General features: G+C 40.8%; 2 protein-coding genes across 3 annotated transcripts in view; one reads left to right on the top strand and one right to left on the bottom strand.

Moving 5' to 3' along the window:
* The window catches only part of LOC145447883 (kelch-like protein 23), an 11,397-nt gene extending 1,287 nt beyond the window's left edge, over nt 1-10,110 (bottom strand). The window contains exons 1-3 of the mRNA XM_080326152.1: nt 9,861-10,110; nt 2,820-2,970; nt 2,515-2,759 (exon numbers count right to left, since the gene is read on the bottom strand). Coding sequence (XP_080182278.1) covers nt 2,515-2,759; nt 2,820-2,970; nt 9,861-9,963 — 499 coding nt within the window. The 5' untranslated portion in view covers nt 9,964-10,110. The remainder of the gene's footprint in view (nt 1-2,514; nt 2,760-2,819; nt 2,971-9,860) is intronic.
* A 16,879-nt stretch (nt 10,111-26,989) lies between these two features.
* Nucleotides 26,990-38,688, top strand: LOC145447716 (kelch-like protein 23). Of its 2 annotated transcripts, XM_080325965.1 has the most exons (5): nt 26,990-27,120; nt 35,994-36,126; nt 36,199-36,413; nt 37,091-37,396; nt 38,304-38,688. In XM_080325965.1, exons 1-5 carry the CDS (start codon nt 27,027-27,029, stop codon nt 38,561-38,563), a joined length of 1,008 nt encoding a protein of 335 aa, XP_080182091.1. In that variant the 5' UTR covers nt 26,990-27,026; the 3' UTR covers nt 38,564-38,688. The 2 variants fall into 2 exon arrangements, with proteins under 2 accessions (XP_080182091.1, XP_080182092.1); XM_080325966.1 differs by lacking the exon at nt 26,990-27,120 and having other exon boundaries at nt 35,992-36,126; nt 36,246-36,413.
* The last annotated feature ends 33,401 nt before the right edge of the window (nt 38,689-72,089 follow it).

Genomic DNA, 72,089 nt, shown 5'->3' with positions numbered 1-72,089 from the left:
ATTACAATTTGCCACGTCACGGTGAGTGAGCGTAATCGACGGGAAACAAGTAAGTAATGGTAGAAGCTACGGATTATAAATAGTAGTAGTAGTAAAGAAGACATCCATTCTTTGTAGCAATTAATTCGAAAAAACTTCAATTAGATGGACGTGGAATGAGTCTGGAAACGACCGAGGTTGTTTTCAGACCATGCATTTCTTTTACTTAACCATACGGTAGAACGGTGGCTCCCAAACTTATTCGACTCGCCCCCTTACCAATCTCGACACAGATTTTCGCGCCCCATATTTTCTGAACCGTAAAAAAGGACATATAAGCGGGAAATTTAATCATTTAACTCTGATCGCTGGTGAAATTACTATCAAATAAGTCATTTTGCCGAGGTGGTACGTGCTCAGAAAACAGGTTTCCTCGTCAACTTTCCCTTGAGTTGACCGTTTCTTCGCGCCATATGCAGGAGCAGTCTCCACGTGCATTCTTATTTTTGACAGTGTCAATAATTAAATATATCTCACCGGATATTTCAACATTTTCTTCCCCTGCCACCCCCAGTCGCCACCTACTTTCTCAAAATCGTTTCGCCGTCGGGAATTACCACGTCACAATGCACGAAGACATATGACGTTTCGGCCAATATGCGACTCCGAGAAGTGTGCCAAAACATAATCAGCGGGGAAACCTTGGCCGAAGAGGATTGCCCTTATGTTGGCCGCAAATTTCGATATGAATATGTATAATTGTCCATACGTGCTTAAATGGCTGGTACCGAATTGCCATGTCTTGACAATTTAAACCCCACAGGACAAATAAGAGCTATTAAAGAAAAAATTGACTACATAGAGCAGTGGTCGGGAACCTTTTTCGTCTGAAGAGTTATGTTGGCCCTACATTTTACATTTTAACTCCCAATGATCCATTCATGTGGATCTCTTGTTACGTCACAATTGAAAATTCGTGACGTCATGGTAGTAATAATTCGAACTCAGAACATGGGATTCGTCATGGGCGCCATATGTTCTCTGTAAAAACTCGTAATGATTACGCAATTCAAAATTTATAATAACTGATGTGAATTTAATATAACTATAGCCCTGATTCCGAAAATCTAAGAATTGATCGACTTATCAATTCTTGAAGTATTCGGCGGTGACATGAACGTTCCACTACACGCCTACATTTTAACAGCAGTATAGGCTGCTAGTAAGCTAGGCCGACTTACCAATGAGAAAAGTGGATAGCAAAGCGTTGTTTGTAATTTGAATTTGTAATTAAAATGTCCTTCACAGCTTATTTCTCGGCGTAGATCAGGAAGACAATGTGTATTTGAAAACGAGATTGTCATACAGACGTCCCCATGTCTGCTATTCTCTTATCAACCAACGTATGGTGCAATCCAAGATCACGCAGCGCGCGAGGTCCGGTACATCGAATTCGCGAGGGATATCGGTCGCTGGCGCTACTGCAACTTAAATTTGAGATTTTGTAAATGGGTCCGAGTCCTTAACCCTGGATACCCTACCGTCTTGACCTCTTAAATAGCCTACATGTTTATCCTGCCACGAGAATAATTATCCTGGCCGTTATGAAAATTTACTAACACGTTGCTGCAATATCGATAACACTAAGAACAAAATTAAAAATAAGTCAAAGAGCCATATCTTGTACCCAAAAGAGCCATATATGGCTCGCGAGCCATAGGTTCCCGACCACTGATATAGAGGATCGGACAGACGTCTCAAACACGTAGGCCACATGCAGCCCGGGAGAACATTTTGTGCGGCTCGCGATGTCATTTCGGAATTTCAAGTATTCGACAATATATATAAGTAACATACATATTTTTTAGAATAAAGAACTTGAAGTTCACCATAAAACTACTACAAAACTTTACTAGCATATACATTTCAAAAGCTACCATGCGGTAGAAAATAAGTTATTACGTCACACTACGGCGGCGGGGACCGTCGTAAAACGATATCAGTTGGTAAACTTCAAACAATCTGGATTTTAGACAACTATATTTGCAAGTTGAATTTGTAATTATGAAAGTCACTTCCAGGCAAGGAGGCCATTTATCGCCGATGACCAGAGAGAGAATGCGGGTTGGCAAACAGCATTGTCATAACGGCGTCGCCAAATTCGATTTACTCTTGTTAATCAACGCATCCTGGAATCAATGATTTCAAGCCATGCGATGTTGCGTACAGCGTTGCATATCCTTAAAAAACTGGAGGTGTTCACACCATTATAGAAAAAACTGTTATATTGAAATGGTAAATGAGCGATTACCAGCCTAATAGATTGAGATTTTGAAAAGTATGATTCCGGGCCCCTAAAATGCCCTGGATATTCTACTTTTTTTTACCCTAAAAGACTTTATCCCAGCTACAACGAGCATAATATTTCCTCTGGTTTGAAAATTTGAAAACAAATTCAGTCTAAGCTATTGACTGCATCGGCACCTCAAATACTAACATCATATATTTTCTTTTAACAGCGATAACATCACTTACGGCGTGACTCGTTTTTGTCCCTCTTAGTGTACGTATAGACACCGCCAATCGCGAACAAACTGTCTCCCACGACAACAGCACAGAATTCCGCCCGTTCGTTCTTCATGCACAATTCCGTGGTCCATTTCTTCGAGTCGAGGTCCAACGAGTGCACTTCGTTGTGGAATAACAGCTTTTCGCCTATCAGCTCACAGCCGCCCAAAATCCAGATTTTGCCTTTGAAAGTGGCGACCGCAAAGTACGATCTGTAAACAGGGATTTATTCACGTTGCTTCGTATTTACTGGAATCAATAAAAGCTAACACCTTTCACTGTAACGAGACAAGTCATCCACCTGGGTCCATTCGTTCTTGGCGAAATCGTAACGTTGAAAATCATTCGATTTAGGCGCTGTCCCCCCCTCATATGATCCGACGAGTCCAAGCATGTACAAGTCATTCGACTCGCAGCTGCATTCTTGACATACCGAAGAAAACAATGCGGCATCGGCGTTATTGCAGACATTGACATATTCACTCCTGGTTTAAATTTTAAGCCTTTAAAAGACCGTAAAATGAAGGCAACCAGCTGTATCGAAAATTCGCTTCTATAACGTGTCTGATGGCAACTACCAGTTAACTTAGTTGGCGCATTTCGTTCGCTACCATCAATAATAACTAGCGGTACGAAAATACATTTCGATCCGCTGAACCAGGGCATGGTATGGTATGGTATGGAAGTACGGCATGGTATGGAACGAAGTTTCGGTATGGAATATGGAAATGTGCAAGTATGGTATGGAAGATTCCCAAGTATGGTATGGTATTGTTTTTCCATACTTCCATACTTTTCCGTACTTTGACAGTTTTGCCAAAACCACGACAATGATCCTACTTTCGATTTGTTGAATTGATTGCATATACGTTGGAAAATCGCTCAATGTCTATGGTCAATTGTTCATATCTTAAATTTCGATTCATGACTCACCCAGCCCGGTCGACATCTATTTGAAGACAAAAGTTGCGCAACGCGCATATGAATGAAAGTGATATTAATGATGCTTATTCCAATCTAAATATGGTAAAAAACGAATGATATTCGACCTCTGTCGCGATACAGCTTGTATTTCGCTTATCGTGTCGCGATACAGCTTGTATTTCGCTTATCGTAACTTCCACTCCGTAAACTACCAAGAGAAGTGTTAAGTAGTAGACCCTATAGCCATTATCTACCAGTTAGGCTACATGAATGTTTATATTAACGTGTTGAACTTGGAAATTATTCCCTGCACTTTGGTCGGATGATCATCACGCAAAATCTATTTGGCATAACCATAATTGTAATTTAAAAATATGTAACTTGTCTTGGAGCGATGTTACGATGTGGGGGCCTCCAACACGCACTGTAACTTCATGAAATCTGGTTATCTATGATAAAAGAATGGACACTCTGCTGTCGGCTAATGAAGCTAATAAGTGTGTGTGTTTGACCTACATATTGGCGAGGAAATTAGACATTGCATAAAGATTGTAGATATGTAAAATTATATACTAAAGCTAAGATATATTCTAATGCAGTGGTTTCCAACCGGTGGGGAATCTAGGGGTTTCAAGTTGGGGATAGACACACTTGAAAAAATTCTTTACATTGTTAACCTAGCTTATTAAATGTCTTTATGAAATGCCGATCGAATTTCATATATTTCGTAGCTCATTTGCAATTCAGCAATTTGTATTATCATTGCCTACAATTAGCGAGAATCGAATTTGTATGCGAAATGGTGTGATTGCAATCTCCTTGACTGTTATAATAAGAGCTCATATGTACATGAATATGTATTCAAGGGGATCGCGGGCTCGATAATTGATAGCACAGCCGGACTCGTTATAGATAAAATGACATATTTAGTTATTTTCGAGTTGTAGTATAGCAACCGCAATTAGTTTAAACGACGCACCACTATAATCGTAACTCTCACAAGACATAGCGAATTAACATTTTCGCACTTTAATTATTACGTAACCAAAAGCCTGGCTTGGAAGACGGTGTAATGGCGGACATGCAGTTTATCAGCCCGTCTGAGCCTGCGACAAGCTGAAAAAATGACGTCAATTTGACTTTCTGCTTTTTTTCGCTAATTGACAGCGCTGATGATTTGAAATCGCAGACGGCGGGCGTTTAATCATATTGTATGGGTCGCCGCCCCCCATAAATCTGTCATTCTGTCATGGGGTCACTGCACCACCCCGCCACCCCGTAACTCGGCGCCTATGAGTGGGACACGCAGAAAATATGGCTTTATCATGAGAATTCATAATAAGATTTTTCCGACTGGTTTGACCGCGGGGATAATCTAGTGTAGGGGTGTGCAACGAGCGAGTTCAGACCTATGAGACTCATTCATTTCGATGCCAACCCCTTCTGCGTTGGGACACATGTAGACGTAAAGTTTTCGCCAACAAACCGCTAATAAAATGCGGTGCCAAAAACATGGGTGGCGACAAAACCTTGTTCCAAAAAATGACCGGTGCTGGATGCCCAAAACTTTCGATATGGATATGCTCCGTTGTCGGGCACGGAATAGTCCCGTTCTTGCAATCTGAGTAGACAGTAGTAGAACTGCGACACGCAGAGGAATTTAATTCGCCCTAATTTGTTTTGTAAAGCTGTGCTGGGCAGAATTGTGGTGTGCGCGTTCTGTATGTCATACATGTCCGTAATATCGTAGCATATAACTGTAATAATAAAACGAATTCCTTGTCATGGGTGAGGCTCGAGTCGCGAGATGCCCAAAAAAAGTCAGATTTTGGTGGTAGCTGCTTTACTGTTATTGGACTGTTGGGAATTCTCAAGTTAGATTGAGCTAAGGAGCAGAACACACAGTATCGTGAGTTTATTTGCTATTCTCATATACTCGCGAGACAGAAGTTGGAGCAACGTATTATAAGGTAGCGAGCTCTAATGTACCTACTCCCCTTGATCGTTGTGCACCTCCGGTCTACGGACGTTTGTGTCAGCTCTCAAAAGCGGTTTCTGCCAGCATAAGCATTTTTCACTCGCGAAAAATACGGTGTATTTTGGGTAGGAATGTAGAAAAGATTTCAAGACCTGGCCAAGCACTAGTAGACGTTCTTTTACAAAACCCAACAACATTTGTTTGGCCGAGAAGAGGTTTGGTGAAAAAGTTGAAATCCTAACCGAGTGAGAAAAGTTGCCTTTTAATGAGACACTTTATAGCTTAAGCTGCCTAGTAGCCAATTTGCTGCACATCTGAACCAAATGTTATTAAGCATCTTAAACTTCTATTTGTATAACAATTCCCGGTTGGTTTGTGTGGATGAAATTCATTTTCCAAAATAAGTGCGAATGGAGCTCAAAACGGTTGGAAAGCACTGTAGTATAGCATGCGAAAGTTTAGCTATATCTACCATACGCATAAGTCAACAGCGGAAAGTTTATCTTACCTATGCATTATTCGGTATCATTGTATCATTGGTGTATCAGCGCTGTTTAAACCGGTCGGCCACAAAACTAGTTGGAAAATATTAAAGTCGTTTATAAGCATAATTATGTTCGTCTAATTAATTTAGCGAACATTCATTCATGTTGCTAAATCTATTTTTTTCAAGCTTCCATTTTTTCGCCAAACATCAGTGGATGTCAATAATTGCAACGAGGCGTGAACTTGAAATATCGACAGATTTCTGTCGCCTGAAGTTATCCTAAACTAGTTCGTAAATTCATATAAAGAAGCGTGTTTTGAGGCATATCTATTCCACTTAAAATTATTATTCGATCGATTTAGTGCCATGATGATAATCTCGGTACCCCACAATTTACAGAAGTGAATCTAACTGTGTTCGCAATTATCAAAACGGTATAATATTGCAACCGGGTGTGTACTGTGTAACCTGCTGGGATCGGCATTTCGGCGCTGGCTTTTTTCCGCGCAGGGACACACCAAGACATAAAACTTCGGCCAAAATGCGACCGCGCGAAGTGATCTGCCAAATAGATCGGCGGCGATCACCAAACCTTTATGCTCAAAATCCGCAGGACATGTCGATCAAAACCCTGATATTGATGTCCCCGTGGACAAATTGTCTGCACCGAATAGTCCGGTCATTGCAATCGGAGCTCCTCGCTACAAATGAGGCCCGCATAGGAAGATAACGCACCCTGTGATGCAACGAAAATTGGATAACAATGGTCTCGCAATGGTAGGTTTTCTTTTAGTCTGGTTCGTGTTAGCGGTTCGTGTTAGCGATCCCAATATCGTTCGAGTCGCCTATCTTTTGAGTCGCGATAGCACATATTTACCGGAGTTCACTAAATGCAACACGGTCCAACATGCCTTCCCTGGCCTCGCGTCACTTATAGAAAGTATACACGACATCGCGAGATAGCGCAATGGTATAATCCGCGGCTGCAACTCCAATCGCTTGCGGGTTGGAGTCCGACGGAGGTCGACTTCAGAATTCCTATACTTAAGTGTTGGAGGTTTATCTAGGCTCCTCCTCGTCACCTCATCTGCGGTAGCGGTGTCTTGCTAAAAGCTTAGAAGTGGGCCGTGCCATAAGTCGGCAGTTACGGAATGAAAATGAAGAATATCGGCCAGGTATAAATTACCATAGTAGTCGACACGCACCATGATTACCTCAAAACAAACAAGCAAACAAACTACATATACTATTACAGCTAAATCCAGAATATCGCCTCAGACATTTCCGAGAAATATAGAAAAACTTGCATCATCCAGCGTACGCATTATACAAGTATGGCTCCGGAAGTACTGAACTGCCGTAATAAACATGGTCTGTCTACAGCTACAAAATGGTCACCAAAGTACCACTAACACCAAAGTCACTACTCACAGATGCACAAACTATATGGCCAGTCATCGATTTCACGAAATCAAATGGAAGGGATATATAAAGAATTGTAAACCATTGAAATAGTATAGGAGTCAACATCGCCAGATATCGTCCTCGGGAAAAAGCCGAGTAGCTAAGCCCCATTACCCTCGAATACCTACCAACCTGCAGTTACAACTCGGTTTGATTACACGAGGGATGTCAAACATACTGCCCGCGAGCCGCATCCGGCCCGCCAGACGAATTCATCCGGCCCGCGGAGCCATTCTGAGTAGACTGAAATTCTATATTTTCCAGCACATTTGTAACAAATGTTGAGGTATTTTGTACGAAATACCTCCATGCTCATAAGTCCCATTATAACCACCTGACTACGACGCTGTGGTTTCAGCCTACTTAACACTAGTGCCGAGTCTGTGAAATCGACATCCAATTAGAAGGAGGCAAAAAGTACAGACTAAGTTCAGAGTTTTATATCAATATGGACCAAAAAGTAGTTATTCGCCGAAGCAAAAAGGCCAATGCGGAGCCGTTATATGCAGTTTACATTCAAAATATAATATAGTTGCACAGATATATAATAGAAATAGCCCATCTATGGTCGCACTGCTGTGTCTTTTCCGACCCAACAGACCCCCAGACATGCCAGAATCTGGACTCGCGGTTTAATAATAATAGACCAAATTCCAACGTTCGCGTTTCCAATTAAATATCTTGTATTCCTCAAAACGCGCCTATTTCTCAAAACGCATATGCAGGGCTAACGTCAGATTACGACTAAATCTAATAGAGCATAGAATATGCTAACATTTATCGTCGTTAACGCCACTGTTTAGCAGTTCTTATCTATATTCAACCAGACAATCATCGTATTTTTGCCAACTCCAGTGTTCTTGAATAAAAGTGATGAGACTTGCTACTTACACTACTATCCTCGTTTGCTTGTAGGCAATAAACTCTACGAGTCACCGGTTAGTGAGGTCTTGCCTAGAAATGTGTCATGTAAAACGTGGTCGGAGATCAGAGTTTGATAAGCCCTATTCTAGATGAGACCTGGGCAAAGCGCGGCCTGCGGACCAAATGCGGCCCGTGAAAAGCTGCTTGGAATTGAAAACATAAAACCTACTTTTTGTTGTTGCCGCGTGGACTAAAACAATAGGCTGTATACATTGAATCGAAGACTCGTTTACTTTCAAGCTTGTTCATCAATATGCCGCGATTACGCAGCCTACGTACCACGCGTGCATATTGCCGATCAAGAATAAATTCAACGCAGCAAGTTACGCCTTAACAATTAAAGTCACAAGAAGACACCAAACCTTCCTTATTGCCGTTACGCATGACACAGTCGGTGGTTCAAATCGTTACGTGATACGTTTCCAAATCGTTAATTCGTAAAACAAGTCAATCTGTCCCCGTGATTACTATAATATAAGTCATCATCACCCATAAAGGATGAACGGGCAAGTCGGTCATGGAAAAATAACAAAGCCGAAATATGAAGTTCGAATACGGTTTGGAGCACTAAATATTTGTTTACTAGAGTAAGGGGTAAACCCGTCTTAACAGTAGTTAGTACTGAGCAGATCACCGTATTTAAGGAGCATAATTCAAGTCGGTATTGTGACAAAAACACGAAGACATATACTCGGTTAAGGGAGGATAAATATCAGTAAAACTGCAAACGTCCCTCAACGACAAGGCTATTTCGTCGCAGTGGAATCAAAGTGACTCATGTCCAATTTTCAAATTTTGAAGGTCCATGTTTGAAAATTAAAAAAATCAAGTTTTTAAAAAAATTTCATTTTTTCGGCCATATCTTGGCCATGGTTATGTCTGTTTCATTAATTCAAACTTAAGCAGGGCCAATGTATGGCTGAAAAAAGATGAAACTTCACGTCAAGGCAGTCAAGGCAATTTTCTCAAAATGTGTAAAATGGACATAAGTCACTTCGATTCCACTGCAACGAAATAGCCTTTTCGTTGAGTGACGTTTACAGTTCTACTCATATTCGCCAAGCTACACACAGCTCGGAATACAGAGACCATAACAATAAGCTTTGTCGTATCCCAAATTCATTCTAATATCTTGATAGCAAAAATAGTTTAGGGTCCACCGATCAAGGATAATCCAAGGATTATCATCGAAAAATTCACATAACTCCGCTTCTACTGGAAGGAATTGACTCAAATTTGTTTTGCATCGTCGTTGAACACAGCTCAACAATTTCATGGGTTTGGCAGAAAAATTTGAAATTTTTTTTTTAAATTTTACCTAATTAAAAATTTTAATTGGATCTGCTGAGTCCTATACTTGTTAGAATTGAACCAAATTTGGTGTGCAGCGTTTTTTAGGGTAACCTGACAATTTAATCAGGGAATGGCTGGAATCCGGGGGAAAAAGGTTATTTTTGAGCAGCCCTAATGCACATGAACAACACGAATGTCAGCGTTAAACTTATACGGTATGAGATTGAGAATTTCAGTACAAACCAGTAGCCGGCACAGTTGGCTTGACCCTCTTTTTTGAAGATTGTCCAACTTCAGATGGTTGTAGGTGGCGCCTCTTGAGAAGTGGTAATGCAGCACTTTCCATAATTCAAGCAACAAATAACTGGTTTCGAATACTAATAACTTGATTTAGTTTTTTCAATAAATGAGGGTCGTTCGGTATGAAATAATAATTAATTCAGAACCATGTTTACCTCGACGAGGTACAGCTACAAATCATCACCGATCATGCTTCAATTGTGTAACGATATATAGATATAAAGATCAAATATATTCGAAGGAACAGTGCAAAGCTCACGGCCTTGCAGCAGTATATATGCTTAATCAACCTACATTTCCCCCTAGGTCAGTGGTTCTGAAACTGGGGAGGGGGGCGTGAATGCATCTGAAGGGGGCGCAAAGCTGCGCTCAACTGAATTCTAACTTAATATTAGTGTGCCATGTGGTACGGAATTACATGACGCGTATATGACAAAATAGCACGCCTTTAATGCAGGCTTGAATGGGTTATTGCTCTAACACCTGAGCCTTATTTTAGCGTGCATTGTCAAATTATAAAAGAAGTAACCTAGTTAACTATGGCTCATGTCTTCTTGTTTGGCCTGTAACGTGAAATAATAGAATAGCGATACAACTACTGCAGGCAAAATATAGCATATAGTACTTTGAATAGCTTTATCGGCTGACATTAGTAACAAACCAGCACGCCACGTCAAGGCTTGAGCCAGGCCCTGGGTTAGGCCATATAGCTATTATTGCATCGTTGCAAGGATAGACGACATCAAACCAAGTAGGCCTGTACCTCTACCGCATGCTGTGACTTGATGATTATCGCGATACGGGACTTTTCTAACAAATACAGGGATTTGATGATTGACCTATCCGTACGAAATCATGTTGTTGATTGGTACACGAATTTCTACGTTTATTAGCTATAATCCTTGAAAAATAGCTTCAACCAAAGAGCGGGGCCCTTCGACCAGGTGGGCGACTCCGACTGCACACCTCGCCCACCTCTGGCTCTGTATATAGTTCGAATTTTTCTATTTGAGAATTATCTCATCCATAGTCATAACATTGCATGCCATCAAACTATCCGGTGGAATTGCTATCATTCTGGCTGGATTTTATGCCATTACAATAACGGGGGCGCGACATTTTCCACAATCATAGAGGGCTGCGTGTCTAAAAAAGTTTGAAAACCACTACCCTAGGTCATAATTCAGAATGCATGTATTGCTGCATACTACTAATATCGGCAGTTTATATATCGCATGGGAAGATTACAGCTCCAGATACCGTCAGGAAACAACTCCAACAAAAAGCACCTCGCAGAGGAGCAGTGTACACAATACAAAGTGTCACGGATTACAAAAAGTCGCACCAAGTAGGCCGTGTCAAAATGATCTTGCCTCATACCTGATATGGTACAGTACGTAAATATATAGAGACAGCACACGGCTTCGCGAAATCGAAACGATACTATCCGAATTCAATAAACGTTCAAACAGATCTGATCCATTACTTAAGTGATAAAAAGCTCCTACACAAGAAGGTACTCATAAAAATTTGGGTAAAATGTTTTACTTTCTCTCTAACATCGCTCTAATATATGGTGACCGCAATCGCACATATTATTGGTCAAAAGCCACGCTACTACTATTTTGAACTCCGAAACTACAACAATATAATACTATGGCCTTTCCGACAGCGATGTCACGAAGTAAAAGTCATACCTCTTTTGTATAATGTTTCAACTCGACCACTCTTTAGCGCGCAGACATGACAAGAATAATTAACGTGCGAAACCTCAATTATCTTGATTTCACCGTGTCGTAGCCATTTTTATGTATTGGAAGAAATCCACGAAATCTACGAAATCGAGGAAATCGCGGAAGTCTAGAAAGGGATATGCCTACAACTGACGAATTCTTTTGATCTATGTTCCATTAAAGTATAAGAAGACTAGAATGCACTTGATTATCCAGTTACGCATGCGGTAAATATAATGTTTGGAAAATTCGCCACTGGGCAGTCTTGGGAACTATAGTCACTGTCTTCGAGATAAAAGTCATCTCGAGTCATTGCACATTCTGATTATTTTGACACACGATCTGTGCATATGTATATACCGCCCGTACATTATGTGCATATATCACTAGTGCATGATGTGCATATGACGCTTGACAACGAAGGTAAGGATTTCTAAGTCTTGCCTCACCCTTTCATGCTAGCCCTGAAATGCTTTGAATTGGCCCCAAGCGGGAAATCCACAGATACCAGTTTTACTGATCAGTAGGGCAATTTTTTTTACCTAAAAAACGGAAGATTTTGACCTAAAAAATCTAAATTTTGATCTTTTTTGACCTAAAAAAACTGAAATTTGACCAAATTTTGACCTCACATATGCAAATTAGGTGTTTTCGCATATAATGTTAAAATTGTACTACTTATCTTCATTTCTGGTTGGAACTGTCTGTCCTTACAAAGTAGATTGGCCTGAAAAAACGTTTTTGGCTCAAAAACTGACATCTTTTACATGAAAAACTAGTATTTTAACGAAATCTGGCCCTGTGAAGAATTCCAGTAGTCACATTACGTATTCTGGTGGAAATAATTAAAATTTGTTGTAGTACAACGAAAGATCCTTTCCTACATTCTCGGGTAGAAAGTGTCTGTCCTTACTACGTAGCTTGCCAAGAACGGAGAAAGAACGTTCAACAGCAGCATTTGTTGGCTGACAACACTCAAGTTGTGTGCACACTGCTGGTGACAAACCGTGTTGCTTCATTCTGACAATGTTGTCTATATCACAATTTTTCAGCTTGCGCTTCTTGATATAAGAACCATGCAATGTCCAAGCAGTCTTGCTTCAGCTAGGATATTGCGGTACGTTGACCATAAAGCCATGTCACTATTTGTTTCATTTGACCATTTATGATTCACAATGAGCAGACGATGGTCCGTTTACAACGGTAGACCTATAAAGTAGGCTACAAGCTGTAAAATATCAAATGATAAGTTCACCGACAGTGAAAAATCTACGATACAAACGAAATGCAGAGGTCAAAAAATGTTTGACTTTGTAAACAATTTTGATAAATTTTGACCTAACGCTACAATTTTGACCTAATTTTGACTTTTTTGACATGTCAAAAAAAAATTGCTCTACTGATCAGGTCATTGGTCTGACTCAGCCGGGGATCGAATCCACAACCTACCGATCAACAAGCCGAACTTTATTACACTATCTTGTCAGTCGGTCGGTCAAGTCAAGTCAACCGATTTTCGATTACGGTTCGAGTCAAGTGAAGTCTCCCGATTTTTGGTGGTGACTCGAGTCAAGTCAAGTCACGAGTCAAACACAAGCACGAGTCACGTCACGAGCAAAATAAAAAGTCAAGTTAAATGAAATTTAGAAGTCATTGCAGATTGCTGGATCCTTCACACAAAGATTGAATCGACATTTATTCTCAATTGATATCCAAATATTATTATTTTCAGTCCAGCAGATCCCTCCCAAAATGGAAAGTGATTTATAAAAACATCAAAAGTCTTAGTTTTGCCGCCAAAATTTCGGGTAAGTGGTACTGAGATTACTTTAAATCTATATTATATGGTAATTCATGTCTAATCAACCAAAAATAGATTTGGTTTGCATCAAGTTTCAGATTTGGCGGAAAATTGTCTCAAAGCACCCAGAAGTGTATCGGAACAAATATCAATTTTATTTCAAATGGATTACAACAGTATTTTTCAAGTTATCGCACGATAAAAACAAGCCTTTCCTGCTCATTCAGCTGTGAACTTCAACGTCTTTTTCATGCAGACTTAAAATGGTGTTCAAATGAACTATTGTGCCATTGAAAAGTTTTTTTTTGTATTTGGTTTGTTGCATAAATTGATCTCTTGCATAATTCAAGAGACGATTTATGATTTTTGGTGTACGGGCTATAGTATGCAGTTCAAGTTAAAGATCATTTGCTTTCACTCCAATCATTCAAGCCTAACAATATTTCAGCAGTCTCCCTCTCATTTCTGTCTATTTCAAATTTTTGTGAAGGGTATCATAGGAAATTTATTGTAATATATGATGCTGAGGTAATGAGATTTACGTAATATTTACTTCCAAAATTATGTAAACAGTGCATATTTCGTCAGCATCAAAATTTGGTCATTTTCTCAAAATATGTGTTTGAGATTCTAGTTGCCGAGTACCATAAGACAAATTCCAGAGCTGAATTTGCACATTAAACCTTTACTTTGCTCTGCCGTTTTGTTAGAATTGGTGCAAACCAAATCCTAAAATGGTCGAGCTAAATAACTGCAATATTGGGTGTTCTTTAGAGAAAACGAGCTATTGTCATAAATTGTAGTTTTTCACAGAAGGTTACTGATTTCATTTAACGTTATTAGTAGGGCAATTTTTTTTTGACCTAAAAAACGGAAGATTTTGACCTAAAAAATCTAAATTTTGACTTTTTTTGACCTAAAAAAACTGAAATTTGACCAAATTTTGACCTCACGTATGCAAATTAGGTGTTTTCGCATATAATGTTAAAATTTTACTACTTATCGTCATTTCTGGTTGGAACTGTCTGTCCTTACAAAATAGATTGGCCTGAAAAAATGTTTTTGGCTCAAAAACTGACAGATTTTTACATGAAAAACTAGTATTTTAACGAAATCTGGCCCTATGAAGAATTCCAGTAGTTACATTACGTATTCTGGTGGAAATAATTAAAATTTGTTGTAGTACAACGAAAGATCCTTTCCTACATTCTCGGGTAGAAGGTGTCTGTCCTTAATACGTAGCTTGCCAAGAACGGAGAAAGAGCGTTCAACAGCAGCATTTGTTGGCTGACAACACTCAAGTTGTGTGCACACTGCAGGTGACAAACCGTGTTGCTTCAATCTGACAATGGTGTCTATATCACAATTTTTCAGCTTGCGCTTCTTGATATAAGAACCATGCAATGTCCAAGAAGTCTTGCTTCAGCTAGGATATTGCGGTACGTTGACCATAAAACCATGTCACTATTTGTTTCATTTGACCATTTATGATTCACAATGAGCAGACGATGGTCCGTTTACAACGGTAGACCTATAAAGTAGGCTACAAGCTGTAAAATATCAAATGATAAGTTCACCGACAGCGCAAAATCTACAATACAAACGAAATGCAGAGGTCAAAAAATGTTTGTCTTTGTAAACAATTTTGACAAATTTTGACCTAACACTACAATTTTGACCTAATTTTGACTTTTTTTGACATGTCAAAAAAAAATTGCCCTAGTTATTAGTGATGAAAGCTATAAAAGACTACTACGGGATACGTGTGGTAGATATGACATCGAATTACCCTATAGCCAAGATCCTAGACTTTAGGTCCCACTATTGGAGTTTAGACCAGTGCTTTCCAACCGTTTTCAGTTCGCGACCCACTTTTCATCTAAATTTCATTACGCGACCCACCAGACGCACTTTCGCGACTAACGTTTAAACCACTGCTCCTGGGCACCAGTTTTTATGCTGTCGGTGCGTTACAGTTATGTGGTTGCGCCTATCATGAATATTTTCCCGAATTCATGATGGCATTCGGTCAATGATATTGGCAATGATATTGCCTGTAGTCAATGGACGATTCGGCATGTATATATCGCAGGTGTCGATCTCTTCGACAGGGGTTTCCTCACAGTCGGTTTTTTGGCGGAGTCGCATGATGGCCAGGGTTACCATACGTCATAAAATAGGTAATACGGACGTTCGAGCAGGTAATTCGGGAGTCGAATGGAAGTGATGACCTTTTTTCAACAATAGTTCCAGTAAATCAGCGGTTCCCAACCGTGGAGGATTTCCCCCTAGGGGGGAATTTTGAAATTTTTACGGGGGAATCTGGCTTGGCGTTGTATCGGAAGATAGACTGGTTTCACAAGGCTTATAGATTTTTATGGTATAGAACCGTTAATTACAAATTATTTCTTTATAATTGTACGTTTCTTAGGCGGATTTTAAGCTAGGTGTATGTTTAGATGTCTTCCGTAGATATTACACCCCCTGATAAGGTAAGACTCACGAGATGATCTCGTTGGGCCCGCGACAGCCTCCCGACCAAAGTGCTACTAAGCAAGAAAAAGTCAAGCCAAATTCATCACAAGGCCCCTGGTGAAATTGTTTAACTTTTTAAGCCAACATCCGAGCTAACGTGAAAAACAAACCAAATTAATCGATGCAACAATAGGCCATAGCAACCGGACTTAGTGATTTATCTTTCGTCAGCGGCTACCCGACCGGTAAAAAACAGGTCAAATTTAACTGTAGTACGGTCCGCATTCGACATGAATCGGACAAATCGTTTGGCCATTAATTGTTCAGCCAACAAGTGGTTGTGCGTTAAAAAGCACCATTTTTAGTCACAGGCAACTATATCATAGGGGGGAATTTCAGCTCAAATATCGGCCAAGTGGGCCACGAGACGAAAAAGGTTGGGAGCCACTGCAGTAAATATTGCAAAATCGGCTGTTTTCGATTACGATTAATTAAATTTTATGATTTGGTAAAAGTGTTATCCTATTCAGATTACAAAATATGGTAACCCTAATGTTGGCCGAAACTTCATATGACTTGGAATGTCGTGACGCGGTAATGACCGACACCGAGAGGCCTATTTCTATAAATTATTAGGGAGATGGGTACCCCATATTAAAACCAAGACATGTAACGATGTCAAATCGCACACGGCGTAAAGAAAATTTGAAGTTTGTTTGAAGAAGTTCAATAATTTTCTAAACAAATACTCCATAATTTATGTTGATTCATGAAATAATGTTGGCCCCTTCCGAACTCGATGCACCAATTGAGAGGGAGGTTGGGGTGCGGCAGTTAAGGTCATGCATGTAGCAGATGATTACAGACGTGAAAGGCTTATCTAGGCTCCTCGCCATCCGATCCCCTTAAGGCTTAAGCGGTGTTTTAAAATAGTCTGGAAGTGGACTGTGCTCCAAGTCGTCAGATGTGGAATCATAGTAAATAATATTGGCTTGGTGTAAATTACCATTGTAGTAGAAAAACACCATGAATATCACAAACAACAACAGACGAGAAAGCGCGCATCCAATCACCAAGTCATCTATTACGTCGAACACAAAGGGGTTATGAGCAATGCTCCCTCTAATTTTTGACGAGTCTGCGCACACTCACCAACTTACTGCGCAGACTCTTGGACAACAGTGCGTAACGACAAAAAAGGTCGTCACTTCGGATTTCTTGTGCGCAACTTAGATTTTCTGTGCGCAGAGACGGCATCAGCACTGCGCATTTGCGCACGTGCGCAGCTTGGAGGGAACACTGGTTATGAGTACCTTGCGTAGCGGCAATTGTTTGTTGCTTATAACGACAAATCGGGCTGGATTGCTGCATTTCGCGATCACTGTTCGCAAAACCTTTGGAGTAAAGAATGAATTTCAATCTCATGCATACACAAAAACGCACTGTAAGATTTCACGCTCCATCAATATGACCGTAACGTGAATCTGGCTCAAGAATTATCGTGAGCCAGGCAACGTGGCTTGTGGTGCTTATGGTCGCAAAACAATTTGATTTGGAGCAGGTATGAATAAATTGTTCGGAATATTATGAAAATTGAATGCGAAAGTTCAACATTTAGGTTGGTCGCGAAGCACTGGTTTAAACAATACACATTGCACAAGTATCAACCGCGATCACACCGTGTATAAAATAAATCAGAAGTAACCAACATACCGGCAGTACAGATTTGAGCAACAAATTGCACGGTCCGTCCAAAGGATCATAGACGTGATTGAATCACGGATATATAAAAAGATCAATTAAATAGTATATTCATATTGAAATGAACCCGAATATTTTCGGCTGACACTCGTCAGGGGTAATCGTCAGCAACTAGTAGAGAATTGGAAAGAACATTGTATATCAACAATCGTATCACAAAATATGACGTCACCAGCATGAAATTTCGAATGAGAGAGCGTTCAATGTACTATTTTTAGGTGATACACGAACTCCTTTTGTTGACAGAGTTTTGGTTGGTGTATTTTGATAAAAGTTGATTCCAAGGCACACAAATGGAATTGTGAACGGCCTCGACCTACGATTCGAAATCGGTCGTCTCGATAATTATTCGCACAAATCGGATTATCCAACAGATGCTTGGCGATGGCAGAATTAATGGCCTTTGATCGATCAGCATCAATCTTAAGTGGATGAGTTAAGGGTGAGCTTTTCAAGATCAGTAAAATTCATTCTAACTTTCTGGAATCCAACATACACTCAGAATTGCACTAATATGACTTAAAACTAACTGCATCTACCTATACACAGTTATTGATTTATGTTGGCTACAGTATTCCCTGTCGAGAGTTGCGCTTGGACCACGAGAATATAAAATCCGGTACGTGGATGTTTCTCGTGCACGCTGCAATGACGCAATTGATTGATTAATACTGCGGCCCCGATTGGAAACTTGAAATAGAAAGAAGTGGGGAACTCTAGTATCAACCTCCCTAATAGGGGTGGTACTAAACCCTAAAGCAGAAGTCTCAAACTCAAATGTGCTCGCGGGCCAATTTCCTAGATTTTAATGACACCGCGGGCCGCAGCATCAATAATAGGGATATTCAATGTATAATTTCCAAATAGGTATTATTTGACGGAAGCTGGCAGACAGGCATTCATTCCATAAACATCGAGAAAATGTAATTTATACAATTGTACTATTCACGCTTCACACGGAATAAAATTACATTTTAAATTATTTGAATAAAATTGTTTTTGTGTCGGTCACAATTTGTTAAAATAATGAGCTATAGACATCATGCGAGAGGATGCATCATGACATTGTCAAACTGTCGGGTTATAATATTGCAGCTAGTGGACCGTTATCGTGCCACAATGTTATGTGGGGTATTTTAAAATCTAGTTAAAATGGATCTTATATCAGAGCATTTTAGCGGTCTAGCCGAATCCGAATTTTGATATAGTCGTGATAAGTAGGCTATTGTTACTGTCATTGCCATTAGGGATGGTGTGAACGTGAGGTTCACGTTCGCGTTCTGTGTGTGAACCTCGGAAATTTAGAGGTTCGCATTCACAACAGAACCTTGGCAGGTTCTGCACTGTGAACCTTTTTCATATATTAGAATTTTCACTTCATTATGACATCATTGGTTCGAATTTATTGCATTTCAACTGCGGGTCAGTCTATGTCATGGGGCCGGCAGCATAAGAAATCAACACAAAACGAGCATGCACCTTGACAATCTCAAAGATTTTACTTGCTTTCCGTTCGTGAATGTTTATTGTTTAGTGGCTCTCTGCTGTGAGCTTCGCCCACAATCACACAACATCACGAGCGACATACCCTACACATGTAGTCAGCGAATGATGCTTATTCAACCAATCATGAAATTGATATCGTTTTTTGATGTAACAAATCTAGCAGGCGTACGGGGTCAATCTTGACTTCATATGTTTACTGTATGTGTATATCATTAAAACTAAATCCGTGCGGGCAAGGTGTTGGCTACAGCTGTATAACTTGTGGGGTAGCCTAATATCGGTATCAAGTACAAAAACCTGTTTTACACTCTGCTCAATATCAATGAGGCAATACTCAGACGCCGACTACATTGTCCGGTCTGGCCAAGACCGTTAGGGCGTAAGCTTATATTCCCTGGCAAGTCGTCGTCGAAATTGTTGGCAAAGCGACGGATGATATTCATTCTATGGGAGCATTACATCATTTGATTGCCTCAGTTGATACATTTAGCGACGTTTAAAACGTCAATATTTACTTCAGCATTGTGGCATTCTGTGGCCGGAGTCGTCGCTAGGTATCGTGTACACTGTACATTAATATAGGCTATCTCTACATTGAAAGATAGGCTTGGAATTAGCAATATGACGTCACGTGACGTCATGAGGTTCACGCTCGCGTTCACACAGAACCTTTCAACAAGGTTCGCGTTCACACGAACCTGAACCTTTCAGAGATTCACACCATCCCTATTTGCCATAGTCAAATTAAATCAGCGTTAGATTTTGCCTTCGATTACACTGGTCAGCAAAATGGATTCTATAACCGTTTCTGGGGTTTTCAAGGTTGCTAATTACGAATATCACATCATTTTTGCCGGATTGGCCCTAGAAAAGAAGATATTCATATACCATGAAAAAGCTTAAAATCACTGTATTTACCCTTGAATGTTTCACTTATTGGTGGGAAGTAAATCTTAGATTTTTCTACTTTTTTACTGCGCATAAATAGATAATTGACTGTGATGAACAGTGAACACTCAAGTCGTTCTCAGTTATTCCATCAATATTAACATCACCTGATGCGAGAACTTTGTTAAAAAAGCAGTTTGTCAATCCTAAAATTTTACATTGGAACAATGGAAACATATTTTCTCCTGCACCAATTGGTTATTCTATCAAGATGAAAGCGGAGTGTAAAACTATCAAGTTTGTCCCTGGGAAGCTTAACTAAAATACTCAGATGCGTCTCATCTCTTTTCAATTTTGAATGCATAATTTTCCGTAAAGCAAACAAAGTGGTTATACCTAGTATCCATATCAAACGAGAAGCTTAAATCTGTAATCTTAGATGGATCTCAGATTCGAATACGGACAAAGGATTGCAATTTCATATTAGGAAAGGTGCTCACCGCATGGAATCCCTTCTAGGATGTAGCAAATAAAACTTTTTAGAAGATCACAAAGCACCACACTACAAACAGTTGGTCCGAGAATTGGTATTTGCATATGGAAACACAGGAGCAAACATGCGCATTAAATCTCGCTTTCTGTTCAGTCATCTTGATATATTTTCTGAAAATATTGTTGATTAGAGGGAATATAAAAGGCTCCACCAATACATCAAAACTACAAAAGAATCACATCCGTGCAGATACGTCCAACATATTATGGCAGACTATTGCCGGAACCTTTCGAAGAGCTGCACTAAATTGCTTACCACCGAAAATAGTACAATACCCAATTTTGCTTTAAGATAAATTTACGGTATTTACGGTGACCAATTCTTTAATTATTGATTATAGTGGTGCCCACCGTAAATACTATTTTATTCAAATCCAAATTTTTCGACGGCAATTAACTCCGCTTCTACTGGTTGGAATTGAAGTAAATTTGGTGAACATCGTTTCTATAGACAACCTAACACTTTCATCGCGTGAACAGAAAATTTTCAAATTTTTTGTTATTTATTTTTACATAATAAATAGAAACTTTCTTCTCCTGTAGCAATGCGGCTACTGGTTGGAATAGAACCAAATTTGGTGCTGTATTCCCAGCTATTAATTCTACTATTCTAGTACAAGCCGGAAGAATAACTTTCTCGGCTTCCGTGTGAGGTTTTTAATTTTTAGCTATGACCTCTGCTACCACATAACTGGCCTGCGATCTCGTTGGAACTTCGGGTTGCGCTTAGATTAGGGTTACCATATTTTGAGAATCTGATAATAGGACACTTTTTGACAATTTTCAGAGTTGGAATGCCGGAGTAAAATCAAGAAAAAGTGGTAAATTTTCCCGATTTTGTGGTTGGTTGACTAAAAAAGGTCATTTTTCTGTCTCACGTCCCAAAAAGACCACCGGACCGTCACTTGAGCGCTGATTTACTATATCTCAGTCCAATTTCCATGTAGATTTAACTAAAATTGCAAAAAAGAGGAATCAGTCTCAAAAAAGAGGACATTTAGGCGTCCTCCGAGGACACTTTCAGAAAAGTCAAAAAAGAGGACAAATCCTCCTAAAAGAGGACGTATGGTAAACCTAGCTTAGATAATATTTTATAAGATTTGTTTGATGACAAACTCTGCCCACTACCGCATTGTCGATGTATCCAAGTCAAGCCCGGTCACCACTGGCGAATATTAGAGGCGTATACCCTATAACTATAATTTGATGCCAAAAGCATTTACACGCAGATCGTGTAACCGGGATAATAACCTCAGCGGCGGGTAATGTTAACTAATACAATTTGATCAACTTCTTCTCAATTCTTAAAGTCGTCGCATGTAACATGACGTTGCGCTGCGAGCCTACATTTTAGCGGCAGCGCGGTCACGCTACCTAACAATCGCAATGCGGATGGCCATGTTTTTAATTCCAATTTGTAAACGTGAACATCACTTCCAAAGGACTTCATTTCTCGCTGGTGATTAGGAAGACAATGAGGATTTGAAAACTGCATTGTCACACAGCCGCCGCCGTGTCTGCTCGTCTCTGCGATCAATCAACGTATTGTGCACTAAATTGCTTACCACCGAAAATAGTACAATACCCAATTTTGCTTTAAGATAAATTTACGGTATTTACGGTGACCAATTCTTTAATTATTGATTATAGTGGTGCCCACCGTAAATACTATTTTATTCAAATCCAAATTTTTCGACGGCAATTAACTCCGCTTCTACTGGTTGGAATTGAAGTAAATTTGGTGAACATCGTTTCTATAGACAACCTAACACTTTCATCGCGTGAACAGAAAATTTTCAAATTTTTTGTTATTTATTTTTACATAATAAATAGAAACTTTCTTCTCCTGTAGCAATGCGGCTACTGGTTGGAATAGAACCAAATTTGGTGCGTAGGCTTGAATTAGGTAACCTAACAATTTTATCAAGTAGCCAGTGCGATTTGAAGAGAAAAAGTCACTTTTGAAGAGCCCTATTGGGTGTATTACTATTCCCCATGACAGTTTCATAGATTGTTGCGCCCGTAGAATTACCAAGTCACCGTTCCCAGTCGCAAGCCCTTCTCTGATTTTAAAGGTTGACCCGACTCGACTCGAGTCATTTTTATTTAATCACCGACTCAGTCCGAGATCGAGTTATTTCACGAAAGGTTGCACCAAATCAAATCACAATTTTCAGTCTCGAATCATCAATGGGTCATGCTCATGTTTCATCATCATGAACTAGAAATGTGACGTAATAGCTGATCTTCTACCGCATGGTGGCTTTTAAAAGTGATTTGACAGTGTAGTTTGTTGAGACTTCAGTGATTTTTATACTAGTTTTATGGTGAACGTTAAGTTCTTATATGTAAAAAAGATATGTCGCACTTGAATATATCGTCGTATACTTGAAATTCCAAAATTCCGTCGTGGGCCGCACAAAATGTTCTCGCGGGCCCCGTGTTTGAGACCTTTGCCCTGAAGGCCTTAGTATGAGATATCATAGGGATACAAGTCCTTCATTAGAGCACAGCTTACGGTTGGTGGGACTAAAATGTCACTCATGTCGATGCAACTGGAGCGAAATATTCTACCATGATCTCACGACAAATTGTTGGTTACCATATTTTGGAATCGGGAAAGGGGGACTCTTTTACCAAATCATAAAGGTTAGTTGACGATAATTGAAAACAGCTGATTTTGTAATATTTACTGGAAATCTTGTTGTTTTGATTAGAAACAGGTTGTCACATTGACTTTACTCCCGATTTAGCCACTTTTCATGTTAATTTCGTGGTGTCATCACCTTCATTCGACTCGAAGATCCATATTACCTATTGTACGTCATTTAAGCCGATTTTCACTTGACTCTGCCCATAATCCTATCTGTGAAGGAGGAAGAATTGCCAAAAAGGCGGACATTATGTGGTAACCCTACTACTCCGAAAACTTTCGGGGTCACTAGAAACAATTTTGCGCTACTGGATCCAAATATCACTTTCAATTGCATCAGACATAACTTAATACTCTGCCACTATACGCTAATACAGTGGTTCTCAACCTTTTCGATCTCGCGGCACCCTTTGAAAATGAAAAATAGTTCGCAGCACACTAGCACAGTGGTTCTCAACATATTTTAGCTTACTGTAGGCCTGCAAACTACCAGAATACACAGCAGCACCCACAGTCGTACGGAGGTAGTCTCTGACAAAGTATTTCTGCCTTTTTGGAGCACTCTATGGTTTTGGTCTGCTTCAAAGAATATATTACGGTATGTCCCATATCTGAGGACATGTCGCAAAAACGTCTATCAATGATTTGACATGGGAATCAATTTCAATTCCTCCGCTGCTGTGTTCCCAGCTATTAATTCTACTATTCTAGTACAAGCCGGAAGAATAACTTTCTCGGCTTCCGTGTGAGGTTTTTAATTTTTAGCTATGACCTCTGCTACCACATAACTGGCCTGCGATCTCGTTGGAACTTCGGGTTGCGCTTAGATTAGGGTTACCATATTTTGAGAATCTGATAATAGGACACTTTTTGACAATTTTCAGAGTTGGAATGCCGGAGTAAAATCAGGAAAAAGTGGTAAATTTTCCCGATTTTGTGGTTGGTTGACTAAAAAAGGTCATTTTTCTGTCTCACGTCCCAAAAAGACCACCGGACCGTCACTTGAGCGCTGATTTACTATATCTCAGTCCAATTTCCATGTAGATTTAACTAAAATTGCAAAAAAGAGGAATCAGTCTCAAAAAAGAGGACATTTAGGCGTCCTCCGAGGACACTTTCAGAAAAGTAAAAAAGAGGACAAATCCTCCTAAAAGAGGACGTATGGTAAACCTAGCTTAGATAATATTTTATAAGATTTGTTTGATGACAAACTCTGCCCACTACCGCATTGTCGATGTATGCAAGTCAAGCCCGGTCACCACTGGCGAATATTAGAGGCGTATACCCTATAAGTATAATTTGATGCCAAAAGCATTTACACGCAGATCGTGTAACCGGGATAATAACCTCAGCGGCGGGTAATGTTAACTAATACAATTTGATCAACTTCTTCTCAATTCTTAAAGTCGTCGCATGTAACATGACGTTGCGCTGCGAGCCTACATTTTAGCGGCAGCGCGGTCACGCTACCTAACAATCGCAATGCGGATGGCCATGATTTTAATTCCAATTTGTAAACGTGAACATCACTTCCAAAGGACTTCATTTCTCGCTGGTGATTAGGAAGACAATGAGGATTTGAAAACTGCATTGTCACACAGCCGCCGCCGTGTCTGCTCGTCTCTGCGATCAATCAACGTATTGTGCAAAACTGAATGCAGCCTTCAAGGCGCGCGATATGTCGAGTAAAGGGAATTCACGGGGGACACTCCATGCGGGCATGACGGCAATTTTGATCTTGAAACTTCACATCTTTAGGCCGATTTACATTATTGATTGTTTGCTTTAGCCAAGAAATATTCTGCGCATAATTTCAAAATTTCGAAGAAGTCTCTCGCGCCACCGTTGCGAGACGCAAACGGCACACCGGTTGAGAACCATTGCGCTAGCACATGGGATCACGATCTCCGTCAATATATTTAAGGGGTATACAATGCTCTAAATATGACGTGGTCTCAAATTGAAATTGTAAGTGGCAACAGCCATTTTCATCATAAAGTCATCGTATTGCCAATAAAATTTTTAAACCAGGGGTCGCCAACTCAAAATGGGTCGCGGGCCAGTTTTCAAATCTCGTAGAGGCCGCGGCCCACAAGAATGCAAAATCTAGACAAAATAGGCCTCAGTATACCAACCACGTTTTGAAAATTTAGGTCAGTACAGCGCTGTGCTCCCTAACATGGACGATGGGCATATAGTTACCACAAAGTAAGTGATATTTTACTCAATAAGTATAAATACCATAACAAATATCATGATTATAAACCTCATTTTATTTTAGACCAGTGGTTCCCAACCTTTTTCGACTCATCGCCCCCTTATCAAGCTCAACCCCGATCATCGCCCCCCCCCCCTCCCACATTTTGTGAACCGAAAAATCGGTATACAATCTGTAATCATCGGCGGGTTGACTAAAAAAAAGGTCAACTTTTCGGCTCGGTGTCGAATTTTACACTTTTGCAACTAAATTTCCGTGGGTTGACTATAAAAAAAAGGTCATTTCTCCGACTTGACTCCAAAATAGCCGTTTTACCGCGTCATCGCCCCCCTATCTCCCCCTTCGCTATTTTCGCCCCCTGTCGCCCCCTTTGTCCATTTTCGTCCCCCTATCGCCCCCTTCGTCATTTTCGCCCCCCTAGGCCGCCAAATCGCCCACGTTGGGAACCACTGTTTTAGACCATATGATCTGCGCACTATACCTGACTATACATTTCAGCGACTAAGTAATCGTTATTGGGACTAGCGAGACACGTTACTAGCTCATCCTAGAGCTTGATCTAGTGGGGACGCCCCAAGGCCCGTGATCTGAGCGTCTCGGTCTTGGCAGTGTCTGGGCCACTGCACGTCAAGGCAATATACCAATTGCCCATGCCCAATTGCCCATTGATATCAACTGATTTTCCCTCGATGGAATACCATAGCCATCACCGAAGCCGATTCAGCTGGTGAAGAATAGTGATGTTGATCACAGGCGAATAGCTTATTTTCAAACAACAACAATGGTGTGAAACTGAAATCAAACACAGCAGTTATAAATGCTTTACTTAGCATTCTTCCAACATGTAAAATCTGATCGCGGACCGCAAAATATGACCTCATGAGCCGCGTGTTGATGACCCCTGGTTTTAAGTAACAGTTCGAGTACGGTCGCTTTCTGAGGGAAAGCGATGCTACCAAAATATTGTTCACATTATCAACTTTTATTTGAGACCATATCGTAATGAGAGCATTGTCCCCATTTAAGCAACCAACTGTTCATCGTGTTCTTTCTACAGACTCATCATTGCATTCTGGCAATCTATTGATTGTTGATTGTTACAATCACTTGTTCAATTCCAGTGACACTGTCGAAAAAACACCAGCGACGTTTGCAAACCCAGAGGAAAGATGTTGTAGCAAAGTATCAGGTGTACGGTATGGAGATCGTGGAATAGACTGCAATGAGGCTAAAGCGATACTTATCTCAACAATCATGATAAGTAATTTGGTATTTCTGCAAATGATCTCCGTTAGCCTAGATATACTCGTGTTGGCTTTTCGTGTAATGCATGCAAAACCGTATTCATGGAATACGTGAACTCATATGTCTTACATGCTCGAATATGTGGCGCACATTAAATTGCTTACCCTTCGCAAAAATTGATTGCGTTGGCTCTGAGATGTTTCCTTTCGTGACGTAAAACTTTGACTTATGTTCTCAATCTTTAGCGTCTAGATAGGCCTGGTAACCACTCTTGATAATGCTGGACGTAACCCGTGATGATATAGACGGTGTGGCGTCCCCGGAGCGTGCGATCGGTAGTCAGGAGTTACCTTTGTCGGATGCAGGAGAAGGTGAGATATGCTTCATTAAACCACTGTGTTCCGATAAACTGGCTGTGAAAGGAAATGCGCAAAATTGGTGTCGGCTTGTCAACACATAGCCTATGTCACTTTTGTCTGCCATTTTCTTGCGCTCTGGATTTGAAATTTGTTTGAATTAGCTATAGCCACAAACAATATGTTATTATTGCTAAATGTATTCCACTCGGAAACTTTTCCACTTATTCTCATCAGGAGCAAACGTCAGTAAATGCAGTAAAAAAATTCAAATCATAGAAATAACTAATTTCGTTGTGTTGTATAAATTATAACAATCTTTCTATATTTTAGTTTGGTTTTACTGACGTTCGCGCTTGAGGAGGGTCAGTGGAAAAACGTCGAGTGGAATAAATTTGGCAATTTGAACGGAGATTGTTTGTTGCGATATAATGTAATGCACTTCTAAAACCCTATCTAATTTAGGGTTGCCATATGCCCGGAATTTCACTGAAAAAACTGCGTTCGAGAGGAAATTCTAAAATATGCCTAAATGTCCGGAATTTTGAAGGCTTGAAGTAGTCTCAAAAGTTTGTCGTAAATTTACATCAACAATGTTATTTCCAAACCGATTTAGGCTATTCGAAATATTTCTTCGCGCTGCGCGCGAGTTAATGCAACGTCTGTTGATATTAGTATGAGTACCAGGCACCGCACTCGCAAAAAATGCAATCAAAAATAAATAAAAATAACCATCATTTACTGAAATAAGTCTAATTGTAATCGTAATTATAAGCTAACGGTATATTCGTGGAGTTGGTTAAGGCCGATTGGATGCTTCAGTCACAGTCTGTGCTTCCAGATCTTGGGGTCGTTTGTCTTTATCTGGGGATCGCGAAGATATTGGCCGTAATCAGTTTCCGAAATAGGCCGTGCGTAAGTCTGGGCAAGCTGAAATTTTTTAGTAATCATTTTGTCAAGTATTGAGGTGGGCCAGGGAACACTTTCAATTTCGAAATGAGGTCGCGACCATAAAAAGATCGGAATCATCGGATGTGCAACCTGCTGGTGCATTTTATGATAGACTAATACAGTGGTTCTCAACCGGTGCACTAGTGTGCCATTTAGCCTACGTCTCGCAAGTGTGCCGCGGGAGATTTATTCGAAATTTTTGAAATTATGCGCTAAATAGTTCTATTCTATAGCAAACAATCAATAATCCAAAACGGGCTCGATGTAAAGTTTGTACAGTACATCTGACAAATCAAAATTGCTGTCATGCCTGCAATCAATATCCCCCGTGAAGTCGGTTTACCCGACATAATGCATGCCATGAAGGTTGACTTCAGATTTGAACATTGCGGCGGCGCCTGTATGACAATGTAGTTTTCAAATCCTCATCGTCTTCCTTTTCCTAATCACCACCGAATTAATTCCTTAGGAAGTGATGTTCACGTTTACAAATTCGAATTGCAAAAAAATAGACATCCAAATTGGTATTGTTAGGCAGCGTTTCGGCACTACAGTTAAAATGTAGGCTCGGAGCGCAACGTTATGTTACCGGCGACGGATGTGAAAATGGAGAAGTAAATTTGATCTATTTGCATCAGTTAACAAATTTCCCACCGCTGCGGTTATTATCGCGACTTGTTGGAAGTATAATTGAACTGCGGATGGCTGTCCCTGCCAGTAGAACTAATGAGGCATCGCTATCCTCACGCGTGCTATACGATATGCGTGGAAATGCGTTTGACATCGTAAATACGCGCCAAAGCCTCCGTATTGCTTTGTGGCGATCGTGCTTTGTCTGTTCGATGCGATGGTTATAATTACATCGACAATGCGGTAGTTGACAGAGTTTATTGTCGAAAAAATCGCATGAAATATGGTATATAAGCGAAGACCAAAGTTTCAACGAGATCGCAGCAGGCTAGTTATGTGGGCGCAGAGGTAATTGCGAAAAATTCAAATCCTCACTAGGAAGCGGGGTATGTTATTATTCGGCTTGTAGTAGAATTGTAAAATAATTCCTGGGACCAAAGCGGTGAAAGAATTCAAAATGATTCCCGTGTCAAATGATATCATTTGTCGACGTACTATTTGTAACATGCCCGCAGATATATAAGATAGCGTAATTCCTTCTTTAAAGCTGAAAAAATCCTAGCTGAGTGCTCCAAAAAGGTAGAAGTAATTCGTCTGTACGACTGTGGCTGCTGCTAAGCAATGTTCCCTTTAAGCTGCACGCGTGGGCAATTGCGCAGTGCTGACACGGTCTCGGCGCTAGGAAAATTTGAGCTGCGCACAAAAATGTCAAAGTGATTTTTTTATTTTAATTTTAGTCGTTACGCACTCTTGTCCAAGGGCCGCGCAATGAGTCGGCGAGTGCGCGCAGATTCTTGAAAATTAATGGGTACATTGCGATAAGTATTCTTGTAGCTCAGAGGTGCCGTAAGCCAAAAAAAGTTGAGAACCAAGTGTGCCGCGAACTATTTTTCATTTTCAAATAGTCTCGCGAGGTCAAAAAGGTTGAGAACCACTGGACTAATATATGGAAGAGTCAAGACTATTGACAGAATTCATTCATAAAATATAACAACCAGATGCCTATAGTAAGTGCTCAAGAAGTTGCATCGATTACCCTACGGTGGGCCCAAGATAAGTGCTTTTTTGGGTGGAAGGGGGCTGAAAAATGTTGTTTCGGACCTGGTTAAAACACGCAACCAGATGGCCACACCGAACAAATAGTATAGCAGGGCTCTTAAAACACAATCCCGACAGGCCGGACGCGGCCCGCCAGACGATTTCATCAGGCCTGTGAAGAAATCTGTTGCAGACCCCCTAGCGAGTAGTAAAATCATCATATACAGATACAGATAGCCCAATTCCTGACCTATGTTCCATTCCATTCCTGTATACAATGGATGGAAAATGCTTTGCTAGTGAATGGGTCGCTTATTATTTTTTATTATTAAAATATTTTTTTTCATTCCATGTGCATGCCTCTTATTTACATCGCCTAGGCCCAAGTGGGTGTCTGATCGCAAAGACTACTGTAAGTCGTTTCGGCACCTTCCTATCTTTCATTGTATCGCAGTCTTGTGACTTTTGAAATGATGAAAGTTTATGAATAAACTCGAAGTTGAATTAGTGTGACGTCTTATTGACAGAAAATGCGTTATACCTCATTCTTAAATCCACTAGTGGGTGCTAAAGCGTGTCCGGAATTTGCTTCACAAAAATATGGTAACCGTAATCTAATTATAGCATTTCATATTGTAAATTCCGTTTTTAAAATTCAATCCAATCTTCTCATGATTTGACTGCACCTCAGCCATATGGTCCCTTGATCTGCATGAATATGGAATCAAAATAAAAAATAGTTACCCAGTGCTCTTAAAAATTCGAGTAATATTTTGAACTCCATGTGACAATTTAGGATTTCGACGCTGTGGTTGTTGTCTTCTGATTTTCATGTAAGGGGCGGTCCGTGAATATTTTACAAAACTGAGAATAGATTGGAGGCATGCAACATTTGGAAATTCGATTCATGCAATAACCGGAAAGAACGATAATAGTTGCTTGAACTGTAAACAGACACAGTCTGGGCAACTATATATTTTCATTGGCGAAGTGGCGTATGAGTTTGTGTTGAAATGTTCTCGGCCACAACATTCGAAAATTCTGGAAAAGCAGTTTCGTTTCGGAATCAGACCTATTCTATACTAACGCCATTCTAGACGGGCTCGTCCTATAGGGCAACTGGGGCATTGATTCACCTAAAATTCTGTTCAATAACAATGATCTTCCATTTATAGACGCTCAGCAATCAATATATATCGACTCGAGATAACGGCGAAAATCGCATTCTTTTTGTGCTATCTCTGGTAAATGCCAATTGCCAGTGGCGGCTCGTGACAATATCAGGTGGTGGGGCAAGGGCTGCAAGCGACTTTTTATCAAGATGACGTCACGATGGCGTTTTCCATCGTAAACAAGTAACTTAATGATGGTACGGTAACATGAATTTCCCGGCAACAGTGATTTTAACGTATGTGCCACGAGAGGTCCGCTGGTGAGCTGTGACTTGAAGTGTGGTAACTGCGTAAACGGCGTACGGAACAAAGATTCAACACGGTTCATGTTCGCATTAGACCTGACTAATTATCTGCAGAAATGGAAATGACTATAACTCGAGAGATAGCGTAAGCCTAATTTGAAAGGTCAACGAATTCGGACAGATACGCAATTGTTATCTCATAGATTGGGCCTGTCCTATTGAATCCAAAACATCATTGCAAAGGACTAAGAATAGCAGCCTCGGAAATTTGGTCTCGGTACAGCATAAGAGATTTTGGCCTTGAAACTGGAGACTGTAACACGACACATACGTTTTTATTACTGTCTTATAGGTCTGCTGCGAAATCGCCTTTGAAAAATATATTACCGAATAAATACGTGCATGGATGAAAGCCCTAAACTTGGTACACTGTTAGGCTACATGACATTATCGAGAAGTGGCCTCATGGCCCTTTTCGGTATGGTACACTGTCAAAATTAATGCGAACAGACCAACACCGAATTTTGCGTAAAATTTACTGAGAAATAGGCTGATCAAGGGACGGGGGGGTTGTACGCAAATGGCTTGAAGGCCACAATTTCACGGTGAAATTGACATTGGAGAATATACGATCAAAGTAAATATTTGAATGCAAACTGAGAATGATATCATCATCTCACTTAACGTTACCGCAGATACACCGGCTTTTGCGTGAAATCCGCAATGTGCTGTAGGCTAAAGTGTCAGATCGGAGCACATCTTTACCATACTCGACCTTGATAACGAAATTACTGCCCTAATCATTGAGTGTCAACCTTGAGACTTGGCACAGCGTTCGATACTAAAATCAAGACATACCGTGCAAAAGCTTATGACGGATCTAGGTAAGGAGCATCGTTAAAATCAATAGAGACCAATACCGGCTTTGCGTATAATCTGTTGGCGATAAATGACGAGTCAGCTCTCACTCGAATTAGGAAACGAAATTACCACTAACACAGTTCAGTGACAAACTTAAAACTTGGTACAGCGTTCGATACTAACATTAAGACTTACCGTGCCAAATATCATAACCGATCTCAGTATTGAACACCGTCAAAACCAATGGATACCAATACCGGCTTTTGAGTAAAATCTGTTTGCGATACATGACGGATCAGCACACACTCAACTTCGGAAACGGAATTACTACCCTAAACTTTAAGTAGAAACCCTGAAACTTGGGGCAGTGTTAAATACCACCATCACGACATGACATAACAAGTTTCAAGAGTTTTCATGGTGTGAAACCCCATTAAAATCGACCTATACCAGCAAAGGTCGACTAAACGCATATGACGGTAACAGAGTTCAGCTATAGATACGATTGTTACATCACACCTTAAGGGCACAGAGCTATCGTGCCCCGGTTGCTCGGTAATTTTATGAATAGGAGAGAGTAAATCACCGTTTCTTTATTGTGCGCGGTTTTGAGAGAATAGACAGTGAAAGCTTGCTATGAGCGCTACCGGGGCAAGCCCCGGCTAGGCATTCGCAAAGCGAAAACACAGAAGAGAATTCGATTTTCTCATAGACTTCGCTGTATATGGGCATTTACAAGCGAAAGGACAAGAAGTATACGATTTTCGCTGTGATTTCGGTTTATATAGATAGGTGGGCGTCTATAAATGGTAAAGAATTGTTATTGAACAGAATTTTAGGTGGGGCAATGCCCCAGTTGCCCTATAGGACGAGCCGCCACTGCCAATTGCTCATATATAGCAGAGTCTCTGCGAAAATCGAATTATCTTCTGTGTTTTCGCTTTGTAAATGCCCACCCGGGGCATGCCCCGGTAGCGCTCATAACTAGCTTTGACTGTCTGTTCTCTCAAAGCCGCTCGCAACAAAGAAATGGGGAACTACTCTCTCCTATTCATCAAATTACCGAGCAAGCGGGACAACTTGGCAAGTTGCCCTGCCAGTGTGATGTAGCAATGGTATATATACCTGAACTTTGTTACCGTCCGATGGGGTTAGACAACCTTTGCTGGTATAAGTCGATTTTGAGGGTCTTTCGCAACATGATAATTCTTGAAAATTGGTATGTTATGTCGTGATGGTGGTATCTAACACTGCTCCAAGTTTTAGGGTCGACGGTATGTCTTGATGTTAGTATCGAACGATGTGCCAAGTCCCGAGGTTGACACTAAATGACTAGGGCAGTAATTTCGTTATCGAGGTCGAGTATGATAGAGATGTACGCTCATCTGACGCATTGGCCTAACTACCGCATCGCGGATTTCACGCAAAAGCCGGTGTTGGTCTGTGCTAATTTTAACTGCGTTCCATACTGAGAAAGGTGATGAGATGATGATCCCATGAAACACTTTACTAATATTCTCGGTTTGTATTCAAATATTTACCTTATTTTATATTCTTCAATGTCAATTTCACCTTGAAGTTGTGGCCTTCAAGCCATTCGCTTACAACCTCTTGTCAAGCGCGATAGCCAGCTCGTTTTCGATGACGGCTAACAGCTGATCCCTTGATCAGTCTACATTCCTCCATATATTTTACGCAAAATTCGGTGGTTTTACGCAAGACTCGGCCTTATCAGCCTGGAAATTGTCCATTGATCTAATCGTACGCATGAGGAAAGCACACTCTTACCTTTTTCCCAACGCATTTTGATAAAAATGAATGGATGACTCATAGATGAGGATAAGGATGCCTTGTCATACACTTTTACACTCGTGATGCCACAGGCAGTGTCTCTAGTTCGACTGAAATTAGGTATCGTTATCTGAAGCATGCGGTCTACTGCAAACGGTGCCTCGATATTGCCCGATGGTCGACATTGCTCAGCTCGAGGTGACTTGTTTGTGTTCCAATACATCTTTTCTGAAGTAGTAACCACTAGTGAACTTTTGAAATTCCTATTGGTAAAAAATTGCCCTCTATCAACTTTTCTGCCGTCATTAAGCTCGATGCGTTAGATTAGGGTTGCCATACGTCCGGAATTTCCCGGACATGTCCGGAATTTCACTGAAAAATCTGCGTCCGGGAGGAACTCCTAAAATATGCCTAAATGTCCGGAATTTTGACGGTTTGAAGTAGGCTTCAAATTTTTTCGTACATCAACATAAACAATATTATTTTCAAGCAGATTTATGCTATTTAAAATTGTTTCTTCGCACCGCTCGCGAATTAATGCAACGTATATTGATATAGTATGGGCACCAGGCACCACCCTCGCCAAATTTGCAATCAAAATAAATAGTTTGGGCAAGCTGATTTTTTAGTAATCAACTTATCAAGTTTGAAGCTAGTCCACGGAACATTCTGAAGTTGGAAATGCGGTCGCGACCATAAAAAGTTAGAAATCACCAGCTGTGTGCTATACCTGCTGGTGCATTTTATAGTAGCCTAATATATGGAAGAATCAATAATATTGACAGAAGTCAGTCAAAAAATTTAACAGCCAGATGCATATTGTAAGCGCCCAAAAAGTTACATCGACTACCCTATGATGGGCCCAAGATCAGTGCATTTTTATTCGGCGGAAGGGGGCAGAAAAATGTTGTTTCAGACCTGATTAAAACACATACCCAGATAGCCGCACCGACCCAACGGTATAGCAGGGCTGTCCAACACAATCCCGACAGGCCATGACACGGCCCGTCAGACGTTTCATCCGGACCGTGGAGAAATCTATTGCAGACCCTAGCTAGTATAGCAATCACCAGAGGCCACATTACAGATGACCCAATCCAAGACCTATATGTTCCACTGCTTTCCCGTATACCAGTGGTTCGTGGTTCCCAACCTTTTTTCTCCCACGTACCATTTCGAGGTTTTATGCAGTGCTCGCGTACCACCTACATAAGATAAGCGCGCTGAAGGCGGTCAAAATGTTTCCACCGTGTTGAGGTGCATGTTGGGGCGCAGTATATGATTTCTGTAGTGGATCCATTTGAAATTCTTGTGGTCAAATATATTAAGACAGAATTTGGTTAGGTTCGAATCCATATGCTTTACGACTAGATCTCTTCCCAGTAGGCCGTCATTGGTGGGATAACCACTACCAACAACGACGACCTTACCACGACGACGGCGGCTTCAAACACTCAGAATCAACCCTTGAACTAATAACTCCCTTCAGTCGAAAAAAACAGAATCTTCTCGCGTAGGCTACCACCTGGAAGACCTTCGCGCACCATTACCACTGCTGTATACAGTCGATGGGCAATGCTTTGCTAGTGTGACGTCATATTGACAGACAATGTGTCACCTCATTTTCAAATCCGCTAGTTGGCGCTAAAGAGTGTCCGGAATTTGCTTCACAAAAATATGGTAACCCTACGTTAGATGTGCTCACGATTCTCGAGGCTGTCCTTCTGGGTATTCCAGATTTCAATGAACTCGTCGTTGGACATTTTGCAACTATGAAATCACGCCGCGCGCAATAGGCCTACTGATACAAACGTTAATATGTGCAGGTATTAACTGCTGTACTTCATATTTTCTTTCTAATAATTTGAAATACGTAAGCCTTGTTAACCATGCCTAATGTCTATACCCCATGCAAACTGTGCGCGACCACCACGAAGTCACATTTTCACGTGCGAATACACTATTGTGACGTCACTGGACAATTAAAATCGCGTGCACCCCTTGCCTCACTACCCGATATTGCCACGAGTCGCCACTGGATATAAGGATATACTAAGACTGATCATCCAAATTCGTATGCTGAGTAGGCTACTGTAGTGAATTGTGCAGGATCCTTATTTTAGGACTAGAGTACTAAACAGAAAGTTATTTTGTCATATGCCGTGTCAAATACTACATCAGGTTTGCTGTTTTCTTGCAGGCGGTCTTTACTCGCTATATATGATCGCTGCTTCGTCTTCCGAAAATGCAAATAAACAGAATTATTCCTTTCAACGCTACGATTTTGACAAAAGTGAATGGACTGTGCTTAAAGATAGAATGCCAGAGGAAAGGTGAGCGGCATTATTTTCAATGTTGAATGCGTGGCAAAAAGCTTACCTGTAGGCCCAATTCCGATGATTTAGAAGTGGATTCGCAGTGGCAACTTACGGCAATCAAATATGGGTAATAGGTGGCTGCAGTAGTTCCGCTCGATGGATGAACAGTGTAGTGATCTACGATCAGGAAAAGAATTCGTGGAGAAAAAAAAAGCGGCCCATGACTTACCCAAGGCGCGATTTGTGTGCTGTGGTGATTGGCCGCCATCTGTATGCTATTGGAGGGACAAGTTTATACGGAGGTGTGTTCTATAATTGATAGGTTTGCTTGTAACCGTGATGCGTAAAATGCTAGTTATGATTTCTGAACCTGTATTGATTTATAATGTACACTAAGAAGGAAGAAAGAAGCCTACGATGTACCAGTGTTATTTATTAACGGTGAAAGATAATCCGACGGTTTAAACAAAGATACTTGACAAAGTACTGTTTTTTTCCTGTGGTGTAGAAAAACTTCTTTTTTTTTCAAAGCCGCGGGTATGGCCTTACGGTAACATGGTGATTTTGGACGTTGCACCACGGTACTCTCGAGACGAATATATTACAATGTAACGTGAAAAATACAGCTACAATCTTCGTTCTGATCTCATCAAATCTATTTTGTCCTGATCAAAAATACTTCCAGATATTGACCATTCCTTGGAGATATATATTATAATAAATATTTAAGTCGTATGACAGGTCATGGCTAAGTGACGAAATGTTCACCATGAATGCTACTATTTAAAAAATTGGCAAAGCGTAATAGACACATATCTATCGGTTGAAATTAAGCTAATGGTAACTTGGCATGGCATTAACTTCTGTTTTTTGTCCATTCCGATACGTCATGGTAGTTATATTTGAATGATAAGCCACTGCTAACAAATAGCATAATACTTCAAAATCGAATAACGATAATGCGCTTTCAAATTGGCAGTTTGCGACTTTGTGGAAGTTTGGAACGGTAAAACTCTCTGGCAATATCGAGCTCCATTAACTCAGGCAAGGACCGACTTCTCAGCCGGCGAGATTCATGGTCAGATATACGTGGTAGGCGGCCAAGGCCGGGGAAATGAATGTCTTGATATGGAATACTACTGTCCACGCTCGAACTGTTGGACTATCATCCCCGGAAATTCTATCAAATGGCCGGGCGTACGCGCGGCAGTTTTGAGAAATGTTCTTTACTTCTTCAATGGAGGACTTGTGGCATCTTATCAAAAGGATAACAACTCCGTCAGTCGTGAGTATTACGTGGCGACAGTGCCTCTTTCAAATATATGTGTATGAAGTCCCAATAGCACGGACGAGTGTCCAGAGTAGGTGAAAGTGGTCAGGGCCACCCTTGATACTCTCGAGTAGTTGTAGTAATGCTGTAAATTTATAAGTAGAAGTAACTATGTGGAAGACCTCCTAGTACAATCGATGTGAAGAGATGCACAATGGTTTTAAGACAGCTTTATTTCTGCATCCTCGCGGCATCCAGTTCAGACAAGAAGGAAGCATGTATTGTCATGTGTCCACCAAGTGACCATTTCACGTCGTCGGTGCCAGACACTTGGCGGCCCTAGAAATAACAGTACCGTCATGATAACAACTAACAATCATTACACATTCACCCCTAATGGGTTGGCTGTCATAACTACAAGTGGAACTATATAAGGTAGGATTGAAAAGAAGAAGTCAAGTAAATAGTGTCGAACAGTCAATTTGGGCACGGGGTCGTAAATTATTAGCACTACGACTACATGACACTACGAATTGGTGCAATTCCAGAAGACGCAACTGACGACACATGTATACCTGGCCTATTCCGCACATTGAAAATTGAGAATTTCATCCGTAAAAGTGATGCAAGCATATATCTAAACGGGTTTCTGCTTTTAGCGCCCAAAGTGCACCAATTAAGTGGTCTTATCTGTACAACTGTCCAGTAAAAGTGGAATCAGTGTTGAAATATAACGACCTACTTTACTGCTCCAGAAAAATAGAAGTATACTTCGTTAGACGCTTCCGTGAGTAACATATACTAAGGCGATAGCCATACACAGTAATACACACGTGTACGTCGTCTAGGAATTTACTGTATGCCAAGTTTTATTATAAACCTGTTGTATATTCCACTGGTAACAGCGTTTTCTACAATACAGACTACGTGCCTTCCTGTGCCGACTTGGGCATCGTGGCTGTGGTTCCATTCGTCACAAGGGGCTATGACGTTGTCGCTGGCTGCCGGACGTTGTACGTCGTCGGCGGACTTATGGATGAGGACCCAACGGAGACGACCATGCTTCGATTCCAAACACATACGCGCAGATTCGTAGCACTGCCAAATCCGTTGGGCCCACCATGTGCCGTGAAAGCTGCTCTCGTCAAAATCGATTCTTCACGCCAATGCTGTAAACTCTGAAAATGACTGATGGTGATCTTGTTACACTGTTCTGGTAGCTCATTGCTTAACTATCATTGCTTCCGTGTTTACTGCCATTCGCCCAAATTTATGGTTTGCTTTGCAATCAATGATATTCAAATGCTTCTAGTGGTGATCAAAGTGGTGATCAAAGTGGTAAGATATGTTACTCGCTTAGACACCGTTGCCATTTAACGTAGACGTAAAGGCCGTACCGAAAAGTTCCAATAATTTACAAGTCTAAGCAACGTCTTTTTCTCGTAACGTCAAACTACTTCAAATGGAAGTAGTAGTAAGTAGTTTTAATGGCAAATCTGGTGTATGGGTTGCATAAATTTGTAGTAAACCGCAAGCGGTTCTTATGAAAAATGGCTTAATAAACGTGATGCGAACCTATCCTGAACTACTTCCTACGAAATTGCAAGCAGCATACTAGGCCTAACCTATGTAAGTAGTAGGAAAGTATACGAAACCAACTTGGATTCGTGGAAAAAATCGAAGTACTTCGATACCGACTACCTCTGCAGCCTTCAAGAACGTGGCATAACGCGAGACACTTCCAATTTGAACGTTAATTTTCGGGAACTAAAAGATGTCATGGTGGATGCCGTATGCTTGGGATTCAAGTACAATAAATATTGTTCGGCTACTATCTTATATTGATAAAAATATACTATGTGATGATGACGATGATGATGACATGGCGATGAAACGATTGCATATTGGCAATGAAAGCACCTGTTAGCAGTACATAAATGAATAACGATAGCCAAGTATGAAACAAGGTCATTGACCACTGTTAAACAGAAAGAATTGCAGTTGCATAAATCAGATTGCCCCACGTCCAATATATGGTAAAGCTGTGGCTTCTACATATTTCAGTCGAAACATCCGAAAAGAAACAAGTGCGGATGGGATGTACCGCAATACCGCAAGCAGTTAGTTACCCGATTGCGGCAAAGTACATATTAGGGATGGTGTGAACCTCTGAATGGTTCAGGTTCGTGTGAACGCTAACCTTTTTGAAAGGTTCTGTGTGAACGCGAACGTTAACGGGAACCTCATGACATCACGTGACGTCATATTGCTAATTCCAACCCTACAATTCCGTGAGGAGATAGCCTATATATTATAGGCTTACCATATTTTGGAAATCTAAAAAGAGGACACTTTTTCAGAAATTTGAGACTTGCAAAACCGGAGAAGAATTCTCAAAAACCGGTGAATTATCCCAACTTTGTGATCGGTTGACTAAAAAAAAGGTCATATTTCCGCCCAGAGCTCAAAATACCGTTTTTCTCTCCACATTGCTAGGTGGATGACTAAAAAAAGGTCATCTTTCCGCTCAGAGCTAAAGTCACCGTTTTTCACTCCGAAATACCCGCCGGAGCGTCACTTCTGTGCTAATTTACGGCATGTCACTCGCAATTTGCTCTAAATCTGACCTAAATTTTCAAAAAAGAGGACGTAATCTCAAAAAAGAGGACAAAAGGGCGTCCTCCGAGGACAGTTTCAAAAAAGTCAAAAAAGAGGACAAATCCTCTTAAAAGAGGACGTATGGTAACCCTACTATATTAATGCACACGATATCTAGCGACGACTTGGGACTATACATGGTGCGACAATGCTGAAATACATATTGACGTTTTGAACGTCGACAATTGTATCAACTGGAGCAATCAAATGATACAATAATCCAATAAAATCTATATCTTCCGTCGCTTTGTCAACAATTTCGACGAGGACATGCAAGGGAATATAAGCTTACGCCGTAACGGTCTAGGGCAGGGGTGTCAAACTCAAATTACGTCGCGGGCCGGATTCAAACCACCTGATCGCTCGCGGGCCGGACCATTCAAATGATTGAAATTCCATGCCCTTGATTGTTGCTTGAATACTCAATTATTAAGCCTACACAATAATATATTACAGTATAACGGGTGATAGGGTTCTACTCAAGCAGCACCAGTATTAGCGAACGATGGAATTAGCAAAATTAAGAATATGGCCGGTTCAATATAGTGATATAAATTGCTAAAAGAGTAGCTTTAAGGACGATATATACCTCATGTGTATGCGTTGTGATGAATACGAGGGATTTAATAATGCTGTTTTATTACTATTATATCGCGATTCGGGTTTCTCCATATGCAGAGGTACTGTTAAGTCATAAGCGAAATTGGGAGTGCGTCTCACATTAACCAGTTTCACTTTTGTGAATAACTACTTTTTGATCCATTTTCCGGTAAACTATGAATAGGGTGTGCATTTTCTGCCTTCTCGCAATTGGGCGTAAATGACGGCTCTGCCTTGCTGATGGTAACTAGTGAAACCACAACACCACTGTTGAATGGTTAAAATTTGGCCTATGAACAATTGAACATACTCAAAATTTTCTATTTTGACGGATTATTCGATGATAATATTTCGTAAAAAAATCTCAACATTTGTAAATAATGTGCTGGATTATACAGCCATTTTTCAAAATAGCTTCGCGGGCCGGCTGAAATGGTCTGGCAGGCCGGATGCGACCCGCGGGCCGTATGTTTGACACCCCTGGTCTAGGGTCTAGGCCAGAGGTCTCAAACACGCGGCCCGCAAGAGCATTTTGTGCGGCCCGCGACGGCATTTTGGAATTTCAAGTTTCAACAATATATTCAACTGTCATATATTTTTTTAGATATAAAAGCTTAAAGTTCAATCTAAAACCACTATAAAAATCACTGGGATCTCAACAAACTTCACTATCACATCACTTTTAAAAGCTACCATGAGGTAGAAGATCAGCTATTACGTCACATTTCTAGTTCATAACGATAGAACATGACCCGTTGATGATTCGTGACTTAAAATTGTGGTTTGGTTTGGTGCGACCTTCTCGTAAAATGACTCGGTTTTGGATTGACTGAGATAATAAATAAAAATGACTCGAGTTGAGTCGGATCAAACGTTAAAAACAGACAATGACTTGCGAATCGAAACGGTGAATTGTTAATCCTACTGGCGCAACAATCTATGAAACTGTCACGGAGAATAGTAATATATCAAAAGGTCGTAGCTAGCGCTGCTTGGGGTATATAACTATGTAATCAAGTTAGTATGGCAACCATTGTCATTCTATGACCCCCGTGACGTATAGTTGCGGTTACATGCTGGCTGGCTGTTGTTTGTTCTCTTTGTCCATGTTATTATCGTAGGCGAGTAGGGTAGTACTACGCTCTACAGCTGTAACAACCAATGAATTATTCGCCGATTGGGCATTTCTATTCCAGGGGCTCTCAACCAGGGTCCGTAGACCCCATCGGGGTAGGAAGCACCACATCAGGGTGTGCAAGATGCATTGTGGAATTAGACCTATATACTGTGGAATATTTTCTTGGCCAATTTATTCAACTGGAAAATAGTCTTGTGTGAATGGGCTTTCTGATTTTAATATAGGTACCATCAGAAATTGTGCTGAAAATGGATAGGCGCTACGAGAAACCTCATTGGAAGCACAAGGGGTGCGATCGCTAAAAAGGCAAAGAAGCAATGCTATTATACTGTGGCTCAATAATTATTATATATAAGTTGTTATTGATATGTTGCAATAATATTCGAATGCAAAATTTAGCGCGGATTTAATTTGACTTTGGCAATGACAATAACAATATTCAATATTTATCGCGACTTTATCAAAACCAGGATTAGACTACGCCGCTCAAATGCTCTGATATCAGATCAATCTTCAGTCTATTTTAAAATACATTACATAAAATTGTGGCACGTCAAAGGTCCCCTTGGTGCACTATTATAACCTGACAGTTTTACGATGTCATGGTGCATCCTCTCGTATTATGTCTATAACTTATTAATTAGAAAAATTATGCCAGTCACAAAAAAATTATTCAAATATTTGAAAATGTGATTTTATTCGTGTCAAGCGTGAATAATGCAATGGTAAATCATATTTCCACGATGTTTGTGGAATGCCTGTCTGCAAGGACCCGTCAAATAAGGCCTAGTTGGAACCTATAGATTGAATATCCCGATTATTAATGCTGCGGCCCGCGGCGTCATCAAAAACTAGGAAATGGGCCGCGAGCACATTTGAGTTTGAGACCTCTGGTCTAGGCCATACTGGACAATGCATTCGGCATCCGAGTATTGCTACGTTGATATTCAGCAGGGTGTAAAACGGGTTTCTATACTTGCTTCCGATATTATTTCACTAACAAGTTATACAGCAGTAGCCAACACCACAATCGCATGGATTTGGTTTTTATTATACAAAGAACATATAAAGTCAAGATTGATCCTGTACGCCTGCTAGCTTTTTACATCAGGCAACGACATCAATTTCATTGATTGGTTGAATAAACATCATTCGCTGACTACATGTGGTGTATTTCGATCTTGATGTTGCATGATTGCGGGTCACTAAATATTCACAAACGGAAAGCTTGATATTTCGAGTAAACTTTTGCGACAAAGCAAGTAAAATATTTGAGATTTTCAAGGTACATGCTCGTTTGGTGTAGATTATTTTATGCTGCCAGCGCCATGCATAGAGTGGCCCGCAGTTGAAATGCAATAAACTTCATAGAAAGATGTTATAATGAAGTGAAAATTATACTATATGAAAAAGGTTCACACTGCAGAACCTACCAAGGTTCGTTTGTGAACGTCAACCTATAACTTTCTGAGGTTCACACACATACCGCGAACGCGAACCTCACGTTCACACCATTCCTAGGACGTATTTGTGATGAGCGCAATGCGCATAGCAACCTATATTGCATCTAAGTCTGTCTTAAGCAGTGCAGTTCGCCATCTATTACCAACAGCTACCCAGCGCACTGAGCTTTAGGCTACTGCTAAATCTATGAAGTAATGAATGACTTACACGTGGGAATTGCTCTAAATCTTCAAAGAATATCAAAAATTTGCTCAAATGAAGTTGAGTGCGACTGATGGAGTTTGAATTTGGCGAGCTTTCTTGAATACGAAATAAGTTTCTTCTTTAACAATAGTCTTCTGAAAATGGTTGTGAAACACATGTTTAGTCAGAATTCAAACAGACTTAGTCAATTTCTCGCGCCCCGCAGGTTGAGAACCACTGATCTAATATATTGAAGCAAAAGGTTCCTCATTTGAGGTGGCATGTGTGCCAAACAAATCCAGCAGTGGATGGAAACATCTCTATGCTATGGCCCAAAAATTACATGAACAAGCCAACAGTTTCAACTCCTCAGTGGCGGAGTATGTGGTGTCACAGGTCACTATGTAAGTTGACTAATATCTCAAAATAGAACAGAAAATGCGGCGAATGAAATATTTCAATGATGAAATCAAAGTCATCCCGGTGGTGTGCACAGTCGTAGATATTCACGGTAACAAATACTATGCAGTACTGTACCTTTTACGATGCGTATTCCATCCAGCATTCCTAGGAAGCTTCAACGATCCACTTTCTTCAAGCACAACAATCTTCGCTCCACCCGGGTTGGAATCCCGGTACGTTTAAGCGAGACACCGATTCCATATTGGCGCTCCACCCTTTTCTCAAATCTCAATAATGGCCAGACGCAGAGATGCCACTGAGATATTTTGGAAAAACCCAGATTTGGACGTTAAAAAACCCCAGAAAAACCCAGATCCTCTATTTCACTCAAATTTCTATGATATAGCCGTAAAACAGTGACTGAGAGTCATCAATCACAGTAATACGGACATAGAAGTTTTAGCCCTTGATATTGAAATCCCAACGGTTCATCTCCATACTATAATATGCATGTTGCTCAGTTAAATGAGTAAATCCATCGAAATATGATGTTTTCCTCTCGACACATTGCTACTAGGCATTCGGTATGGGGGATCAATACGTAGTGTATTATATATTCGTAATGTTAGTAACAATGCTAATCCCCATCTATAGTGAGGATGATTGTAGGGTAGTTCTAGTGACTGTGAGCTGACCAGATAGATTGAAAATAGCTTTCGATTCATTAAACCTGGGACAAACACTTTTATCTGGGATGTTTAGTCGAAAAAGAAACTGCCAAATCATGAAATTAATAGTAAATTTGCGCTTAACTATAACCCCTCTCACTCTGAATAACTTGCCCGGCTGCCCAAAATGTCTCTCTTTGAGTGTCCCTGTTGAAAGTGAATATACTCTGATGTCAACATGGTAATTAGTTAGTTCAACAATCGGTCTTTCCATGTGCATAAATTGCATACTTTACAGCAGTTACGTACTATTTACTGACACACAACGAATTTGTTGCAGCGATACCGGTAGCATTCAAGTCCTAAATCAGAACTGCCCTGGGAACATGACTTTCTGCGACCTAGTATAGTCAGTATTCAATGAAGCTCTATCGCATCACGCCAAGACCTCTCATTTTAATAGTAAATGGGTCTCTTCGGACTCTGCCGTTCCAATCACAGTGGAATCCGTCGACATTCGAAGATCTTACTAATCTAATAATCTATTTTGCGCCGTAAAGTTGACCTGACAAACATGATGTTGAAAAAAACCCAGATTTCAAGGACAAAAACCCAGAAACCCAGGTGATGCTCGAAAAACCCAGATCAAGTCATGACTCGAGTCATCCCAACACTGGTTTAGGCTGATGAAGAGAATGCGGACAATGATTTCCTTTCGCAATGTACTCTGTCGAGCTAAAATTCACGTTGCCGCTACATTATATGGCGCAAACCACGAATAAACAATTCAAGTTTTGACTCGACTCAAATTTTCTTGTAATGTAAGTTAAAGTCAGTGTAAAATTGAAGAGCGGATTCATCATGTTGCAATCAATTTTTTTCAGGTCACGACATAATTTCCAACTTGAAAATGCTCCGTGACCCACCACTAAATTTGAGCTGATTACTAAAAATGGACTTGATCAGTGCCTTCGATCAGACTGCTTATTAGGAAAACTACATACTTAGTAGAATGTCATGAAGCACCGTCTCCGGTCCTTGGCCTATTTGGTAAAGTGGTTACTAAGAAAGGTCAGCACCTGCGCTAGGACCCACTCATGGCCTATTATGAGCTGATCATTTATTGAACCGGATAAGGTCAGCATTTTCGCGACCCCAAGAGAAAACGATCAAGACCTCGACTTGCCTATAAAAGATACAAAGTAATCTCCAATCAAAATCATCACCATGACCATTATACATACGCTTGTCATTAGGAACTGTATGTAGTAAGTGGAATTCTCGTACTTACATACGACCAGGGCCGTAATTGCCGCACCCCAAACCCCCTATTTCGTGAATTAGCATAAATTATAGAGTACTTATTGAAAATTTATGAAACTTTAAAAAAGAAATTCGCGCCATGCGGGATTTCAAGTCGCCAAATATCTTGTTTATTGGGTACTTTCACCCCAAGAAAAAATATGCAAGCTTTATAGAAATGGGCATATCAGCGTTGACCATTAACGGGCTGCGACGCACCAAGACACATGAAGTTTTAGGCCATGTAGCATGCGACTCCAAGAAGTGTGCCAGAACAATCGGCAGCGAGAAAACCTTGGCCGTAAAGGACTGCCCTTATGCTGACCGAAAACTTCGTTATACATACAAAATACATATAGGTTTAATTGTTCATATAGGCGCCTAAATGACTTGCGCCGAGTGTTCCTCTCTTGGCAATCTGAACCTCACAAGACAAATACCACCCTGCAGCAAAAAAATTATAGGCCTATGCCAGTGAAGAAATACTAATCTGAAATCGTGTGATCCTTCAGTTTAGTACGTTCGGGCGATTCTTTATTTTTTGATACAGCAGACAGGAGGTCACGAAATAACATCATGTAACGAAGTCATACCAACGGGTCCGCCGTCCGAAGCTGTTCAATTATTACTTAAGGGCTCTACAGTTTCAAAGACACCTCAATCAGCTCTACCGTAAAATCTGATTACATGAGCAGAGAGGACATGAAAATGATAGCAATATATATGCAATTCCCGATCTTATTGACCAATTTTATCACGAATTATCGAAAATTTTCGCGATTCGCGTTGGCTCACTAAACAGTACAGCTATAATTTCGTGGCAAAAGCGAACAACCTTATGGGGGGTCAGTTTATCACCCTATGGAAGCACAAGACTCAAGGTTTTTTTTTTGGGGGGGGCTGACGAAGTGCTTAAGTGTTTAATTATTATCTAGGCGACCTACCGTTTCAAACACACCTCACTCAGCTGTACCGGTAAATCAGATTACGTGAGCGGAGAGAGGATGAAAATTGATAGTATCGTATATGCAATTCCCGATCATATTTCCCGACTCAGTAATGAATTACAAAAATTTGTCACGCTTCGCGCGTTTAGGCGAGAAAGGCTGACTCACTAAACCAGTGGTTTTCGACCTTTTTGTCTTCATTCCGCACTTCGAATTTATTCCGAGTCTTCATTCCCCACTACCCAAAACTATAGTCGTTTTTCATATTAACTTTTGTCATTACGGAGCAGCAAATTGCTTGTTTGAGTACACAAGACACACAACCACGCCAGTAAGCAAGATAATAGAATATAACTGCAAGATAAAACGTATTGTGAACCGATACCGGAAACCCTCAAAATTTAGCGAAAGCGTTATTTCACATCATACTGGCCGTGCTGCATGCGTTTGTGACGCCATCATTGGTTATCCATAGTTAGAAATTAGCTTTTGTGAACATCACGCAATATATTTTTAGACAGATTCATCCCAGAGCAGTTAACTGGTGACGTTAATCGCGCATGTGTCTTCGTAAATATGTAGACTATCCTGTATATAATGTTTAAGAAGTGCGACTAATCCCCACCAGGAACCATTCAATTCCCCACCAGTGGGAAATTCCCCACCGGTTGGGAACCACTGCACTAAACGGACACCCAATGTAACAGATAAGTAGCGGTAAACAGCGTACAGGCTGAGGGGGGTCTGGATTCACTGGCGTAGCAGCATGTGCTGCCGCCCCTGGCTCTCGCTTAAAATGCCGCCCCCGTCGGTAGACCGCAACAAATTTCTACATAGATTCATGTTCAAGCAATCTTTTCAAAAAATATATTACAAATAATATGCCGCGTCTCAGCCTCACCGTCTCAACGTTAATAACGCCAAAAATAATAAAGACAAGAAATAGCGAACGAATGTATTTCATTTTCGAGTCTTAATTAACACTTGTATAAATTTTAGCCCAATCTGTCAATCTGACAATTATAACCAACTTATACAGTTCCTAGGACCGGTTTACCTTCACAGCTATCTCGGTCTTCTGTACCAAATCGTAACTAGGGCTGGGCACAATGATTCGAGTACTCCAATCTGATGATTCAAGTCGAGTAGTAAAAGACGATTTTTTTCGAGTACTGAAATTATACGCTCCTCGCCATTGATGTTAATTTATCATCGATTATTTTAGTTTCGATACTATTTTCCACTGTGGAAGCCTTGAAACATTGATTGGCCGTATCGCAGCATACAAAACATGTAGTGCAAAGTTATTAAGTTTAGTGGAAATACCACATTTCAGAAGTCATGATCACCCCTCAACATTGTCACAAAATGCAATGAAATCAGTATGGTCGAAAAAATACCAAAGTATCTTTAATGTGATGTATAACAGGCATTATATACTTTGTGGTGAGATAAAAGGTACATATTTTAACTGTGACATATGGCATTCGTTTTGACCTCATATAGAGGGATACTGGAATACTCGACTCTACTCGACTCGACTCGAAGCATATTATTATTAATAAGTGATTCAGAATCGAATCACTCAGGTACTCGATTTTGCCAAACCCCAATCGTAACCCAAAGTATAGATCACTAACCTACGGCTAGGTGGGCAACTTAGTTGTCACACTTGAATACCCACTACCCAGACACTACTGATGAGACAGGTAAAAGCAGCATAACTGGTCATGGTCATCCTATAGTTGGCCAGGCCCTCCGTGCGGTTAAATTTAACAATACTGATCGTAATCGAAAGCTATCGTTGCCCTGATACCGGAAATACAACTTAAATCCTGGTTTGAAAATCGGCAATTTTCCGAATAATCGCTCGATAGAATTTCCATTATCATGGTCAATTGGTCGATTGAGACCAGTCTGATTAAATTTTAGCTCCCGGGACGCCAGCTATATAGGACTACCAATTACGCTGCTTTTAGCCAGGTGTAGTGTACACTGTACACTGTGCACTAGGGCTCTTCAAAAATGACTTTTTTTCTCAAATCGCACTGGCTACTTGATAAAATTGTTAGGTTGCTTAATTTAGGCCTATACACCAAATTTGGTTCAATTCCAACCAGTAGCCGCATTGCTACAGGAGAAGAAAGTTTCTATTCATTATATAAGAATAAATAATAAAAAATTTGAAAATTTTCTGTTCACTCCATTAAAGTGTTAGGTTGTCTATAGAAACGATGTTCACCAAATTTTGTTAAATTCCGACCAGTGGAAGTGGAGTTATTGCCGTCGAAAAATTTGGATTTGAATAAAATAGTATTTACGGTGGGGACCACTATAATACATAATTAAAGAACTGGTGTGCACTCTGCACTGTGCAGCCTCATTTTGCCGCCCCCTTGGAGCCTGCCGCCCCTGGCGCAGAGCCAGAACCGCCAGGTGGCTGCTACGCCACTGCCTGGATTGCCAAGCCCCCACCATATGGAGGGCCAAACACCAACGTATTTGGGGGGGGGGTGCTGACGAAGTGCTGTTACTGCCATGCATACGACGCTCCTCTAAATATCATGAATAGTAAATAACGCCTGCTCACCATTGGATCAAGCAGACTACCGCACGATATCTCTCGTGCAGTTATAAATCCGTAATTACCCCAGTCGTTCTCGTATGTTCTGAGAATGTTGCATCGCAATCAAATATATGACACCATACTCGGCGAGTTTTGATTGCAATAAATATAATCAAGTGAACGGCACCTCGTCTGTTCGAAATAAATATTCGTGAAACTTCAATCGCTCCTGAGTGAGTAGGCCATTGTTCCTCGCACCTTATCGCAATCAAAGGCCGTGGAGGAGCGGACCCGGCATTCCGCGTATATAAAGCGAAGTCACACTACAGATATTGGATATATCAAAGTGTAAAGTTCAACATTGCGATGCGTCGACCGATATACGATAACGAATAATAATTCGTTCGGGCCGTATCATCATTAACGGGATTATATTAAACGAACCTATTTAATTACATCAATACTAAGTACCACATGTAACATGATACTACAACTACACAGCGTGAGACATCAAACGTCCGAACGACGATATTATACGGCAAATGAAGTAATTATTTCACAAGACCCATTGACGATATAAGCATCGTCTATGAATGATATAAAAGGATGAATATCCCGACGAATCTAGAATATAAGTAACTTCGTCAAATCCCTCAGAGCTATTACTTGGGCGCGGAGGTAGCGAGAAGCATCACATTTGACAGAAATGATTTCTTACAGAAGTACGTTTCAACCTTTGCGGGAAAGTCAGAATGTTGTGGAGAAAAGAAGTATGCATTTTGGATTTCCTCTGTACGACGTCGTTGCCCAGACAGAAAAGAGTAAAACAAAACAGAATATCCTTTTTAACATCGACTCGATACTAAGCGAGGGGATGACGATGAAAGAGGCGAAGTGTGGTGGCAACGATTCGACAAGTGTGGCGTTATCGATATGTGATGTCGGGAATACCAAACCCGAATCGCCCGAATTGGGAGTAGCCAGTGAAAATGTTATTCCAAATCTGGAGAAACTGAGCGACGACACAAGAGCCTCAACACCAATACCTTCGCCGTTTGGAAGCCAAGCTCATGGTACATCATTTCCAGATGTTAGAGATATAAACAACGGGGACGGCTGGCTGGTTCGTAAACTTAACGACGGTCAGGCACAGTACGAAGAACAGAATCCCAAGTATTACACTGTAAAACATAAGCGTGGGTTTTGGGGTGGAATAGGAGTGGATATGGATGATTCACCGTAATGCAGGGGTGGACCTCTTTGTTCCTCCCCCTTTTGGCAAGGAATGGGGGTAGAAATGTTGCTACCACCCCTGCATTACAGTATATTACATCCTTCCACCCTGGATAAGGCGTGGAACGGCGAGCCACCTCTGATCAATTGAGGAAACATATCTGTTTAGTGTTTACGCTATGATCATTCCAATCACCAGCGCTGTATATGTTCGCGCGAGATGCTTGCGGGGCGTTGATGTCGCGAAATTGAATGCATATGTGCTCAATGTCGCTGCTGGTCAAATCAACATATCCGACGGCCGACCGGACGGAGTAACAGACATACCATTTATCAATACAGAGAGAGCGGGAGTGAAAGTATATTTAATGGTCAGCCGTGCAAATCAGCATCATTAAAGAGGAATTGAATGAGTAAAATGAAGATATAATAGTTTGTTGTTTGTTCTTTTCAAAATTTAGCAGTGAGCTTGTAGCAGGAAACCGCAAAATTTTTTTTACTCACATTAAGATAGATAGACAAACTTATATAATGGAATTTAGGCGATACCGAGCTACCGTATAAAGTTTAATCTAAAATTGTAATATCGTTGTTCCCGGTATCGAGATAATATTATTACAAATTACCGTAATGCAACGCCTCAGTTATTTGCGCGGCGATCCCACGAAGTCAGCTGTGTTTTCGCGGGAACCAAATTTAGGCGGCAAAGCCCTTTCAACCACCGAGATTTATGAACACAGATGAGCTAATGGTTCGACTTACATCTTACCATCATATTCGATCAATTTCTAGTCTGAACTCAATAATGATAGGTATATTATTCATTTAGTGAATGTAGGAAGTGGCACGCACACGAAGCGAAGATACTAATATTTCATGCTGATTGATCAACCGGGTCGGTTACGCTTTAGTGACTCAGCAACCGAGGCTCGAAAACGCGAAGCGCAATGCGACCACTGTGATTCTATTAAAATTTTTGGCGAAAATCGGTGATCGCGTGAATCATGAAAATATACTCGGGTGTCATTACATTTTGTGCTTTGGAAATTACATCGGCACATTCAGGAACCTCTTGCCATACTGTTTCTTGGTGATGTATTCAATGACAGATGCACGTAAACGACCGTTTTCGGGTGTATTTCCAGGTATTATGACGAAAAAACAATTTTAAGAAGACGAAGAGATACCTACTACACAGCCGTTTGACTGAATATTTTGCAGTTGAATCGTAAGAAATGTGTCGGTGATAACGCTCAACAGACCATGTCTATCGACTATCCTTGGGTATAAATATATTTCGAAGAGTGCGGGAATGATTTGACACCGGCGGCTGCTACGAAGAATCATCATTTTCTCGAATATATGATCACGACGAATAGTAGAACACTTTTTTAAAAGATTTAGGCTCCGGACTCTACATACATCTCATTAGAATCGAATTGAAATCGGACATTTTCGAAATTTCCGTAATCCGGACACAATTAGGGCCCCAGTTCGACCCTTGGGACCTCGACTTGAATAATGATTTTGGTCTCGATAGAAGCGGCCAGACTAGTAGAATCCATTACAAAAAGAATTACGCTCCGGACTCTACATATATCTCATTAGAATCGAATTGAAATTTGACATTTTCGAAATTTTCGTAATCCGGACACAATTAGGGCCCCAGTTCGACCCTTGGGACCTCGACTTGAATAATGATTTTGGTCTCGATAGAAGCGGCCAGACTAGTAGAATCCATTTCAAAAAGAATTACGCTCCGGACTCTACATATATCTCATTAGAATCGAATAGAAATTTGACATTTTCAAAATTTCGGTAATCCGGACACAATTAGTGCCCCAGTTCGACCCTTGGGACCTCGACTTGAATAATGATTTTGGTCTTGATAAAAGCGGCCAGACTAGTAAAATCCATTTCAAAAAGAATTACGCTCCGGACTCTACATATATCTCATTAGAATCGAATTGAAATTTGACATTTTCGAAATTTCGTTAACCCGGACACAATTAGGGCCCCAGTTCGACCCTTGGGACCTCGACTTGAATAATGATTTTGGTCTCGATAGAAGCGGCCCGACAAGTAGAATCCATTTCAAAAAGAATTACGCTCCGGACTCTACATATATCTCATTAGAATCGAATTGAAATTTGACATTTTCGAAATTTCAGTAATCCGGACACAATTAGTGCCCCAGTTCGACCCTTGGGACCTCGACTTGAATAATAATTTTGGTTTCGATAGAAGCGGCCAGACTAGTAGCATCCATTTCAAAAAGAATTACGCTCCGGACTCTACATATATCTCATTAGAATCGAATTGAAATTTGACATTTTCGAAATTTCGGTAATCCGGACACAATTAGGGCCCCAGTTCGACCCTTGGGACCTCGACTTGAATAATGATTTTGGTCTCGATAGAAGAGGCCAGACTAGTAGAATCCATTTCAAAAAGAATTACGCTCCGGACTCTACATATATCTCATTAGAATCGAATTGAAATTTGACATTTTCGAAATTTCGGTAATCCGGACACAATTAGTGCCCCAGTTCGACCCTTGGGACCTCGACTTGAATAATGATTTTGGTCTCGATAGAAGCGGCCAGACTAGTAGAATCCATTTCAAAAAGAATTACGTTCCGGACTCTACATATATCTCATTAGAATCGAATTGAAATTTGACATTTTCGAAATTTCGTTAACCCGGACACAATTAGGGCCCCAGTTCGACCCTTGGGACCTCGACTTGAATAATGATTTTGGTCTCGATAGAAGCGGCAAGACTAGTAGAATCCATTTCAAAAAGAATTACGCTCCGGACTCTACATATATCTCATTAGAATCGAATTGAAATTTGACATTTTCGAAATTTCGGTAATCCGGACATAATTAGGGCACCAGTTCGACCCTTGGGACCTCGACTTGAATAATGATTTTGGTCTCGATAGAAGCGGCCAGACTAGTAGAATCCATTTCAAAAAGAATTACGCTCCGGACTCTACATATATATCTCATTAGAATCGAATTGAAATTTGACATTTTCGAAATTTCGGTAATCCGGACACAATTAGGGCCCCAGTTCGACCCTTGGGACCTCGACTTGAATAATGATTTTGGTCTCGATAGAAGCGGCAAGACTAGTAGAATCCATTTCAAAAAGAATTACGCTCCGGACTCTACATATATCTCATTAGAATCGAATTGAAATTTGACATTTTCGAAATTTCGGTAATCCGGACACAATTAGTGCCCCAGTTCGACCCTTGGGACCTCGACTTGAATCATGATTTTGGTCTCGATAGAAGCGGCCAGACTAGTAGAATCCATTTCAAAAAGAATTACGCTCCGGACTCTACATATATCTCATTAGAATCGAATTGAAATTTGACATTTTCGAAATTTCCGTGATCCGGACACAATTAGTGCCCCAGTTCGACCCTTGGGACCTCGACTTGAATCATGATTTTGGTCTCGATAGAAGCGGCCAGACTAGTTATATCCATTTCAAAAAGAATTACGCTCCGGACTCTACATATATCTCATTAGAATCGAATTGAAATTTGACATTTTCGAAATTTCGGCAATCCGGACACAATTAGGGCCCCAGTTCGACCCTTGGGACGTCGACTTGAATAATGATTTTGGTCTCGATAGAAGCGGCCAGACTAGTAATATCCATTTCAAAAAGAATTACGCTCCGGACTCTACATATATCTCATTAGAATCGAATTGAAATTTGACATTTTCGAAATTTCGGTAATCCGGACACAATTAGTGCCCCAGTTCGACCCTTGGGACCTCGACTTGAATAATGATTTTGGTCTCGATAGAAGCGGCCAGACTAGTGGAATCCATTTCAAAAAGAATTACGCTCCGGACTGTACATATATCTCATTAGAATCGAATTGAAATTTGACATTTTCGAAATTTCGGTAATCCGGACACAATTAGGGCCCCAGTTCGACCCTTGGGACCTCGACTTGAATAATGATTTTGGTCTCGATAGAAGCGGCCAGACTAGTAGAATCCATTTCAAAAAGAATTACGCTCCGGACTCTACATATATCTCATTAGAATCGAATTGAAATTTGACATTTTCGAAATTTCGGTAATCCGGACACAATTAGTGCCCCAGTTCGACCCTTGGGACCTCGACTTGAATAATGATTTTGGTCTCGATAGAAGCGGCCAGACTAGTAGAATCCATTTCAAAAAGAATTACGCTCCGGACTCTACATATATCTCATTAGAATCGAATTTAAATTTGACATTTTCGAAATTTCCGATATCCGGACATAATTAGGGCACCAGTTCGACCCTTGGGACCTCGACTTGAATAATGATTTTGGTCTCGATAGAAGCAGCCAGACTAGTAGAATCCATTTCAAAATGAATTACGCTCCGGACTCTACATATATCTCATTAGAATCGAATTGAAATTTGACATTTTCGAAATTTCGTTAACCCGGACACAATTAGGGCCCCAGTTCGACCCTTGGGACCCCGACTTGAATAATGATTTTGGTCTCGATAGAAGCGGCCAGACTAGTAGAATCCATTTCAAAAAGAATTACGCTCCGGACTCTACATATATCTCATTAGAATCGAATTGAAATTTGACATTTTCGAAATTTCGGTAATCCGGACACAATTAGTGCCCCAGTTCGACCCTTGGGACCTCGACTTGAATCATGATTTTGGTCTCGATAGAAGCGGCCAGACTAGTAGAATCCATTTCAAAAAGAATTACGCTCCGGACTCTACATATATCTCATTAGAATCGAATTGAAATTTGACATTTTCGAAATTTCCGTGATCCGGACACAATTAGGGCCCCAGTTCGACCCTTGGGACCTCGACTTGAATAATGATTTTGGTCTCGATTGAAGCTGTCAGACTAGTAGAATCCATTTCAAAAAGAATTACGCTCCGGATTCTACATATATCTCATTAGAATCGAATTGAAATTTGACATTTTCGAAATTTCGGTAATCCGGACACAATTAGGGCCCCAGTTCGACCCTTGGGACGTTGACTTGAATAATGATTTTGGTCTCGATAGAAGCGTCCAGACTAGTAATATCCATTTCAAAAAGAATTACGCTCCGGACTCTACATATATCTCATTAGAATCGAATTGAAATTTGACATTTTCGAAATTTCGGTAATCCGGACACAATTAGTGCCCCAGTTCGACCCTTGGGACCTCGACTTGAATAATGATTTTGGTCTCGATAGAAGCGGCCAGACTAGTGGAATCCATTTCAAAAAGAATTACGCTCCGGACTCTACATATATCTCATTAGAATCGAATTGAAATTTGACATTTTCGAAATTTCGTTAACCCGGACACAATTAGGGCCCCAGTTCGACCCTTGGGACCTCGACTTGAATAATGATTTTGGTCTCGATAGAAGCGGCCAGACTAGTAGAATCCATTTCAAAAAGAATTACGCTCCGGACTCTACATATATCTCATTAGAATCGAATTGAAATTTGACATTTTCGAAATTTCGGTAATCCGGACACAATTAGTGCCCCAGTTCGACCCTTGGAACCTCGACTTGAATCATGATTTTGGTTTCGATAGAAGCGGCCAGACTAGTAGAATCCATTTCAAAAAGAATTACGCTCCGGACTGTACATATATCTCATTAGAATCGAATTGAAATTTGACATTTTCGAAATTTTGGTAATCCGGACACAATTAGGGCCCCAGTTCGACCCTTGGGACCTCGACTTGAATAATGATTTTGGTCTCGATAGAAGCGGCCAGACTAGTAGAATCCATTTCAAAAAGAATTACGCTCCGGACTCTACATATATCTCATTAGAATCGAATTGAAATTTGACATTTTCGAAATTTCGGTAATCCGGACACAATTAGTGCCCCAGTTCGACCCTTGGGACCTCGACTTGAATAATGATTTTGGTCTCGATAGAAGCGGCCAGACTAGTAGAATCCATTTCAAAAAGAATTACGCTCCGGACTCTACATATATCTCATTAGAATCGAATTTAAATTTGACATTTTCGAAATTTCGGTAATCCGGACATAATTAGGGCACCAGTTCGACCCTTGGGACCTCGACTTGAATAATGATTTTGGTCTCGATAGAAGCAGCCAGACTAGTAGAATCCATTTCAAAATGAATTACGCTCCGGACTCTACATATATCTCATTAGAATCGAATTGAAATTTGACATTTTCGAAATTTCGTTAACCCGGACACAATTAGGGCCCCAGTTCGACCCTTGGGACCTCGACTTGAATAATGATTTTGGTCTCGATAGAAGCGGCCAGACTAGTAGAATCCATTTCAAAAAGAATTACGCTCCGGACTCTACATATATCTCATTAGAATCGAATTGAAATTTGACATTTTCGAAATTTCGGTAATCCGGACACAATTAGTGCCCCAGTTCGACCCTTGGGACCTCGACTTGAATCATGATTTTGGTCTCGATAGAAGCGGCCAGACTAGTAGAATCCATTTCAAAAAGAATTACGCTCCGGACTCTACATATATCTCATTAGAATCGAATTGAAATTTGACATTTTCGAAATTTCCGTGATCCGGACACAATTAGGGCCCCAGTTCGACCCTTGGGACCTCGACTTGAATAATGATTTTGGTCTCGATTGAAGCGGCCAGACTAGTAGAATCCATTTCAAAAAGAATTACGCTCCGGATTCTACATATATCTCATTGGAATCGAATTGAAATTTGACATTTTCGAAATTTCGGTAATCCGGACACAATTAGGGCCCCAGTTCGACCCTTGGGACGTCGACTTGAATAATGATTTTGGTCTCGATAGAAGCGGCCAGACTAGTAATATCCATTTCAAAAAGAATTACGCTCCGGACTCTACATATATCTCATTAGAATCGAATTGAAATTTGACATTTTCGAAATTTCGGTAATCCGGACACAATTAGTGCCCCAGTTCGACCCTTGGGACCTCGACTTGAATAATGATTTTGGTCTCGATAGAAGCGGCCAGACTAGTGGAATCCATTTCAAAAAGAATTACGCTCCGGACTCTACATATATCTCATTAGAATCGAATTGAAATTTGACATTTTCGAAATTTCCGATATCCGGACATAATTAGGGCACCAGTTCGACCCTTGGGACCTCGACTTGAATAATGATTTTGGTCTCGATAGAAGCGGCCAGACTAGTAGAATCCATTTCAAAATGAATTACGCTCCGGACTCTACATATATCTCATTAGAATCGAATTGAAATTTGACATTTTCGAAATTTCGTTAACCCGGACACAATTAGGGCCCCAGTTCGACCCTTGGGACCTCGACTTGAATAATGATTTTGGTCTCGATAGAAGCGGCCAGACTAGTAGAATCCATTTCAAAATGAATTACGCTCCGGACTCTACATATATCTCATTAGAATCGAATTGAAATTTGACATTTTCGAAATTTCGTTAACCCGGACACAATTAGGGCCCCAGTTCGACCCTTGGGACCTCGACTTGAATAATGATTTTGGTCTCGATAGAAGCGGCCAGACTAGTAGAATCCATTTCAAAAAGAATTACGCTCCGGACTCTACATATATCTCATTAGAATCGAATTGAAATTTGACATTTTCGAAATTTCCGTGATCCGGACACAATTAGTGCCCCAGTTCGACCCTTGGGACCTCGACTTGAATCATGATTTTGGTCTCGATAGAAGCGGCCAGACTAGTAATATCCATTTCAAAAAGAATTACGCTCCGGACTCTACATATATCTCATTAGAATCGAATTGAAATTTGACATTTTCGAAATTTCGGCAATCCGGACACAATTAGGGCCCCAGTTCGACCCTTGGGACGTCGACTTGAATAATGATTTTGGTCTCGATAGAAGCGGCCAGACTAGTAATATCCATTTCAAAAAGAATTACGCTCCGGACTCTACATATATCTCATTAGAATCGAATTGAAATTTGACATTTTCGAAATTTCGGTAATCCGGACACAATTAGTGCCCCAGTTCGACCCTTGGGACCTCGACTTGAATAATGATTTTGGGTACGTGGACATATTAGCATGCGACACAATAGCAAGCGACATTTGAGCATGCGACACTTGAGCATAGCGACTTTTGGTCATGGCGACTCGTGGGCATGTAGACATATCAGCACAGGGACATATTAACATGACGACATATTAGCATGGGGACACATAAGTATAGGGACACACGAGCATGGATACACGTGAGCATAGGGACACGTCAACATGGTGACAATTTAATAAGTGCCACTTGAGCATGGTGACACATGAGCATGCGATACATGAGCCTTGACGACACATGAGCATGGGTACACAAGAGCATGGGCACACATGCGCATATGGACACATGGGCATGGGGACATAAGAGTAAATGTGCACATGAGCATGGGGTCATGTACGCATGCGACACTTGAGCATGCGACACGTCTACATGCAGACACTTGAGCATGCGACACGTGGATATGCAGACACTTGAGCATGCGACACTTGGGCAAGCGACATTTGGGCATGCGATACTTGAGCATGCGACACTTGAGCATGTGACATTTGAGCATGCGACACTTGAGCATGAGACACTTGAGCATGCGACACTTGAGCATGCGACATTTGAGCATGTGGGCATGCTACACTTGAGCATGCGACACTTGGGCATGCGACACTTGGGCATGCGACACTTGAGCATGCGACACTTGAGCATGCGACACTTGAGCATGCGACACTTGAGCATGCGACACTTGCGTGTCTTAAGCGACTTTTGAGCATGCGACACTTGAGCATGTGACCGTATAGATTTGTCTGAAAAGCTCCAAATATCACGGTAAAGCGATAAAGGTTGTCATTGCTCCACATATATTGGAATCGTTTACACGACACGGGGCTTGTTATATTATTTTAGTTTTACGTGCCGTGGGTGGGTAGGGGGGACATTAGGGTTGGAGGTGGGTTAGGGTTATGATTAGGGTTAGGGTTAGCTTAGGGTTAGGATTAGGGTTAGGTTAGGTTAGGGTTATGATTAGGGTCCATGTTGGAATTAAGGTTTCCCAAGATTAGGGTTGGGGGGATGGATATTAGGGTTGGTTAGGGTTAGAGTCAAGGTATCCCAAGATTAGGGTTGGGGGTGATGAGTATTAGGGTTGGGAGGGGGATATTAGGGTTGTTTAGGGTTAGGGTTAGGGTTAAGGTATCCCAACATTAGGGTTGGGGGTGATGAGTATTGAGTATTATGGGTTGGGAGGGGGGATATTAGGGTTGGTTAGGGTTAGGGTTAAGGTGTTAAGGTATCCCAAGATTAGGGTTAGAGTTAGGGTTAGGATTAGGCTTTGCGTTAGGGTTACGGTATCCCAAGAATAGGGTTGAGGTGATGGGTATCAAAGTTGGGAGGGGGGATATTAGGGTTAGAGGAGGGGAGATATATCATTTTAGGACTGGTATAAATCCATGATTTTGACGCTAGTTAACTACACACTAAGAAATGACAAATGCTCAAGTGTCGCATGCTCAAATGTCGCATGCTCAAGTGTCGCATGCTCAAGTGTCGCATGCTCAAGTGTCGCATGCTCAAGTGTCGCATGCTCAAGTGTCGCATGCTCAAGTGTCTCATGCTCAAGTGTCTCATGCTCAAGTGTCGCATGCTCAAGTGTCGCATGCTCAAGTGTCGCATGCTCAAGTGTCGCATGCTCAAGTGTCGCATCCGCAAGTGTCCCCATGCTCATTTGTCACCATGCTAACATGTCACCATGCTCATATATCACCATGCACAAGTGTCAACATGCTGAAGTGTCCCAATGGTTATGTGCCCCCATGCTCACTTGGTACCATGCCCATGTGTAACCATGTTGATTAGTCCCCATGCTAATGTGTAACCATGCTCAAGTGTCGCATGCTAATATGTTTCCATGCCCATGTGTCCCCTTGCTCATGTTTCACCATGCTGATATGTCCCCATGCGCATGTGTCCCCATGCTCATGTGTCCCTATGCTCATGTGTTACCATGCTAATGTGTCCTCATGCTATAGCGTCGCATGCTAAACTGTCGTTTTTCATTGTGTCGCATGCTCATATGTCGGGCAACCATGATTTTGGTCTCGATAGAAGCGGCCAGACTAGTGGAATCCATTTCAAAAAGAATTACGCTCCGGACTCTACATATATCTCATTAGAATCGAATTGAAATTTGACATTTTCGAAATTTCGGTAATCCGGACACAATTAGGGCCCCAGTTCGACCCTTGGGACCTCGACTTGAATAATGATTTTGGTTTCGATAGAAGCGGCCAAACTAGTAGAATCCATTTCAAAAAGAATTACGCTCCGGACTCTACATATATCTCATTAGAATCGAATTGAAATTTGACATTTTCGAAATTTCGGTAATCCGGACACAATTAGTGCCCCAGTTCGACCCTTGGGACCTCGACTTGAACAATGATTTTGGTCTCGATAGAAGCGGCCAGACTAGTAGAATCCATTTCAAAAAGAATTACGCTCCGGACTCTACATATATCTCATTAGAATCGAATTTAAATTTGACATTTTCGAAATTTCCGATATCCGGACATAATTAGGGCACCAGTTCGACCCTTGGGACCTCGACTTGAATAATGATTTTGGTCTCGATAGAAGCAGCGAGACTAGTAGAATCCATTTCAAAATGAATTACGCTCCGGACTCTACATATATCTCATTAGAATCGAATTGAAATTTGACATTTTCGAAATTTCGTTAACCCGGACACAATTAGGGCCCCAGTTCGACCCTTGGGACCTCGACTTGAATAATGATTTTGGTCTCGATAGAAGCGGCCAGACTAGTAGAATCCATTTCAAAAAGAATTACGCTCCGGACTCTACATATATCTCATTAGAATCGAATTGAAATTTGACATTTTCGAAATTTCGGTAATCCGGACACAATTAGTGCCCCAGTTCGACCCTTGGGACCTCGACTTGAATCATGATTTTGGTCTCGATAGAAGCGGCCAGACTAGTAGAATCCATTTCAAAAAGAGTTACGCTCCGGACTCTACATATATCTCATTAGAATCGAATTGAAATTTGACATTTTCGAAATTTCCGTGATCCGGACACAATTAGGGCCCCAGTTCGACCCTTGGGACCTCGACTTGAATAATGATTTTGGTCTCGATTGAAGCTGTCAGACTAGTAGAATCCATTTCAAAAAGAATTACGCTCCGGATTCTACATATATCTCATTAGAATCGAATTGAAATTTGACATTTTCGAAATTTCGGTAATCCGGACACAATTAGGGCCCCAGTTCGACCCTTGGGACGTCGACTTGAATAATGATTTTGGTCTCGATAGAAGCGGCCAGACTAGTAATATCCATTTCAAAAAGAATTACGCTCCGGACTCTACATATATCTCATTAGAATCGAATTGAAATTTGACATTTTCGAAATTTCGGTAATCCGGACACAATTAGTGCCCCAGTTCGACCCTTGGGACCTCGACTTGAATAATGATTTTGGTCTCGATAGAAGCGGCCAGACTAGTGGAATCCATTTCAAAAAGAATTACGCTCCGGACTCTACATATATCTCATTAGAATCGAATTGAAATTTGACATTTTCGAAATTTCGGTAATCCGGACACAATTAGTGCCCCAGTTCGACCCTTGGGACCTCGACTTGAATAATGATTTTGGTCTCGATAGAAGCGGCCAGACTAGTAGAATCCATTTCAAAAAGAATTACGCTCCGGACTCTACATATATCTCATTAGAATCGAATTTAAATTTGACATTTTCGAAATTTCCGATATCCGGACATAATTAGGGCACCAGTTCGACCCTTGGGACCTCGACTTGAATAATGATTTTGGTCTCGATAGAAGCAGCCAGACTAGTAGAATCCATTTCAAAATGAATTACGCTCCGGACTCTACATATATCTCATTAGAATCGAATTGAAATTTGACATTTTCGAAATTTCGTTAACCCGGACACAATTAGGGCCCCAGTTCGACCCTTGGGACCTCGACTTGAATAATGATTTTGGTCTCGATAGAAGCGGCCAGACTAGTAGAAGCCATTTCAAAAAGAATTACGCTCCGGACTCTACATATATCTCATTAGAATCGAATTGAAATTTGACATTTTCGAAATTTCGGTAATCCGGACACAATTAGTGCCCCAGTTCGACCCTTGGGACCTCGACTTGAATAATGATTTTGGTCTCGATAGAAGCGGCCAGACTAGTAGAATCCATTTCAAAAAGAATTACGCTCCGGACTCTACATATATCTCATTAGAATCGAATTTAAATTTGACATTTTCGAAATTTCCGATATCCGGACATAATTAGGGCACCAGTTCGACCCTTGGGACCTCGACTTGAATAATGATTTTGGTCTCGATAGAAGCAGCCAGACTAGTAGAATCCATTTCAAAATGAATTACGCTCCGGACTCTACATATATCTCATTAGAATCGAATTGAAATTTGACATTTTCGAAATTTCGTTAACCCGGACACAATTAGGGCCCCAGTTCGACCCTTGGGACCTCGACTTGAATAATGATTTTGGTCTCGATAGAAGCGGCCAGACTAGTAGAATCCATTTCAAAAAGAATTACGCTCCGGACTCTACATATATCTCATTAGAATCGAATTGAAATTTGACATTTTCGAAATTTCGGTAATCCGGACACAATTAGTGCCCCAGTTCGACCCTTGGGACCTCGACTTGAATCATGATTTTGGTCTCGATAGAAGCGGCCAGACTAGTAGAATCCATTTCAAAAAGAATTACGCTCCGGACTCTACATATATCTCATTAGAATCGAATTGAAATTTGACATTTTCGAAATTTCCGTGATCCGGACACAATTAGGGCCCCAGTTCGACCCTTGGGACCTCGACTTGAATAATGATTTTGGTCTCGATTGAAGCTGTCAGACTAGTAGAATCCATTTCAAAAAGAATTACGCTCCGGATTCTACATATATCTCATTAGAATCGAATTGAAATTTGACATTTTCGAAATTTCGGTAATCCGGACACAATTAGGGCCCCAGTTCGACCCTTGGGACGTTGACTTGAATAATGATTTTGGTCTCGATAGAAGCGGCCAGACTAGTAATATCCATTTCAAAAAGAATTACGCTCCGGACTCTACATATATCTCATTAGAATCGAATTGAAATTTGACATTTTCGAAATTTCGGTAATCCGGACACAATTAGGGCCCCAGTTCGACCCTTGGGACCTCGACTTGAATAATGATTTTGGTTTCGATAGAAGCGGCCAAACTAGTAGAATCCATTTCAAAAAGAATTACGCTCCGGACTCTACATATATCTCATTAGAATCGAATTGAAATTTGACATTTTCGAAATTTCGGTAATCCGGACACAATTAGTGCCCCAGTTCGACCCTTGGGACCTCGACTTGAACAATGATTTTGGTCTCGATAGAAGCGGCCAGACTAGTAGAATCCATTTCAAAAAGAATTACGCTCCGGACTCTACATATATCTCATTAGAATCGAATTTAAATTTGACATTTTCGAAATTTCCGATATCCGGACATAATTAGGGCACCAGTTCGACCCTTGGGACCTCGACTTGAATAATGATTTTGGTCTCGATAGAAGCAGCCAGACTAGTAGAATCCATTTCAAAATGAATTACGCTCCGGACTCTACATATATCTCATTAGAATCGAATTGAAATTTGACATTTTCGAAATTTCGTTAACCCGGACACAATTAGGGCCCCAGTTCGACCCTTGGGACCTCGACTTGAATAATGATTTTGGTCTCGATAGAAGCGGCCAGACTAGTAGAATCCATTTCAAAAAGAATTACGCTCCGGACTCTACATATATCTCATTAGAATCGAATTGAAATTTGACATTTTCGAAATTTCGGTAATCCGGACACAATTAGTGCCCCAGTTCGACCCTTGGGACCTCGACTTGAATCATGATTTTGGTCTCGATAGAAGCGGCCAGACTAGTAGAATCCATTTCAAAAAGAGTTACGCTCCGGACTCTACATATATCTCATTAGAATCGAATTGAAATTTGACATTTTCGAAATTTCCGTGATCCGGACACAATTAGGGCCCCAGTTCGACCCTTGGGACCTCGACTTGAATAATGATTTTGGTCTCGATTGAAGCTGTCAGACTAGTAGAATCCATTTCAAAAAGAATTACGCTCCGGATTCTACATATATCTCATTAGAATCGAATTGAAATTTGACATTTTCGAAATTTCGGTAATCCGGACACAATTAGGGCCCCAGTTCGACCCTTGGGACGTCGACTTGAATAATGATTTTGGTCTCGATAGAAGCGGCCAGACTAGTAATATCCATTTCAAAAAGAATTACGCTCCGGACTCTACATATATCTCATTAGAATCGAATTGAAATTTGACATTTTCGAAATTTCGGTAATCCGGACACAATTAGTGCCCCAGTTCGACCCTTGGGACCTCGACTTGAATAATGATTTTGGTCTCGATAGAAGCGGCCAGACTAGTGGAATCCATTTCAAAAAGAATTACGCTCCGGACTCTACATATATCTCATTAGAATCGAATTGAAATTTGACATTTTCGAAATTTCGGTAATCCGGACACAATTAGTGCCCCAGTTCGACCCTTGGGACCTCGACTTGAATAATGATTTTGGTCTCGATAGAAGCGGCCAGACTAGTAGAATCCATTTCAAAAAGAATTACGCTCCGGACTCTACATATATCTCATTAGAATCGAATTTAAATTTGACATTTTCGAAATTTCCGTGATCCGGACACAATTAGGGCCCCAGTTCGACCCTTGGGACCTCGACTTGAATAATGATTTTGGTCTCGATTGAAGCTGTCAGACTAGTAGAATCCATTTCAAAAAGAATTACGCTCCGGACTCTACATATATCTCATTAGAATCGAATTGAAATTTGACATTTTCGAAATTTCGTTAACCCGGACACAATTAGGGCCCCAGTTCGACCCTTGGGACCTCGACTTGAATAATGATTTTGGTCTCGATAGAAGCGGCCAGACTAGTAGAATCCATTTCAAAAAGAATTACGCTCCGGACTCTACATATATCTCATTAGAATCGAATTGAAATTTGACATTTTCGAAATTTCCGTGATCCGGACACAATTAGTGCCCCAGTTCGACCCTTGGGACCTCGACTTGAATCATGATTTTGGTCTCGATAGAAGCGGCCAGACTAGTAATATCCATTTCAAAAAGAATTACGCTCCGGACTCTACATATATCTCATTAGAATCGAATTGAAATTTGACATTTTCGAAATTTCGGCAATCCGGACACAATTAGGGCCCCAGTTCGACCCTTGGGACGTCGACTTGAATAATGATTTTGGTCTCGATAGAAGCGGCCAGACTAGTAATATCCATTTCAAAAAGAATTACGCTCCGGACTCTACATATATCTCATTAGAATCGAATTGAAATTTGACATTTTCGAAATTTCGGTAATCCGGACACAATTAGTGCCCCAGTTCGACCCTTGGGACCTCGACTTGAATAATGATTTTGGTCTCGATAGAAGCGGCCAGACTAGTGGAATCCATTTCAAAAAGAATTACGCTCCGGACTCTACATATATCTCATTAGAATCGAATTGAAATTTGACATTTTCGAAATTTCGGTAATCCGGACACAATTAGGGCCCCAGTTCGACCCTTGGGACCTCGACTTGAATAATGATTTGGTTTCGATAGAAGCGGCCAAACTAGTAGAATCCATTTCAAAAAGAATTACGCTCCGGACTCTACATATATCTCATTAGAATCGAATTGAAATTTGACATTTTCGAAATTTCGGTAATCCGGACACAATTAGGGCCCCAGTTCGACCCTTGGGACCTCGACTTGAATAATGATTTTGGTTTCGATAGAAGCGGCCAAACTAGTAGAATCCATTTCAAAAAGAATTACGCTCCGGACTCTACATATATCTCATTAGAATCGAATTGAAATTTGACATTTTCGAAATTTCGGTAATCCGGACACAATTAGTGCCCCAGTTCGACCCTTGGGACCTCGACTTGAACAATGATTTTGGTCTCGATAGAAGCGGCCAGACTAGTAGAATCCATTTCAAAAAGAATTACGCTCCGGACTCTACATATATCTCATTAGAATCGAATTTAAATTTGACATTTTCGAAATTTCCGATATCCGGACATAATTAGGGCACCAGTTCGACCCTTGGGACCTCGACTTGAATAATGATTTTGGTCTCGATAGAAGCAGCCAGACTAGTAGAATCCATTTCAAAATGAATTACGCTCCGGACTCTACATATATCTCATTAGAATCGAATTGAAATTTGACATTTTCGAAATTTCGTTAACCCGGACACAATTAGGGCCCCAGTTCGACCCTTGGGACCTCGACTTGAATAATGATTTTGGTCTCGATAGAAGCGGCCAGACTAGTAGAATCCATTTCAAAAAGAATTACGCTCCGGACTCTACATATATCTCATTAGAATCGAATTGAAATTTGACATTTTCGAAATTTCGGTAATCCGGACACAATTAGTGCCCCAGTTCGACCCTTGGGACCTCGACTTGAATCATGATTTTGGTCTCGATAGAAGCGGCCAGACTAGTAGAATCCATTTCAAAAAGAGTTACGCTCCGGACTCTACATATATCTCATTAGAATCGAATTGAAATTTGACATTTTCGAAATTTCCGTGATCCGGACACAATTAGGGCCCCAGTTCGACCCTTGGGACCTCGACTTGAATAATGATTTTGGTCTCGATTGAAGCTGTCAGACTAGTAGAATCCATTTCAAAAAGAATTACGCTCCGGATTCTACATATATCTCATTAGAATCGAATTGAAATTTGACATTTTCGAAATTTCGGTAATCCGGACACAATTAGGGCCCCAGTTCGACCCTTGGGACGTCGACTTGAATAATGATTTTGGTCTCGATAGAAGCGGCCAGACTAGTAATATCCATTTCAAAAAGAATTACGCTCCGGACTCTACATATATCTCATTAGAATCGAATTGAAATTTGACATTTTCGAAATTTCGGTAATCCGGACACAATTAGTGCCCCAGTTCGACCCTTGGGACCTCGACTTGAATAATGATTTTGGTCTCGATAGAAGCGGCCAGACTAGTGGAATCCATTTCAAAAAGAATTACGCTCCGGACTCTACATATATCTCATTAGAATCGAATTGAAATTTGACATTTTCGAAATTTCGGTAATCCGGACACAATTAGTGCCCCAGTTCGACCCTTGGGACCTCGACTTGAATAATGATTTTGGTCTCGATAGAAGCGGCCAGACTAGTAGAATCCATTTCAAAAAGAATTACGCTCCGGACTCTACATATATCTCATTAGAATCGAATTTAAATTTGACATTTTCGAAATTTCCGTGATCCGGACACAATTAGGGCCCCAGTTCGACCCTTGGGACCTCGACTTGAATAATGATTTTGGTCTCGATTGAAGCTGTCAGACTAGTAGAATCCATTTCAAAAAGAATTACGCTCCGGACTCTACATATATCTCATTAGAATCGAATTGAAATTTGACATTTTCGAAATTTCGTTAACCCGGACACAATTAGGGCCCCAGTTCGACCCTTGGGACCTCGACTTGAATAATGATTTTGGTCTCGATAGAAGCGGCCAGACTAGTAGAATCCATTTCAAAAAGAATTACGCTCCGGACTCTACATATATCTCATTAGAATCGAATTGAAATTTGACATTTTCGAAATTTCCGTGATCCGGACACAATTAGTGCCCCAGTTCGACCCTTGGGACCTCGACTTGAATCATGATTTTGGTCTCGATAGAAGCGGCCAGACTAGTAATATCCATTTCAAAAAGAATTACGCTCCGGACTCTACATATATCTCATTAGAATCGAATTGAAATTTGACATTTTCGAAATTTCGGCAATCCGGACACAATTAGGGCCCCAGTTCGACCCTTGGGACGTCAACTTGAATAATGATTTTGGTCTCGATAGAAGCGGCCAGACTAGTAATATCCATTTCAAAAAGAATTACGCTCCGGACTCTACATATATCTCATTAGAATCGAATTGAAATTTGACATTTTCGAAATTTCGGTAATCCGGACACAATTAGTGCCCCAGTTCGACCCTTGGGACCTCGACTTGAATAATGATTTTGGTCTCGATAGAAGCGGCCAGACTAGTGGAATCCATTTCAAAAAGAATTACGCTCCGGACTCTACATATATCTCATTAGAATCGAATTGAAATTTGACATTTTCGAAATTTCGGTAATCCGGACACAATTAGGGCCCCAGTTCGACCCTTGGGACCTCGACTTGAATAATGATTTGGTTTCGATAGAAGCGGCCAAACTAGTAGAATCCATTTCAAAAAGAATTACGCTCCGGACTCTACATATATCTCATTAGAATCGAATTGAAATTTGACATTTTCGAAATTTCGGTAATCCGGACACAATTAGTGCCCCAGTTCGACCCTTGGGACCTCGACTTGAACAATGATTTTGGTCTCGATAGAAGCGGCCAGACTAGTAGAATCCATTTCAAAAAGAATTACGCTCCGGACTCTACATATATCTCATTAGAATCGAATTTAAATTTGACATTTTCGAAATTTCCGATATCCGGACATAATTAGGGCACCAGTTCGACCCTTGGGACCTCGACTTGAATAATGATTTTGGTCTCGATAGAAGCAGCCAGACTAGTAGAATCCATTTCAAAATGAATTACGCTCCGGACTCTACATATATCTCATTAGAATCGAATTGAAATTTGACATTTTCGAAATTTCGTTAACCCGGACACAATTAGGGCCCCAGTTCGACCCTTGGGACCTCGACTTGAATAATGATTTTGGTCTCGATAGAAGCGGCCAGACTAGTAGAATCCATTTCAAAAAGAATTACGCTCCGGACTCTACATATATCTCATTAGAATCGAATTGAAATTTGACATTTTCGAAATTTCGGTAATCCGGACACAATTAGTGCCCAAGTTCGACCCTTGGGACCTCGACTTGAATCATGATTTTGGTCTCGATAGAAGCGGCCAGACTAGTAGAATCCATTTCAAAAAGAGTTACGCTCCGGACTCTACATATATCTCATTAGAATCGAATTGAAATTTGACATTTTCGAAATTTCCGTGATCCGGACACAATTAGGGCCCCAGTTCGACCCTTGGGACCTCGACTTGAATAATGATTTTGGTCTCGATTGAAGCTGTCAGACTAGTAGAATCCATTTCAAAAAGAATTACGCTCCGGATTTTACATATATCTCATTAGAATCGAATTGAAATTTGACATTTTCGAAATTTCGGTAATCCGGACACAATTAGGGCCCCAGTTCGACCCTTGGGACGTCGACTTGAATAATGATTTTGGTCTCGATAGAAGCGGCCAGACTAGTAATATCCATTTCAAAAAGAATTACGCTCCGGACTCTACATATATCTCATTAGAATCGAATTGAAATTTGACATTTTCGAAATTTCGGTAATCCGGACACAATTAGTGCCCCAGTTCGACCCTTGGGACCTCGACTTGAATAATGATTTTGGTCTCGATAGAAGCGGCCAGACTAGTGGAATCCATTTCAAAAAGAATTACGCTCCGGACTCTACATATATCTCATTAGAATCGAATTGAAATTTGACATTTTCGAAATTTCGGTAATCCGGACACAATTAGTGCCCCAGTTCGACCCTTGGGACCTCGACTTGAATAATGATTTTGGTCTCGATAGAAGCGGCCGGACTAGTAGAATCCATTTCAAAAAGAATTACGCTCCGGACTCTACATATATCTCATTAGAATCGAATTTAAATTTGACATTTTCGAAATTTCCGATATCCGGACATAATTAGGGCACCAGTTCGACCCTTGGGACCTCGACTTGAATAATGATTTTGGTCTCGATAGAAGCAGCCAGACTAGTAGAATCCATTTCAAAATGAATTACGCTCCGGACTCTACATATATCTCATTAGAATCGAATTGAAATTTGACATTTTCGAAATTTCGTTAACCCGGACACAATTAGGGCCCCAGTTCGACCCTTGGGACCTCGACTTGAATAATGATTTTGGTCTCGATAGAAGCGGCCAGACTAGTAGAATCCATTTCAAAAAGAATTACGCTCCGGACTCTACATATATCTCATTAGAATCGAATTGAAATTTGACATTTTCGAAATTTCGGTAATCCGGACACAATTAGTGCCCCAGTTCGACCCTTGGGACCTCGACTTGAATAATGATTTTGGTCTCGATAGAAGCGGCCAGACTAGTAGAATCCATTTCAAAAAGAATTACGCTCCGGACTCTACATATATCTCATTAGAATCGAATTTAAATTTGACATTTTCGAAATTTCCGATATCCGGACATAATTAGGGCACCAGTTCGACCCTTGGGACCTCGACTTGAATAATGATTTTGGTCTCGATAGAAGCAGCCAGACTAGTAGAATCCATTTCAAAATGAATTACGCTCCGGACTCTACATATATCTCATTAGAATCGAATTGAAATTTGACATTTTCGAAATTTCGTTAACCCGGACACAATTAGGGCCCCAGTTCGACCCTTGGGACCTCGACTTGAATAATGATTTTGGTCTCGATAGAAGCGGCCAGACTAGTAGAATCCATTTCAAAAAGAATTACGCTCCGGACTCTACATATATCTCATTAGAATCGAATTGAAATTTGACATTTTCGAAATTTCGGTAATCCGGACACAATTAGTGCCCCAGTTCGACCCTTGGGACCTCGACTTGAATCATGATTTTGGTCTCGATAGAAGCGGCCAGACTAGTAGAATCCATTTCAAAAAGAATTACGCTCCGGACTCTACATATATCTCATTAGAATCGAATTGAAATTTGACATTTTCGAAATTTCCGTGATCCGGACACAATTAGGGCCCCAGTTCGACCCTTGGGACCTCGACTTGAATAATGATTTTGGTCTCGATTGAAGCTGTCAGACTAGTAGAATCCATTTCAAAAAGAATTACGCTCCGGATTCTACATATATCTCATTAGAATCGAATTGAAATTTGACATTTTCGAAATTTCGGTAATCCGGACACAATTAGTGCCCCAGTTCGACCCTTGGGACCTCGACTTGAATAATGATTTTGGTCTCGATAGAAGCGGCCAGACTAGTAGAATCCATTTCAAAAAGAATTACGCTCCGGACTCTACATATATCTCATTAGAATCGAATTTAAATTTGACATTTTCGAAATTTCCGATATCCGGACATAATTAGGGCACCAGTTCGACCCTTGGGACCTCGACTTGAATAATGATTTTGGTCTCGATAGAAGCAGCCAGACTAGTAGAATCCATTTCAAAATGAATTACGCTCCGGACTCTACATATATCTCATTAGAATCGAATTGAAATTTGACATTTTCGAAATTTCGTTAACCCGGACACAATTAGGGCCCCAGTTCGACCCTTGGGACCTCGACTTGAATAATGATTTTG

This window comes from Botryllus schlosseri, chromosome 10 (assembly GCF_051294905.1).
Source record: "Botryllus schlosseri isolate E-star chromosome 10, Bs_hap1, whole genome shotgun sequence".
Classification (NCBI taxonomy): domain Eukaryota; kingdom Metazoa; phylum Chordata; class Ascidiacea; order Stolidobranchia; family Styelidae; genus Botryllus; species Botryllus schlosseri.
This window is presented reverse-complemented; position numbering and strand designations above follow the sequence as displayed.

Excerpts from the sequence above, each read along its gene's own strand:
- LOC145447716 (XM_080325965.1), top strand. The coding sequence starts at position 27,027 with ATGCTGGACGTAACCCGTGATGATATAGACGGTGTGGCGTCCCCGGAG. Across the intron at positions 27,121-35,993 it reads TTTGTCGGATGCAGGAGAAG|GCGGTCTTTACTCGCTATAT; the intron begins GTGAGATATGCT and ends GTTTTCTTGCAG. Across the intron at positions 36,414-37,090 it reads AGGGACAAGTTTATACGGAG|TTTGCGACTTTGTGGAAGTT; the intron begins GTGTGTTCTATA and ends TCAAATTGGCAG.